The sequence below is a fragment of the Pterocles gutturalis genome, unplaced genomic scaffold, assembly GCF_000699245.1.
Source record: "Pterocles gutturalis isolate BGI_N339 unplaced genomic scaffold, ASM69924v1 scaffold42309, whole genome shotgun sequence".
In the NCBI taxonomy this organism is placed as follows: Eukaryota; Metazoa; Chordata; class Aves; order Pterocliformes; family Pteroclidae; genus Pterocles; species Pterocles gutturalis.
The window spans coordinates 1-60,512 of NW_010135328.1; the positions used below are offsets into that span (position 1 = coordinate 1).

Consider the following 60,512-nt stretch of genomic DNA (forward strand, 5'->3'; position numbering starts at 1 on the left):
GTTGTTGTGACCAAAGTGCAGGACCCAACGCTTAGCTTTTGTTTCGTTCATGTTTGGTAGCTCTGACAATAGATTATAATTCCTTAATCAGCCAAGAACAAAAGGGAGTTGTCCATTATTTGAAAAAAAATAGTCTAAATTTATGATCATTTGCAGTCTTTCTTTTACAGTTGACTTTGATTTTTAAAATTGAAAATGGGAAGCCATTTCAATATAACTGCAGCTTTTATATCTGAGAATAATATAGTCAATAGGTAGATGTACACTACTTTTATTTAAAGCTTTTCTTGAGTGTTCAAAATAACAAGTTTTTTCTACATGTTGTCCAGTTGGCTTAACCTTGTATCTCTTTTTGAAAACCCTGGCTATAGAAATGGAACACTACTGAATGTAACCAGAGCAATAACATAACCATAGTTAGTCACATACCATAGGGTTAGTTTTCATTATTCATTACTAATTCTACTGTATGCTTATGCTATTTACAAATTGTACTTGTACATTTGGTCTCAGAATACTGAAGTGCATCTAATCATGGACAGAATTTAGTCTGATGCATTATATTATTTTCACCCTGTCCTATAATACAAGCATTGAAGAGGCCTCACCTCCTTCAAAATTTTTATTGAACCTGAAGTGAATCACTCAGTTCTTAGTTTCAAAGCACAGTTCTTGTTCGGTGAGTTATGGTTGTGTATTTTAACACTGCAATCACACAAACCTTGCCAGGTTTCAGTAATAATTCAAATTTAATTTATCCATATAAATTCTCTTGTTTAACATCCAACTTCTAGAGCTGTCACATGGGTAAATGAGGTTTGGCTTGTTTTTTTTTGTCTTCACAGACATTGACACCTAGGTTAATTTTTGTTCTCGGTGTCTTGATTTTATGTTTACTGAATGTTTAGATAATCTTTCTCTTTTTTTTGAAATCCTTCTATTTTTCTGTTGTAGCTGCGTATTTTCCCTGAGTAACTGTTTGGCCTTTTCCTGAGAAGAGTGGTACCATTTTTTTCCAATGGTATTAACCTGTAAGCTATTCAAATTACACATTTGGTATGTCAACCAACTGACCTACCAAAACAATTGATTTGGAAGGTCAATCAATATTCCAGAAAGATGCTTGTTTGTTTTTTTTTTTTTCAGTTTTTTTTTATCAGTTTATTCCAACATCTTTCTGCTTTTGCTTGTGGGACCCAAAAGTGTTCTAAAAAGATCAGCTATATATATCGCTTCCCCAACAATTTTATTCAAGATGTCTTTTTGTAAGCTGAGTTGTGATGAAGTCTCATGATCTGCAGTAGGCAGCACCAGTGATTTTTTTACTCTGGATATGTTTCTAGTCATCTTGTTTCTTACCTTACAAAAACTGCCTGCAATTGTTAATCTGTTTCCAAAACATTTTCTCATCTTTAGCATGAGGTGAATTGTTAGTCTTGGTTTGTCTCTAGTGGTTTGTCTTCAATGGCTTCTCTATTCCATTTAACTATATAATTCAAAATGTCTTCTGTAGTTTCCATACTGAACTTTTTAAATTTACTGGACACTTTCTGCCATGTAAAGTTTCTTGTTTTGTCAGTGCCACATCTCCACTCTGCTTTTACTCCATTTAGTTCATTAATGAGAATAGTTTTCTTCCTTAAGTCTGACAGAATTACATTTTTTCAATTTTTTTTCTCTCTAAACCCTCAATTCTTGTACTGTATAGTATGTGATCTTATTTTCTAGACTATATAGGCACCTTTTCCCTGAAATGTCTCTTCTGGTTTCAAATAACAAAGATTATTTTATAAGTTTATTGTTGATCATTGTGTCTCTTCTGTTACTGGCCAGAACAAGATTGAGGGAAGAATCTCCATTTCTTCTCTAAGTTATCTTGAGGTTACTGCTTGAGGTTAGACAAACAGAATGAGTTTTATTAATGAATTTTGTAAATGGAAATTTCCCTTCTGGATGTAAATCAACATTTATTATGTGATCTTTTGCCTAAGTTTTTTAGCTACTATTTGGAGTTATGATTTCACATCATTGCAGTTGAAACAGAAACTTAAATGTACATATGTAAGCGTTTGGCTTTGTTACCTGATGGAATATTGGAACTGATTTTTGTAAATGCTTTACCAAGAAGTACATGCTTAATCTTTTTATGAATAGAACACTACTTTTCAGTCTAGTGGCTGATAGAAAGAAGTAAGGTAACTGAATTAAAACATTGAATTAAAGTCTTTTCAGTCTTATGTTTTGAGTATTGCCTAGCCAGACACTTCAAGCACTCATGTTTACCTTTTCTCTTTCATTGGTAGGGTGTTTCAGAATGAGGTTTGTTGACAAATGCCAAGATAATCTATTTCTGAGCTTCTATTTTCTGGTTTGAATAATCAGTAAGTGCTGCTTTTAAATGCATTGGATTCCTGAGAAGAAACTATTAAATAAATGGAAACACAGGTGTGTAACAGTGCTTGTCTCTGTTTCTGAGGAAATTAAATATAGCTCATTGTCAGTTTCTACCTCCGTTAAAAACAGTAAACATCCCAATTAATAAAAGACAGAAAAAATTTAGCCCTGTGTCTTGTGTGAAAAAATCAAGCTTTTTGTAAATGAAGAGATTATTAAAAAGTATATTATAGCACTATTAGGAAGTTCTTCCTATACTTTTTTTAACAGATTCTACTTTGCTGAAAAAGTTGTTGTTAGATTTAGATTCTTTTTGGCATATGTCTGTGAAGTGATGTAATTTAATATATGTTAAGCTATTAAAGACAAAAGGTAGATTTACTACTTCCTAAGGACCCTCAGGTTTACAGAGTAGTATATTTTTGGAAGGAACATCTATCCGTTTTTACACACAGCTACACAAGAATCCCACTGCTGACCTGTGCCTTCTGTGTGGATTTTAACATGAAGAATGTCTTTGGTCATGGAGAAATGATGACTCTCTTTACCAATTTGTTAGGCTAATATCATGGGCATGTTTCTGTGTAGATAATAAAGATGTTATATTTACATGGCTAGTACGTGGTTCACAGAACTGCCATTGAAAGCATTGCCATGTGTTCTACAATATACTGCTTCTGTATAGTGGATAAAATAATGCAATACGGATATAATGAAATAAAGGTCTGCAGACAGGCTAACATGTTGCTAATAGAAGTACTTCACACACACACATGAAAGTGTAAATAATAAAAGGATCAAACAACCACTCCTTGAAAAATACACGTTGATATCTAATTTAAGTGGGTTTAAACGATGTCACCTCCACCATGCTTTTTTGCCCTTAACATGTTCTTACAGAAAGTAGAATTTGATCAAAAACCATCACTAAACTTAGGTTTCTATATTAGAAACATGTAAGATTTCAGTAAAAAGGTATTTAAAATCTTAGTAGAATACTGAAGAATTGTAGTGCTGTTGACATATAAGTTCATGAATAAATGGATGTTGATATTAGCTTGAATGTATTAGTAAGTATGTCTTTTAAAGTTTTAGTCTAAATCTGCAATCATTTATTTCTTCAAATCCTTGATAAGAGTGAGAACTCTTTGAAGGGATATCTCTGTTGCACTTGTATTCCTTCTTTGTACCCCATCAGTTAAGCGCCCCTACCAAATCACGACTGTGACTATGAGTCACTAAAAATCTGTGATCTTGTAACCTATTGTACAGACACTGTTGAGCCTGTTCTTATGGACATTTTCCTAGTATTTCTTGGAACTTCACAAATGAGTGATAGCAGTGAAGGCATATTTGCACAAATAAAGAATACTAATCAATTATATTTAGTTACAAAAGATGCACTTGTTGCTATGCTGAAAGCAAAACCTCAGCATTTTCTTTCAGAGATACTTTCAGAGAAAGGAAGGCATGAAGTTGTAAAATGGCTTAATCAAGGTCATGTGAGAGGGGGATTGCAAAGCTACTTTAAGAAAATGCAATTATATTTCTCTTTTTTGGGTTATAAAGGAAATAATTTACATCTTAATGATTGGCAACAGGGTAATCCATTTCTTCTTAAAATGTAAGGTGTGTTTTCATTTGGTCTCAATATAAAGTGTAGAATGATTCAAATGTTTGTGAGATAGATCTAGTTACATTTCAGCTCTCAGAAGTTTAGTATGAGAATTCTTCTGTATAAAAATGCACTTTATCTGTCAACAACAACTTTTAATGAGATATTTAAATAAAGTAAATAAAGCCTGTACTTATTGTGTGAGTGGAAAAAGTCTTCTTGTCAGTGCTCCCCATTAGACTTGTATTCATGTGCTGTTTTATAACATTGTGCAGAGATGTTTTTGCCTGAAAAATATAGATCCTTATTTCTAAGCGCTAAGAGTTGTAATTTCTAGATGTATCTTGATTCCAGAGGTACGCATCCAAGATTTACCTACAAGTTCTTGCTGACAAGTAGGTCTGTCTGGTGATGGGTCCCATTAGAGCTGCCGTGTTTCGAGGGACGGCTCCGCTCCGGAAGCTGTCCATGGTGCTGAAAGCTTCCTCCCCCCCCCACCATCTCGGCGTGTCTCTGCTCGATTTCAATGCGCCTTAATGTGCGATAGTGATTCATCACGGCTGGAAGCGTTCTTCTTCAGTGAACATATCGAGTCTATGAATATCCTGAGTTTTGGTAGTTTAAAATTAGTATCAGGTTCTTTTTTCTGCCTTTAGCAACTTGGAAAATTACCTTTCCATAATTTAAAAATGCTGTGATTTAACTAGAAAAAAGGACATCTTTAACATGAAAGCAAGTTATTCATTAGTACTAGGTAAGATTAAATTCTTTTTCCATGTTATAAGTGTTCATAGATCAATAATATTTTGAAAATATGCAGCAAACTATAAATAAGTGGAAAAGTTACTAAACACAAGAAGTAACACTTCTTTGTCTACCTACAAAAATTCTGTCAGTAATTCTACTTCATCCAAGTCTAGAAATATACACTGTATTTTATTATACAGTTTTAAAATGTTAAGTCTGCTAAAGACTTACCGGAAATGTTTGTTACTCCTATTATTAATTTGTAAATCAAGCTATCCATGCATTCTGTGAATATGTACTTCCTTAAGCACAACATTTGGAGATAACAATATTTTTTTCTTCATTCTTCCTATTTGCTTTAATATATATGAACCAAAACATAAAGAATTTGCTGTTGCTTTCCTTGTCAGGAGGTACCACATCTTTTCATCAGGTATCTTAAGGGTCAGATGTCTTTTCTCTACTGGGCTTTGGAGTAGTCACTTTTTCCATCCTAACAGAATTGGGTTTAGTTTGTAATCAACATTCTGATCACAGCACATTTGCTGCTTGTGGGCCCAGTCCTACTCCCATGAGAACTTAGGCTTCAATATGAGTAGTCAGGTATTTATTGTTCTCTTTTCATTTTGTTTCAATTCATTTCTACTAATAATGTTCCTGTCAGTCATTTATTGCTTGTTACATTGTGAAAACTGGGGAGATTTATAAACTAGTCAGTTGTTATTATTGCTAAACAGAAGTGTGCAGGTCCAGAAAAAAAACCCTTAATATAATTTAAACTGTTCAAGTTATCTGAGTTCCCTGTATGGCCAGCTTACAGTTTAGACACCACTAATAACTGAATTACACTTTTGACTGAAGACAAAATATTGGATTTATATTCTCTGAATCTAAACATTGCATTCAGTTTTCAGGCTTCTGGGAAAATACCAAAGCAGCTCAAGTCTTGCTGTTATCAGTGGCTAACAATCTATTTCCCTATCAGTCTTATGTTTCCTTCCCACTCTTCTTCTCTCTTCTTCCTTCCACAATAAGCAATGTGTAAAACATGGTTGTTGTTATGGGTGAGAACTTTATAAAAATATTTATTGTGTGGTTTGTTGCAGTTATACAGCCTAAAAGCAGCAAAAATATCCCATGTGCTCAAACTGGCATTTTAACAGGAGAATATGTAAGGAGATATTTTATCAGACATGAGAATGAGTTTGTTTATTGTCACACAAGAGCTCCCAGAATGTTTTTGGTTATTTTAGAAACAAAAAAGCCAAAAACTATTTAGATTTTAATCAAAAATGTATTTTCCTCATAAAAAAAATTCACATACTCACTGTGTCTACTCTACAGAATTTGTCCATTTCATTACACCATGTGTCAATCCTAGTATATCTGTTCACTGCAAAAACTCGTGGCTAGTGTGTGTAATACAGCACAGGAGGAGGTATTGCTCAGTTCCACTACTTTTGTATAATAATTTAAAAAAAATACTGAAAATGTTCTTGGCTACTTGCACTGTATTCCAGACTTAGAAGTCCCATGAAAGTTCTAGAAAATGAAGTTAGTTGTATTTGGTTGGTAGAATTCCCTTAGAAGCCAGTTAGTTAAAATTCTTCTCTTATGCTGAGTCAGTACATATTCCCATTTGTTGGCCTCAGCAAAGCCCAGGCATCTACTTCCTTTTTGTTGCCTTTTTATTCAGCACATATGCAGTCATGTGCTTTTTATTTCAGAAATTAAGTGATATACTGACATATTTATGACATATTTGTGGGTACACCTATTACAGTTGCTTTTACTTCCATTGCTCTGCTTTTTTCTTTGCCCATGTTCCAAAGACTGGTTAGAGGAGGATAAAGCTCATTGAGTGCAAAGGTTTGTTTCTTCAGGTAATTCTTTAGGTAGCTGTGTCCCACATCATAGAACATCTCTCGTGAGATGCAGCTGCAGAGATATATCACAGATATGATTCCCAAAAGAGCACCAAGGCAGGCAAGGAATCCTATTATGTTGTTCTTTTCATAGCCTTTCGTTGCCGCATCCAGTCCTTTTGTGGTGACGTTGACACATTGTTTCTTATTCTGTGAATAGATAGTGGGAATATCTATACAAATTTTGTATTCAGTTGATGGATTTAGGTGTGTAAGATTATATACCTTTATATCAGATGGTATTCGAGCGCTCTGTGCAGCCTGAGAGTTTTCAGCTTTCAGAAAGGCTGTCCATCTAACACTGGACTTCAGAATTTTAGAACTTGCTTTCCATGAAACCAAAACAGAATTAGATTTTATATCTTTTATTTTAATATCCAAAGATCCATTGCTGTCCTGAGGGAAAGATCATGACTGACTTTAGGTCTGCCCCAACTAAATTTGTTGCAATACATGTGTATAAGCCGCTTTCCTTTTGTGTTACATCGCTTATGTCTAATGTTCCTTCGGAATGGATGTAGTATTTATTAGAAATAGTATTAGGCAGAAGTTTGTCTCCTGATGGTGTTATCCAGTAGATTTCAGGTTCTGGTTCTGCTGTTGCTCTACAGTGTAAGGAAATCTGGCTGCCCGTTTTTAAATCCAGAGTAGATGGAAAACTTTCAGGAGCTATCAGGGGGAGACAGATTTCCATCATTTCCCGAAAGTGTATCTGTCTCACATTCTGGCCTTGGAATTCAGGAGGGTCTACACAAAACAGGGACTCCGGCTCCATGAAGCGAATGTTTGTTTTATTCATGTTAATCCAGCGGATGACACAATCACATCTAATGGGATTGCTGTGTATACTCACTTCTTTCAGGTTAGGCAAGGATTCTATTGTACTGCGGTACAGGGCACTCAGCGCATTGCTGTTGAGCATAAGTGATTCCAGCTTGGGAAGTCTGTAAAATGCATTTGGATGAATGTATGATAATCTGGGGTTATTGGTAGCTTCTATTTTTCTTAAATCTGGCAAATTATCAACAGCAAGACTATCTATAGAAATCAGTTCAGGCATGTTATTAATTCCTAACTCTTTTAGGTGCAGCATATTGCTAAAATCTCCTTGTCGTATTCTATTAATGGGATTCTTATTTAGATCCAGAAATTTAAGATTTGTAGCCTTTTGAAGAGCAATGTGGGGCACTTTAACAAATCTGTTATCGTAAAAGGAGATGCTTTCTAAATTGTCAAGGCCAACCAAAGCATTGTCTGGTATTTCAGTGAGATTTATGCCTGCTAAAACTAGGCTGCGCAGATTGATAAGAGGCTCAAAGTTCATATCTTCAATTCTGATTATTGGGTTTTCTCCAATCATGAGAATCTCAAGATTAGGAGTAGCTTCAAACCACTTCCTGTTGATCATTTGCAGACCATTTGAGTTGAGATGAAGTCTGAGAAGATTATTGAGGCCTATGAAAGCTCCCGGTGCAATCACAGAAAGCAGGTTATGATTAATATAAAGCTCTTGTAAATTCTGGAGTCCAGAGAGACATTCTTCAGGGAGTTCAGTAAGTTTGTTTTCTTCAAGGTACATTGAAAGCAACTGTGGTATCATTCTAAGATTAATACTGGTCACTGAGGATAAATTGTTCTGAGATAAATCTAGACCAGTTAAATTCACTGGGAAGTCTACTGAATGTTCAATTTTTGCAATATTATTAGTCTGTAGAAGTAGAACTTGTGTGTCAGCAGGCAGTCTGGCTGGAAAATTAAAAAGGCCTAAATTGTTACAGTCCACAGTTGGAGCCTCCATATACACAGACCTGGGGGTGAACCATGGTCTGATCTCACATATACATGACTCTGGGCAGTCTGCTTTTTTTTCTACCGCTTGTACTAGCGCAGTGATAACTAGGCCAAGTAGAAAATTAATTTTGAGTTGCATGTCCTTCATCTTAGCTCAAATGTTTGGGAAAGTAACAGACCCTTTAGTATTCCACAATTATGGTTTTGAAATTCAGTATGACTTGGTCAGTTGATAGTACACACACTTGCATTTGTCAAATGATGATCGTGAAGGACTTTCTTCCTGAGGATAAGAGATGAATTTGTAACCAACTTGTCCAGTAGTAAGAGGCATTTTGTTGAAATGAAGGTCACTCTGTCCTGGATGACATAAAATTGATAAGCTCTGTGAAGATGAAGTATGTATAGATGGGCATAGGAGATTAAGCAATTCATTTATTTAGTAGTATTAACTTCAAATCCCATGATTGATTAGTGTTTGCAGGAATGACAGGATGACCTAAAATATAAGAAGAAGAAATAATTAGTATAAGAAACTATAAAGTTATAAATTAATTTAGCCATCTTTTACTCTCTAATGTTAATTATTGCAAGTAAGAAAAGAAAATGACTGTGGTGCCTAGAGTATTGTAGTGGTATCCAGATGGCATAAATGAAGTTAATATGGTAATATATCTTCAGACTTGTAGCTTGTCATACATCCAGTGGAGCATTGTTCTACAAAAGATGAAGATCCACAAAGTATAAAGCGAAAGATATCAGTGAGATTTTCCTACATATTTTATGCTCCTTTAAAATATTTTCTTTTTTATTTCGGTTATCACTAGAAGCAGACTGAGTTCTGTTGGCTTTGAAAATGTAAACACTGAGCAAAATCCTACAGAGCATGAATATTTAACTTTTGAACATGAAGTTTATAAATATAAAGAACATAATTTATATGTAATCAAAGGAAAAGGGAATGGTTGTATTAATATACATTCCTAATGATGACATTCTTAGGCAAGCCTGTGAGATATTTATACAGAAATATACAAAATTGATAATCCACAGGTTTTATGATTTTCTAATTCTTTTTGTAGCTGCTGTTTAAGAAGAAAACTTTTTTTTTTTCTTTAAAGTGATAATTGGAAAGAAATATGTACCTCATAAAAAATAACTCGTCATCTTGGCAAATTCAGGCTAATTACTGGCTTGCTTATTTTGGCTTCAATAACTTCAATTGCAAGGAACAATAATAACAGAGAAGTGTCTTTAGAGACAAAAAGGAAACAAAATCTACACTAGCAATTGCTTCTTTGGTTTGTAGCTCTGCAAGAATCTGAAATTTGTTATGAAGTTCCAGACTGGCTTAATGTCCTAAATTATAGCAGATACTGAAGGCTTAGCATCTTGAAGCATCAAATATGTCCTCTGCAAATTTTTCGTATGTACTTGCTTTTTCTGGGGAAAAAAAGATCCTACTGTGAGTGTACATTGTGTTTCAAGCCGTATAATTCAAAAACTTCTGTGTTTTCATATGTGAAGTAGTAAACATTGACTGATTCATTTGCTTCAGAATGTAGACTTTGCACTAAATTTAAGTGGACTTTGTCTCAGAAGACTGTGATATGATACACAGTTATGCCTTTCTCCCCTTGCCACTAGTGTTAAAATTCACAGTGATGGAGTTTACAAACTGTAAGATAAGATCAGTGCTTCATTGACATTGATAAATAACTTTTGAGGTGTTGCTGTGTAGATAGACAGAATTGCAAAAGTCAAGTGTCAAGGATTTGGATTTTATGTTTCCTTTCCAGGCCCTGGAGGATTAGGCATATTGACCATGTAGGTATTCCATACCAGCTCAGAGGAAAGATGTGGGTCCATGTTGAGTGACACGAGCATTGGACCAATTTAGAGTACATTTGTCGAGTCTTTGAGGCTGCTGCTTATGTTATGTACATTTAAGGACATTTAATATTTTATTTTAACATGTAAGTGTATTAATAAAGTGAACAGACAATGTGTGAGATAAACATACAGAAAACATTCTGCTGTTTTCAGAATTAATAATATGTTTTATGCAAATGAACCAATGTATACCGAAATGCAAAGACATGCTGACTGAAACAGTGAAAATGTTGTCTGTTCCTTTGTTCTGAGAAATTAAATGAACTTGAGGCTTGCAGAAAAATAAAGGTTTGCATTGGACAGTTAATGCCCATAACTTGCTCTTAATTTTGCCACCAGGAGGTAAGGTGATACACCTATATGGTGTACTGTCTCATTTACTAAAGATCTCAGTAGAAATCATTCTATTCCAAATGCACAGATGTAATTTACCATGTAGGGAGAAAAGAGGATGGCCGTCAGGGGCAATTTTTTGCGTCGTGTTCTTGATGCACTTTCTAAAGCACATGTCCCATTGACTTCTGGAATTTTATTTGGATTATATATTAAGAATGTATCTGTAAGCACAGGAAATACAAAAGCTTCTAATAATTAAAAGGTCATTGGAAATCTTACCTGAATAGTAAATTAATTGGGATTCAACAGACTGCTACTGCAGCTGTCAAATCTCAGCATTTTGATCCCACTATAATGATCAGGGACTTCCCACTCAATTGAGTTACTAGGAAAGTATTCTGGGTAAGTGTAACTACATAGCTGACCTGGTTTTCTTCTTCTCCCTGGACATTTGCTATTCATCACTGTGAAAAATAGGATGTGGACCAAGGTGGACTTTTCATGTGTGTCCCAAGTACCTGAGAGGCTGTACCAGTTAAAGCACATAAATGATTACATTTTTGTGTACATAGAGCAAACATCCTCCTGGGTTTGAGTTTATATTCCTCCTGAATTTGTAACTGAGCTTCTACGGGGTTCTCAAGCCCAAAACAAGGCCACCAGTGGACATTTTCATGTCGTATATATTAGAGTGGGCTTTCTGCAAAAAGCAGCAAAGAAAAAGAGGTTGGAGATCCAGGCTGAAATTCTTCTTTATGATTTAATGAGATGTCTTTTCTCTTTGTTGTGAATGCTCCACCTAATAAGCGACCAGCTCAAGCTCATATGGTTTTCTAGCATAAATCTTTCTTATTTCTCCAGTTAAAGTGCTTATGCTTATGCCTTGTATAAAATATTCACTGGGGTTGAGTGCCGTGAATAACAAATTGTAGAATGATTTTCAGTCTCTCCCAGCCTGCATAGTCGTCATTCCAAAATACACTGTTTTACTTCAGAAAGATTTTTTTGGTTTAAATAGTGTCATATCTATGTATTATTTTACATGAAAATGATTTGGTATTAACCAAATATTGGAATAAAAGTATGTTTCTGGAGTAGTATGGACATCCATGGTGGTTTATGAGATCATAGAATTATAGAATAGAATATCTTGAGTTGGAAGGGACCCATAAAATTTGTCAAGTCCAGCTCCCTGCTTCTTGCAGGGCAACCTAAGTCATATGATGGTAGTACACATATTACACAAAAAATTGAAGTAGTGAAATGCATGACAAAAAAATTATAGAATAATTTGAGTGGCAAAACATTTTTGTTGGTCTTTTTGTTTATAATGGTGTTATTGTGTGGCTGATACACAATGTTGACCAAGAAGGAAAGAAAACTTGGATTGCTGATGTTGAGTTTTCTGGTCCCACTTGAAGAGATGAAAATCCAGAATCAAGTTATGCAGTATGTGACTTTGCTTATGCCAGCTGATTGTATTGATTATGTCTGTGTGTATGTAATTAATTTCTAACCTTGAGATATGTACAAACCATTCTGAAATGAGAAGTAAGCTGCAGTTGACTGTAACAAAATAAATCTCATGTAAATTGATATCTTGGACTCAACACTGTAAACTGTAATTGAAGTTCAGTTTCCTTGAAGAACGTAATTTTGCAGAGATAAATGTTCATACTGGAAAATAAGCATTTAAGTTTGTGATACTTTGAACTTTGGGAATGCATTGATTCCCTTTCTTCATTAACGTACTGATAATAGTAAATATATACTGATAACACTAAATAAAGATTAAATTGAAATACTCTTACTAACAGTGATTTCCAGAATTTTTATTAGTAGGTTCCAGTGCTTTAAAGCTGAGTTCTTTGTAGCATCTGGAGTTTTATGTGGAAGTTTTGCATTTAAATGTCCAGTTTTAAAGGTACTAATAAGAAGGACAAAGAGAACCTCAAGGTTATGTGTCATGTTCCTTTGAGTACTGTTTGAAGTACATGAGATTTGCATGTATAGTTTTCTGTGCAAAAGTAGATATTTTATTTGAAAAAAGTTAATTCAAATAATGCACTTATGTCAGCATTATCTGTTAATCAAAAATACTATTTTTATTATAGCTCTTTTGTTAGTGGGTTTCGGTGAACTGTCAAGATTTTTGGTGTGATGCAAGCAACTGTTAAAACTTGTACCTACTGTGGTACACATTGGAAAAGCTTGTAGAGATGAGGCTCAGCAGCAAATTATCACCAGTAAGCTGAGCTGTGGGATAGGTGTTTTCACACATGCAGCAGCAGGATCTGCACATCGTAGTTTTGGAGTCTTTGTTGTAATTCTTTACTCAGCTGCATTTATAAATCTTTATGTGCACCTTGGTTGTAAATATATTTCCTCATCCAGATAAAATGGTATGGTTTGCTTCCTAATGTCTGCAATTAAAAAGTCTAAGTAGAGTCTGCATCTGAAAAGTTAGTATTGCTTATTAGTAATGATATTCAGTATTTTTATTATTGTTTTCCTGTACTAGAACTTCTGCTGTCCTAAAACTGTTTGAATTTTTGTGGACAGATTGTTTAATCTCTTCTGGAAGTCCATCCCTATTGCAATCTGTACTTACTGTCTTGCAAAATGTGGTATGTCTCTTACTTTTAAGGTATTATCGCTTGCTTTTAGAAAAATGCACCCCGATGTGTGTGGCTTTTTGCAGCCAAATTATCTTTTGTATAGACAATGATTGGTATGTCTTAATTAGTTTTGTTTCCTTTACTGCTATTGACAGCTGGAGCCTTAGTTTACGAGAGGGTATCACCATTATTTGAGCTGGAAAAGACATTCAGTGAATGAATAAACTGAGCGATGTTTCTCATCACTGGAGCAGCAGACAGCTAAGAACCAAGTCAGAGTGGGCAGAAAGGAATAGAAACACGTCAGGTTTTGGCAATCTTTCTTTTCCACTTCAGCAGTTAGAGAGACAGTGATAAAAACTAAAAATGCAGCAGCTACACTGCAGTGTCCCGCGCTGGCAATAAGGCAAACAGTTCACTTCACAAGGACCAATTTAGAGGTGGCAAGCATTTTGAAAACACAGCTGTTCGTACAAAGCTACCTTTCAAACACATCAACTGAAAGAGCCACTTCTCAATTCTTGTCATTATAACCGCTTTGAGCAGTTCTAGGGACAGAAATCTGGAAATGTCACTAACCAAAAATTGGGCATTGGACATTTCATACCTCACCTGATTGTAGTTACAGCACTTAGGGTTTGGTTTTTTTTTTTGGCTTTTTGAAGTGTTACTTATGGAAATATACAGACTTAAGTTTTAACATTTACTATCTTTCTGACAATTTTATAAAGCAATTCTCCCTTGATTGTTGTATCATCAAAATAAAACAAAAATTATTTCCTTTGAAATTTTTTTATTACATCACATTTGATAAAAAGATGCAACGACTTATTTATTTAACATATTTCAAGAATTGGCACAAAAATACGTTTTTTTTCTCTATAAAAATGTAATTATGATGTTTTTGTTGAAATATGTACAGGAAGTTTGCGACTGAGACAGGAGTACAAGTTTAGGTTAAAGCACAAAAAGATATTAGATTTTCATAACAGAACCAGTCTTGAAATAAAATAAAAAAAAGTAAGCTCTACTAGCTGGCCCCATAGAGTTGCTGGAAATTATATAGGCTTTACAAAAATTGAAAACATTTCTCCTTGCGTATGTAGTCTTGCTTTCATTCCACCCTCTGGAGCAAAGAGTTTCATACAGAATCCTGTTTCTCTACAAATACAAATTAACATTTTGCTAGAATATACTTTTACTGTTTTATATTCTTACATATAGCTAACAGATAGTCTCACATTAAAACATGAATGAGGATTTTTGGAAATTGTCTTCCTGACAACCTCCATACCGAGGTGTTCAGCTTGGGCACCTGACAGTATCAGATGACAGTTGGATTTTAAGAGTCTTAGGTTGAAAAACCTCAAAAGTGAGTATCTGAAATATCTGGACATGTTTGAAAAATCTGTCTAGGACTTCCTGTTGGGATGTTGACTAATTTTGCAAATCTACTTTACTTTTTTTTCTAATTATTGTTTTTTAGAACTTCAGGCTGGCCCTGAATAGCAGTCAGGACAAGATGTAAAGGAAATGCCAAAGCTACTTGTATTTAATCCTAGAAGAAATTTGCAGTGTCTGAATAATTATTTCAGCATATGTGTTTATATTTATTTTTTGAACTTGTTACACCTCCTTTTCATTTTTTTTTCCTTACTTGGAATAAATTTGCCTGAGGGAAAGCCACAAGCTTAAAATGATTAATATGACTGTAAAACAGGACAAATTCTCACACCTTAGACCATTACAAGATAAGAATGACAAGGCTTTATACACCATTAAAAGTTCTTTATATCCATGGACGTCATGTGCTTTGAGTTTAATTTAAAGATAAAGATTCAGAAAAACATTATGATCACCTAGATTTACATGAGATTTACCCTTTTTGTTTCACTAATTGAGTTTGGTCTACTATCCTTGTGCTCTTGTTTACTGTATCTTAGTGCAATTTAACAGATATCAGAGGAATTATCACCATGTACAATTCATTAAGAACTTTCTGTAGTTTGATTTCTTCTATAAATAAAGAATTACATTACATTATTTTGGAAAATATTTCAATATAGTAAATTATAAAGCTTTGAAAATACAGTATTTAAAATAGATGTGATGAAAACAAAGAAGTGGAAGCCAAAGGAATGTTTACATTTGGTATGTGATAATTTATTATATGTGCTGTTTTAGAATAACTTTTCAATGGACTTAAATGAACATTTGGTAAAAACTTCATTTAAAAATGGCAGAATGGAAAAGATAGAGCACTTGTTTCCTAACCTATTTTAAACTGTATTACCATGACTGACCAGGCAACTATGGGACCACCTGCATGTGAAGTAAGATGCTTGTCAATCATAATCACAGTGCTTAATTGAAACAGTGTATGATTTTGTTATTAATATTTATTTGATGATAGCAGCAGCACTGTGCATTACAGCCATAGTGGTGGATAACGACCACGCTGTCTTGTTTGCTAACTTGCTGCAGAATGAAACTGTTAGCTTTACTCCATGGAGCTTAAAATTTAAATGCAAGAAGAGGGACAACTGATGATTCAGACAGGACAAGAAAAAAAAGTCACTGTGACAATCTCCAAATATCATCGGGTTTATTCTTTTCCTTTAACTGTAGTCTAGTAGTTCAGTATCATAATACTGGATTACCTTTCCAGGCTTTGATTTTAGATTTACTGTCTGTAGATCTCTCTGTCATGTGTTTTTAACTTTTAATTGCACACTCCCTAGCCATTGAATGCATCTGACCTTTTCACAAATGCCATAGCAAAAGAAGACGAAAAGTTTGTTTGATGATACTTGGTAAAGGAATTAATAATTTCAGTAATTACAGTTACCTCATTTTTCTTGCTTCTTCTCCTAGTATGAAGTGCACAAAATAATTTCTAGGTATTCTTTTTGAGTGAGGAGAGATGTTAGAAAAATATATTCACATGACAAGAGGATGAATTTCGTTGGAAGTTGCACATTTCTTTACCATTTTTGTTCTAATCTGTCACTTATGTTCTAATTTCTAGTATGGCATTCCAAATCCTCTTCCAATATTTTTAATGTGTGGCAGTCAGACAACATCTAATAAATGTATATACTGGGATTAATTGTAAAAGAAACTCGGAACAGAATCTGATTTCTTATTTTATTTCTTCTTAAGTCAGATTTTGAATATATAGTTCTGATGTTTTTATCGAAAAATTAAACTCATTGCTAGTATTGTTTAAATTTTTTCTTAAATAATAACTACACATATGTATTTTTCTAGTTGTCAGAGAAAATGGCAAGGATTAAATGTTAAAATACCTTTTCAAAGTACTTGTATCTTTGGTACCCCTGTTATAGTTCTTAGCCTTAGAAAAGTTTTACTGTTTAGATGACTTATTTATCATTGCCATTATCAAGCAATTATGTCAAAAATTAATTGCTCTAACTTGGGAAAGTAATGTGTTAGTTTAATTTAGATTTATTCGTACATGTTCAACTTCTTTTTGACAGTTGTCATGTTAGTGGTGGAGAACCACATATTGGCAGTTACCTAGGCACATAGTTGGCAAGAGTGGAGTCACGTTTTGGATGTGGGTGAATGTACCCAGTTACCAGATGCTTCAAGCAGATGGCCAGAACTAAAGATGAGTGAAACCAGTTTTGGCTTGATTTTCTAGAAAGCTACCATACTGATTCGGAGTGGGTCTATAGTACATTTGACTAGTAAAGAAGCCTAGCCAGAATCCAGCAGAGCTGTTGGCAAAATCTGCACTTTGTGGTTTGTATTTTTTTATTGGTGGCTCTTGAAATGTAAATACTAAACATGCATAAAACATAGAAATAAGTTTGTGTTCAGGTAGTTGTACAGAGAAAGATAGTGGCTGTACTTAGCACATACTATTTTGGGAACTTATTAATTTATCTTTTTTGGTTTATTATGGGAAAAAGGTCACTGTAATAAAATCAGCATAATAACGAACATGATAATTTTAGGAGTCACAATTTTTAGTCTATAATTTTTCTATAACAAAGATTTAGGCTTGAAAGAGTTAAATTCATCTAAATAATCAGTTTTTAATAGCAGACTACTAATATTTAGAGAATTCACCTTTTAGGTTTGTTTTATATTTATAATTTGCTTTGGGAAATGGTCGTGTCAAGGTAAATGCCGTTATAAAAAATGGAAAAAAATATAATTTCCAGTGTGCACTGTATTTTTTTATCAACTATAAGTCTAAACATATAAAAAGGATTAATGATACAGCTATATCAGGAATATCTTGCTACAATCCTAGCTAGTACTTGATGTGTACTTATAGAATACTACATGGAATGTGGTTTGAGAACCATGAAGGGAAAAAGTTTATTGCTTGTCAGTAAGCAGAAATTCCTTACTGAAAAACAGAAATAATTTATTTTTGAGATGCCAGAAGTGAATGAGATAATATTTTCTATGTCATGAATTTTCAAAAATTCAAATTAGGCTGAATTGCTTTAGCTTTATAATTGTGAATATATCGGGTAATTACTTTTGCTCTGAGCCACCTGAGGAATCAGGTTCACAATGTATTGTTCAACAGAAATGGATATTTTTTTTTCATCTTGCTTGAAGCAGAGTAGAGAAGTGGATTGATGAAAAAACAATTTCAGGATGCAAAAACTGACAATGCGTGAAACAGAATATTATTGTAAAGATTAGGAACTAGAAGTTCTCTTTTCTGCTGTGTTTTATATCAGTTGTAGTGATTTATGCATACTCATAAATTACCAGCTCATAGGGATACTGACATTTCTGGTTGCAGAAAGAATTTTAATTTATATTTAGTTTTAATTACAGTTTTTGCTCACCTGAGCATCTAATTAATAACATTATATATTAAGTTTTTTATATGGTTTGGAAAACTAACATTATTTTCAGACCTGAAATTATTGCCTTTTGTACTATTATGATGCATTCGTCAGCTCTAATCCACACTATAGGATTATCATGGTTCATTTCTTGTTTCCTCAGAAGTGAATACATTAAAATGCTGATCTCATTTTCTCTTTATTATTCGCTTTTTGAAGTAAGACCAGAAGAAAGAGGATAAATACAAGATAAATAAATAGCAACACTTACAGTTGAGTACAGTATCCCTTCTACTGTGTGTGCCACTACAGCTAAATAATCATGTAGTTCCTGGAACAGTAACTGAATCATCTTTCAAAACTGCAAATTTATTTAAACCACTTACCTCTCCAGCATGTATAGATTCATAGCCACTCAATTTTTTCCCAGTGGCAGTCCTTCTACTGTTTCCTGTTATTTTAAAAAAATTTTTTGTGTTTTGTCTAAAGTGAAAAATTCACTAAATCCCTTAATGTTAGATGATTTGGCTCATTAGCATGTCACTGAACAGGGTTATTTTGATTATGAAACATATATGATATAGCCACATCTTGATGTTGTATTTCTTTCTTAGCTTCCAGCATCTATCATCCTTTTCATCATCTTTCTGCATTTTGGCTGCCAAATCTGACAGCAGTGTTAAAATTAACATTCTGATCTCCCAGAGAATTTTGACCAGTATTTACTGTTCTAGCATTAAAGGCAATCAACCAGACTGTGACCACTGTACTCAAAGCTTGCGCTTAGATCGTCCTTGACAAGCATAATTTGTCTTGCATTTTGTTGTGATTCCTACTTATGATTCCAAGACTAGGCATAGACATATCTTCTGTAGGTGCACATGTAAAGACATATAGGAACACTACCTCACATATTATGATAAGAATGTTAGAGATGCGCAGATATATTTGTTCAATGAAATGCATCTTGGTATGAAAAAATGGTTCAAACAGAGCGAAAGATAAGTTTGAATTAAGGTACTGAAAAGATCCTGTTAGTAGTGATTATGGAACGACAGAATGAACAGTTCTGTTCGTCACTGGTGTTAGATGGGGTTAGAAGGGGGGTTAGATGAACCATTTCAAATTGTCCTTCCAGTTTGTCCTTCCAAAGATGGATTAGGCATAATTTCATAATAATGATAATGTTGAATTGAAGTAACTTGCTTTTTTGTTATAAGACATTTATTTTTAAGTCTGACTTCAGCCTTACTGCTTTCAGACAATGGCATGGTTCTCTCTTCCAGCAGTAAAACAACTTGAATAAGTAGATGATCTTTAAAGTCCCTTCCAACCCAAACCCTTCTAAGTAAAGAAATTTAGATATTTCAATAGTGTGAAATCATGCTTTCAGTGTCTAGCAATAATTTCTGCTTCAAAGCTGGAAGACATCAGAGGGAATATCAGAAGTAAGGAGAAAGACGTAGTGTGCTTGCTAACTCGTAGGAGGACCACTGGCACTAGAATACCCAAAACCATTAGTTTCATTTATCAGCTACAAGTATGAACTCTCATAAAATGCTGAGGGGTAAAGTGATGTTTTTGGGGTTTTTTTGTTTTGTTTTGGTTTTGGGTTTTGATTTTTTTTTAAAAAAAAGGGGGCGGGGAGGGAGCGGAGAGAGAGAGACGGATATTTCATAAACCTCCTCAGATTTTGCTCCTGGGGTTTTAGGATTTTCCACTCTTCTCCACAAGAAACAAAAGCAGTTGGGATACAAAAGTTGCCTGAGTTTCTTTAAAGTTGTCTGTATAATTTGTAATATTTAAAGCTATACATGTTGCTATAGTTCAGAGAAGAAAAAGACACATATGCAATGGAAGAGTTTAAAGCAGAGGACACATATCAACTCTGACATTTGGAAGGGTTAATTTACCTCTTAACCGTCTTTCCCCAGCTGGTAGGTTAAAACCAGGCGAACAGTGTCTCAAGAGCACTTGATCTACTATTTCAAACAAAAGATTCAGGTGACAAGGTGATTCTCTAAAAATGTAAATAGGTCTACTTTCTTGCAGTAGTGTGCAATAGATAGTGCAGATACTTTTGAAGACCAATAGCCAATTCACTTGATAGAGTTAGCTGATGCAGTACACAAGCCAATACCAATAAATGTGCATCGGAGATTAATTTGATTAACAACAATTTAAACACGTAAATGAGGGTAGTTTAGCTTTGGTGTGTGGCTTTTTCTGCCAATTCTTATAAATGTGAACTGAATATAGTTTAAGTTCTCTTATAGTATAATTGTCCTTCCTTCAAGCAATAGTTGTCACCTTGTTCAATATTATTATGATGGAAATTATAAACCACCTGTCTGTCTCCTTGCAAGTGGCTCTGTGTCCTCTGTTAATGAGCATGGAAATGTCACCTTAAATTGCTTATAACATTCCTAATATGAAGAAAACAAAGCATGGAAAGCATTTGAAGTTCAAAATCCATACCAGTTGTTAAGCTTGTTATGCTTTAAACTGTACTTATCATAATATCCTATTGTATGTGTAATGCAAATTCTGAAAGTAGATCCAGATTTATCATTTATCATTTGGAACACGGAGTGAAGAACAGTGGGAGTGTTCTAAGTCCTGTGTTTTTTAACCCTGACTGATCAGGTTCAGATTTCGCTACTAGTTGTGGAGAATGATCATAATGTATTCCGGAAATTCCAGTTCTGAATCTCCAGTGGCATCTGGTAACTTTCAGTTAGATAAAGGTTGAGGTTGTTCTGGAATTAAATGAATAGGGAAAGCAACACATCTGAATGGCCAAGAACTTGAGAAGTCCTGAAAACATTTCCCTGAAGGTGACAGAATTCTCTTTTCTATCTCCTGTCATCCATGAGAGATAATGTGAGCCACATCCAGGGAAGATGAAGTAGCATTTGAAAGTTATAGCAGTAATGAATAGAAACTTACAGCAGTTATGAGGTGAAATAGCTTTGTTTGGCAGTCCTTCAGCAGCAGGTTTTCAGGATTGATCAAGACTTGCATTAAAAGCAGTAAGGAAAATACCCTAAAGGCCAGAAAAATGTTTGGCTTGAAAACTGTGTTTTAGTTTCATTATATTTCCCATGTTGCTGTTAAAGGTTAGAATTGAATGATAATTGATACATTAAAAATAAACTTGCTGTTCAGATGCTCTTCTTCTACAAATAATTATTCTTCAAGAGTCAACTTTTAAAACATTTTAAACATTTTTAGTTAGTTAATGAAAGCCTATCTTGGAAAAAATACTGAAGAATTATTGGGATGAGTTCTCTTTACCGTCAGGATGTCTAAGTCCCTTTTAATGTCTTTGTGGTTTATAGAGTCATATGGACATAGAAAACTGATATTCACTAGTCTAATGTTTTAATGAAAGATGGAGAATCTACTGCAGGTGGAGACGTAGATACCTAGTTACAAAGCCCTAGCATTACCTGGCAAGAATAAAAATGGAAGACTACAGTTACATATTGATGAAGATAAAGCAAAGTTTGGTATTCCTTTGAAAATTGTCATGCAGTAATCTCTCCACCAGTTCAAAAAGTTTTCACAACAGGGTCAGCAGGTTGTGTTATTATTAGCTTAGTCTATTACCAAACCATTTTTTATCAAGGGAATTCCTTTTTTGAAAGGGATTATTGTTTTGTTGAGAGTTAACACATCCTTTGAATGTATCTCCAGAAGTATTGTGCATCTTTTTCTCTATCATGACTATCCAGGATGATGATCCAATAAGTGAGATGGTATCAAGGATGTTTTGGGTATAGGCAGTGATCACTTAATATTTGTGGATCAAAATATTAATTATGAACTGTGCTCAGCTGATAAGCACTCATAGTTGTTTTTTCTTGGGCTGAATAATCTCGTTTTAATGCCGTATGCTCGCCAAACTGATAACCTAGGAAATGTTAAGGTGAAGAAATCTTGATGGGTTTCATTTGCTCCTCTTTCTGGTCTTCCAAACTATTTTCAGGGGTTTAATTCTTTCAGGAATTGCTTTAGGACCTCCTCTTTGTGACTGTGTTAAGAGAAGTAAGAATGCCATTCTGTTAAAGCAGAAGGGCTCCTATTGATGTGCCCAAATACTTCTTCCCTATAGATGGACTCAATTTCTAGAACTGTTAAGGAGAGAGAGGCAACATTTCTCTCCTCTGAACTTGTTAGAGAATGTAAAAGAATCTTACAACACACTATTTTTGGTGAATTATTTTGCTTTACTGTATAGATAAAATAGTAGATATGTACAAACGTGATCCTTGAAATTTAATAGAAAGATAAATCTGCACATTCTAGTGGAAAAATCTTTCTGCTTAATTTTCTTAATTGTGAAATAGCATATTTTTCAAGCTGTTAGTAAGTTTTGAAATTATTAGCCCTCATGAGTTTAGTAGTTAGTTTAGGCAGATAGTTTTGGAAGAGGCTCATTCTTGTTTTACTGCTACTGAGTCTATCATATTTTTGTTGAAAAGTTGCTCTCGAAGAATATTTCTGCATGGTTTTAATTGCTTTCTCTTTTAAAAATAACAATAGCTAAGATGCATGAAACAGAATTTGTTTCACTGGAAAAAATCCTTAATTCCACAGGCTACACATATTAACTTGATATTTTAATGTTTGGAAGTGTTAAGCTTCCATTCTGCATGTTATAGTAAGAATGTTGAGGGATTAGATAGATTTTGCAAATAGGTAACAGAAAAATGCAGGTAATTATTTTTCTCTATCAGGCAACATACTTTTAAAGCAACAGTTGTTGTAACACACTCTTTATCAAATATCCTTTTTTATGTTCAAAGTTATTATAATCAGATTTCAATTACTTCTGTCTGATGTGACAATGTTAATGGGGGCACTGACGCTGCGATAACACATCTATTTCTTCATAAAATAAATGTCATTAAAGTTAAAGAGATTGGCCATTGTAAAGGAGGATACAGATATAGTATTCTGCCATTTGGACATGTGTTAAAATCCAGCTGAGGTTCATTGTGGTCTCATTTAATTTTAATTTTGTGATTGGCAAATATTCAGAATACTTATTGATTGGAAATCAGCTTAAGGTAACTTCATCCATATGTCCCAGCCTTGCTTGTCTTGATGTGGGGGGTGCTGATATGTAGCATTCATAGTCTTCCTGCCAGTCAACTTCAGAGTTTAGAAGAAAAGTATTTGGTAAGAAAGGTACGACTGTGATTTTGCTTTTTTTTTTTTTTTTTTTTAGATTTGCTCATCAGTGTTGCAGCCTAGCTTTGTAAAATAGCTGTGAAGAATTAGTTAACTTCCTTCTTGATGGCTAGAATTCTGAGCACAGTTTAAGATGATAACATTATATTAAATTAAAATGTTGGTTTATTCTGAAAGCTGTAGGTACGAAGAGTAATAACGGTTTTTGTCTGATAGAGGCAGACAGGAGAGATTAAGATGAAGGAAAAGAGAAAGGAAGCTTTTTTCTTTTCTATTTTGTCATTCTCTTGCTCACCATCTTTGGAAGTTAACTGAGTTGTGGGTAAAACTGAATTGATGTTTGCTTAATTCTAGTTCGCTCTACTTGCTGAATTACAGCACTTCTCAGAAAAAAAAAAAATTAAAAAAAATTGCTTTATCCTTTGAGGCCTTTTTTGTTGCTCAGGATAAGGCTATCTGTCTAATAGCTGTTTGGGGAATTCTCAGTCCTTTCTAGGCCCAAAAGAGACAAGTGAAACCAGCGATTACCATGCCATCAGCCTGCTTCAAGAGCTCAGCTTTTATCACTCATAATCTGAAAGATCTCAAATTCTAGCCCAAGTTCCATGTCTCTTTGGATTATCAATGTCTCCTACTTTCTCCAGTGTGCTGTCATATGTATTCGATCTCACTTACCAGTTCTGGATTACAGAATTTAACTACATATTCTTTTAAATATTTATTTTTTCATGTAAGGAATTTGAATAAATACAACAATTCATGTTTGTTGCTTCATATTCTGAGTTTACTGTTTACTCTGTGTAACACTTTCTGTTGGAGCTACTTTCTAAGTGAATGACTCACTTGTCATGAACTATTGCTTATGAACTTTGTTAAATCCAAACCAGAATTTGCTTTGCAGCTGAACAATTTCAAGTAATAGAACCAAAATTAATTTTGCACAGCTTTATGTGTGAACACAGATTTATTCCTACAAATTTGTTAAAGCAAAAAAAAAAGGCTGTAAATATTCTCCTGAAATATGATTCTGAATGTCTCAATAAACTTTGCAAATATTTTTTTTTTCATTTTTCCCAGGTTTATCTTCCCATGTTATAGTCATAAACTCTAGAAATACTTCTGGAAATACTTGTGAACTATGTCGCAATTCTTACATGCAAGGAACTTGAACAGAATGGTCCAGTGCACAATTATTTTCTTCTGCTGAGAGATGCTTTTTATGCCTCTCAGAAAAGTCTCAATTCCTAAAGGCTCAATTGTGTCTGGTTAAGCACAGATTATAGAATAGTGTGGTGATGAGCTTCGTTTTCTAAGATAACCACATGGACCTAGAGTGCCTCTGGAGTTTAGACTTGCACAGAAAACTTATCTTTCTAAGATAACCACATTGACCTAGAATGCCTTTGGCTGTGGAAATGGTGGATTTGAGGACAGTAACCTGAACATGGGGTTCTCAAATCTCATTCGTGATATGAAAAGCAAAAATCATCACAAGCCACTCTTTTCCATATAAGCAATGAGTTTTCTGACTGCTCCTTCATTTCTGCCTACTGACAGAGATCTAGTCACAATCAGGTTAGGTTTGCATCAGTTTGCTTCTATTGTTAAAAATAAAAGTGAAATTTTATTAAATGAAAACATATCATAATAAAAAGCTACAGTTTTAAGACACCAGATTGTGAAGTTTTATTGATCAGAATAGAAAAGTATTCCACAGATAAATCTTCTGGAAAGTTCATTATACACACTAAATTATTGCTTACTCACTTTGAAACAAAACATCTATGGCTTTGACATTTAATCAGAGCAAGAATGGCATTTATTCCATCTCATATTCAGTAAGTCACCAATTAAAATTAGTTTTCTTAAGGTCATTAAAATGCAAAATGCTTGTTATTTTTATACAGATTATTCTTTTATTACTTTCTGTGCTTGTGCTTTCCCTTGAATACTTGTGTTTCGGGACTTTAACCATAGAGTGGCTTTTAAAAATAAATAATTTCTGTTTCTCTGTCTTGTATATTTCATATATTTATTTTATCCGTTTATTTATCTATAGCAATACAAGACAAACCACAAGCAGGATTTTGTTTAAAAATAAAGAGAATAATTTCTAGACATATATATTTAGACCATTAAAAACCAGTATTGGTTTCTCTTGAAAGTGTACTTAGAGCAGGCATATAAAGAACTTAAGGTGACATATGATATGCAGAGCTAGCACTGTTTTGAATCCTTACATACAGATAGATGGTACAACGTGCAACCTCTGTGCTGTCTTGAGTGTCTTTGCACGCCTGTACCAAATGCATCTAAATGTAATAAAATCATTATAAGTTCTCATTAATTGATGAAGAATTTCATACACTCAAATAACTAATCTGAATATTCCTTGTTAAAAATTAAAGTTCATCTAGTATTATGACTCTAGTTTTACTTGTTCAATAGAGATGTAGATTATGGTTTATTGGTATTTACATCCTCAGTAATTGTTTTGCATCTCACTCTAAAAACTAGGCTGAATACATGCATAACATATTAGAAATGCCATTAAGCAAATGATTCTGAATTAATGTTTTGCCTCTCTATGCTATGCAAAACAATTTTTCCCCAATTAATTTACAATTGATTACTCTATATTGTGCCTCAAGGGAATGCAAAAAAGTCTGTTTATATGTTCCCTGCTATTCTGTTTCTGTAGTTTGATTAAACTAAGCATCAAAAGAATTATTTATTTTATGTATTACTAAAGATAAATTATTGTAAGTTGTAAAAATGTAATCACTTATTTGTGTGTCTATGTGTTCTGGACTAGCATAGCATTGCACCTGAATTTGTTGTGCTTATTTTTATATATCCGTAATAATTTTTTGAAGTTCATGTGCTTCCAAAGGGAAGCACTTGTAGCATTTGGACTGCCCAATGTGCATACATATATGGAGTATATATGAAATTAATGTGTTACTCATAGTCCAATTCACTGATATCTCATAAGCCTTCATTAATGTCTGAGGCACTTTTATCTTGAATTCTTCCCAAAGCCTAAGTACAGAATTAGCCTTTATTAGTTTACCCTCCCAATCCAAGAGGTTCCTATGCTACTAGACCTGTCAAAACTTCTGACCTGTTCTGGACTTTTACAAGTGCTGCTGTTTTTCTTGCAAGTGTAGTACTATAATTTGCAGTTTTAGCCATACTTCTTAAGTTTTACAAAGTCTCCATCTCTGATAACTGCAGAAGAAAATATATCTGAGCACCTGTTTTCTTCTGTTGAGCTGTTCTTCAGCTTTTGTGTTCTTTCCTACGGTACATGATGACAAAGAAAAAATCATCAGAGACATGTAGGATGGGCAGAGCAGCATTTCCTGGTTAGAGCTCATGAAACTAGCTAGTGAAGAATATTCAAACATACAAATGCTATTTAAATCCAAAGACATTTTAATTTTGATTATTCTGTTTCAAGTACAAATTTAGAAATATTTTTATTATATGAATGGGCACAATCCCGTATTTGGAATGAGAAGTCAGGATTTAACCAAGTCTTTTCCTGTATTCTTTTCAAAAATGTTTTCACGTAAAAAGCAGAAAAAAAAATGCACTGTAAGATGAGAAAAAAAGCTTAAGATTCCTAGCTTGACCTGTAAACTGTAAATTTCAAGTCCTGGCTTGTTTCCTGTGCTGACTTCTTGGAAAAAGTTCTGTCTCTAGGACCTGGACTATGGATCTCTGGTGGACAGAAAGACCTCTTTCCAGCCTTCAAAATGCAAAAGAATGAGAGAGTCTTTATTAACGTGTGTTCATTAATGGCTAACTTAACTTCAGTTGGCTCCCTTTTTAGCATCCTGATTGTTTTGTGCTACTATTGCAAGGCATGTCCTCCTCATAAATTGTATAGGGCCTAGGCATGTAACAGAGCATTCACTCTGTTTGGGGAAGGAGAGAAGATAATGATTAACTGTAAAATGCTTTAATTGTTAGTTTGAACTAAACCTTAACCTTGGACACATGATGGGAATTGGAGATCTACCTTATGAGTATGCTTTGGAAGATTATATCTCCTACATAATTAAAGAACTTTTGAAAGTTTTACTTGTTTGGTATAGAAGTCTACTAGAACTGTAATAAAACAAGAATGCAGAAAGCAACTGTTAGGTTGGACAGAGTATACATTTTTCTCTGTACAACTCTTAATCTTTGTCTTTAATGTACACATAAAGGAGTAACGAAAATGGGGGTGCAAAATATATACAACTACTCTCTCTTTAATATGCCTTCTTAAAACTGAGAAAATATGTGTACATGTTGTGACACTTAGTTCCCAATTCTCTGTGGTGCTGAGAGATCCTGATAAAAGTGCACAGTATTATTCTGTTATAGGCTGCTCTGTGTCTCAGAAATAAACCAAGGAACATGTGGCAGTTGCTAGGGTAACCATTTTTTGCATTTTTCAGAAAAACCCAAGAATAAAACACATGTAAATTGGCAGTTTGGAAAGCAGTATCATATACAGTCTCATATTCTCAATTTGCTTTTTGTGGTTTTCCTCTATAGTATTTACATAACAATGAATTAGATCTGCTTCAGCTTTTACCTTGAATCTCTCCATACACTTGTATTTTTCATGGCCCAGGAAGTCATTTAAGCATTCAGCTACTAAGTTTAAAATGTTTTTTGCCCTGTCAAACTATCTATATTTGCTGTCAGTAGAATATATCTGTGGTTGCTCTAAGTGCTGATCGTGTTCACTGGGTGTCATTATCAGGTCATGTAAGCAGAAATTAAATCAAATTTTAAAAGTTGTCTTGTGCACTTAAGTATGACTTCCTGTATTAGTCAAATTCCTTTGAGCATCTATCTCAAATACAACTGTCTGCAGGCATTTAGAAAGATGAGATTTTGTTGTTCGCATAAGAGTCCAATTTAGGGCCCAAACAAGGGTTCTTATTAAGGCAAACTTTTTTGTGCTTGTTTTGTAAAATGTTTGGTAATGAATTGTGCAAATTTGCATTCTTGTTATAAGAAAAAAAATAATGAGGTATCATTAACATTTTGATTTGAATTACATTCAAATACTTAACCCCAGTGAATGGCAACAAGCAGACTTTGTCAGGCAAATGTAAAGATCATAGCTAAGCAATAGTCTATGATACTGTGTTGGTTTTGTCTTGGCAAAATGCTTGGTGCTTCTAAAACTTGTTTGTACTTCATACTTTTGAGTTTAGGGTATGCTTGTGTTGGAATATTGATTTAGAGAGTTGATATAATACCAGTGATTAATATCAGCAATATAATTTATGTTTTTCAGAAATATTTTTCTTAAAAAATATTATCCAATTATAGCTTTTACTCATGCTAAAGAACAGAAATGCTAACTGTCTGCACAAGATGGGTTCTAATATGAGAAATGTACTTTAAAGGCTTCCCAACCCTCCCTCTAAACTTAGTACTAAGTAAATCTCATGCCAATGATTTTATTCATGTTCATAACTTAGAACTGGAAAGGCTGTCTTATGCTATCCACTGATAACATTAGAGCAGATACTGGAATTCACTGCTGCAGCTTATTTCTGCCCTTATTTACACTACATGGCTTCAGTGAAGTTACATATAGTATTATAGCATAGTTCTAGTTTGTCGTCCTTTGCACATTGCTGTCTTTTTTCAAAGACTAGGACTAAAAATGGTGTTCATTTAATCATCTGTATAAGGTTACTCTAAATTTTAGGCAACTCTAATTGACCAGTTCATGTTTCTTAAATTACTCTGGTAGAAGTAATTACTGGATGAATCTTGATATTGGAGATAACTATGAGAAACTCAGCACAAATAATAGCTCCAAACTGGCATGACTTCTCAGCAGAATCACTCCTCATGAAATTCATTGCAGGTTTATATCACGTAAAGAGTGAAACAGTTTAAGTATATTCAGTACATGAAGTGAAAGCTTAGAGCTTAATGTGAAGTGGTCATTATGCTAATTCTAATTCATGATTGCTAATGCTGTACTTTCAAGACTGTGTATAAAACTGTAGTATATTCAGCCCCAGATCTGTGGAATACACTGAACACCTGGCTGAGCAGAAATACACAGATTACAAATTAAGATGGTAATGTTTCAGGGAATTGTTCTCCTCCCCTACTAGGAAATAGTTATTTTCTGTTATCTGAATAAATATAGTGTGCTATTTTTAAAATTTTAAACCAGATAGGAGGGCATTTAAACAATTTTAAGTATCCTGCTGGGATGTGGTCAAATTACCCTTCTCTTGGTATGCAACAACAAAGCAAATATTGCCTCGTGACTAAAAGGAGTTTTATTTCCCGTATAGCTGTTAGCAGTCTATCAGGCTGCCTGCCTTCTCAAAATTTTCAACTCTATACCACTGGCTCAGAGACCAAACTCAAAACATGTAGCAAGACAGATTGGACAGTGCCTTTCACCTCTGGTAGCATTTTAATTGCTCTCATCCCATGCAGTCATACTAAGACATCAAGCAGGCTCTGTTGAGGACAGTGGTGCTATAGATCATTACCTAAGACAATGTTTGCAAGGGAGTGAGCCCCTCGATCGAGGTGATCATAGCATCACGGGATAGTCAAGTTGGAAGGGACCTGAGGAAGTCTCTAGTCTAACCTCCTGCTCAGAGCAAAGTCAGCTGTTATGTCAGACCAGCTTATTGAAGGTAAAATCAGACTTTGGAGTTTCTTACTAGTTGCTATGCAGGATTTATTAATCTTGTCCTTTGACCTTCCCATTTCACATAGATCATGGTTGATTTTTGGTCCATGTGGATTCAATATTGTACTTTGACATACCAAGCAAAATTTATTTTTAAGCAATGGATTTGAACCTTTTCTTTAACCCTCAGTGTCGATTACTCTGTATTGCTTCTGTTTAAATATATCTACATTTCAATGGAGTAAATGACTTCCACAAAATTTACTCAGACTTTTTGAAAGTTTGGCTAACCTCTACATAAGAGGTTAAATGCCAGTATAGCAGATTTATACCTCAACTTTTATATGCTTTCCATTCAGTAGTTGTAGAAACATAGTCTACAATCTCAGCGTAACTATTATCATTTCCATGCCATATTTGTGTCAGGCATGTGTGGTGTGTGTTTGTATAAACCTTTTATCGGCATGTCTTTATTTTTTAGTAGTGTTTTCTGTGTCTCTGTGCTGTTGCTAGGGCTGATATAATGACATACCAAAACAAGACATTGTTTGAAGAAGTGATACATAAAACAAGTTTTAAACAAAGTAAAGACTACAAAGATTTAATTACCTCACTGGAGGTAAATGGAAAGATTTTTTGTTGCTTTCTGTGAACTTCTGGTAAACCTCAGAGACTATCAGAACAGTGATGAAGAATAACACTTGAAAACCAGAAAGGTTTTAGGTTATCCAACGCTGAAAAGAGCAAAAGGTATTTCAATTTGGAACAGAAGTCTGGGACCTCTTTTGGCGTAACTCCAAGTATGCCAGCTCCACATATATAGATCTATATTCTTTACTTCAACTGAGATGGTGACCAAGGACGCTAAATGTGCTTGAGAATTTGGATGATATATGGGAAATTAACAGTTCAGCAATTAATTTTTTGAAATTACACTTAATTTTGTTTCTCTATTGTAGTTATAGTTTTTTGTTAAATGACACCTACTGAAGGCAATAATTAAATGCCTAAAAAAGGCACCTGGATCATTGAGAAGCCTCTGAAGGCAGTGGGAGCATTGGCAAAGAGCAACTTTAAAATGTAGTCTTATGTAAGTACTTAAATATAAATTGAAAAGCCTTTCTCCGACTTCCACTTTCAAAACCCTTAAGGCAAATACATAGTTGCAAAAGAATGCATTCTTTTCTATTTGAATCAATACTTTTCAAATTAAGTCACACATTTTTAACTGGTAAACCATATAAATAATGCAATTGTTTCCAGAGCAGCTTCTAAATGTAGCTGGGAACTGGATTAGTAATGAGTGTAAAAGTTAGAAATTACACCAAATCATAGAAGGACATATAGGAATAAGCACTATAACTTCCGTCATTAAAATGGAGCAACAAATAATCTAGCATTACTGTAACTAATACTGAGAATGTCCTTAATGTCCTTTAATGTAGACATTAAAGTCTACCTATTTCTTTCAAATATATATTTTTTAAAAATAGTAAAAAATACTGTATTCTCTCCATAACATCAGTGACATCTGGGCTAGCAGCTTGAGAGCACAAGTCAAAATATATAAATGAAATAATTAATGTTTTTTGGGTTTTTTTTCTCATTTCCTTTTTATTCCTCAGTTTGATAGTAATGATCATGAACAGAACAGAATTACTGAGACATACTAAATATAGGTGAATGGAACAATCTTTAAGAATACCCAAATGCCAATGTTAGACATCTTTTTGATAGGCTGGAAAGACAGATTTATGTGACACACATGTGAGTCAGAGGATCACAGTATATTCTCTTTTCCAAGAGATATAACTCATTAATGGGCAAGATAAAGATACATGGGTCTAGAATAGAACTGGAGAAAATAGGACACAAATCATGAACAGCTGCAAAAAGTTAACTATTATGACTAAAGAGTAAACAGCCAAAGTTTTATAGTAAGTTCCTACTATGAATGTTTGGGAGAATTAAGTAAAACTCTTACTATTACTAATGACAGGAATAGGAATACATCTTTATGTCCATGTTACTTGGACAAAACTTTTTACTGTCCTCATTCATTTGCCAAGTAGCAGTAGAAATACAGAATAAATTTAGTTTGTATTTGGGTTTTTCTTTACTGCATAAATTAATTATGGCAACTCTTAAAAACAAAATACGCATAATCTTATTCCATTTACTGACAGGTGATAAAATGACAATGTAAATACTGATTTCCTTCATGGAAAAATGTTTAGTACAGACAAGTGATGTACAAGTAGGAGGAAAATGTTAGAGAGCGTCATGTGTTTCATTTTAGCACATCATTTTAATGTCCGTGACTTCTATTTCAAGGTAAGGTTCATATTAATATTGAAGGGGCTTGCTTCTCCTCATCAAGACCGGTGCTATGCTGTTCATTGTTTCTGAATGTTACTGTTTCCTCACATGGGCAAACCAGAATGCACAGTAGTTACCAAATGTTTGGTATAATTCTGCTTAATTACACTGCATTTGACCAGAAACTGAAAACTGGGTTTGTTTCCAGGGTCTCTCAGAGTGTAGTACTTGAAAAACTACCTAGCCAGCTTTTCTAGGCAATGTGGACTGTGCTTTCAAGAAATTGGCTGGGTAGATTTCAGTTTTTTGGAAATCCCGTTTTTCAAAATGTTTTCGATCTCCATCTAGATGTTTTAGATAAAGAGACTATACTATAACATGTATAATAATTAGGATTATTCTAAACAGGAAGAAAAGTTCTCAAGGAGTTATTTCTGTCTTTTACTTTGCGGCACAAGTAGAAATGAAGGAACATTATTAATTTTTTTATTTCTAGATAGAAAAAATGATGAAAACACCAAAAAGCAAAGAGAAAAAGCATTTACAAATCCCTTCTGCATCTGTTGACGTCAATGGGAATTTTGCCATTTGCCACAAATGGAAGTAAAATTACACTCAAAGATGGCAATTCTGAGAACCATCTGTAAAAGGTTTCTGGATTGTTCCACCTAGTATGGAAATTTTAACAGTAGTAGTTTAATTTGTTTGTTTTTAGCAGATAGTTCTCTTATAATTACTTTTATAGAGAATTCTGTTAAAACAATGCTAATGAGAAAGTGGAAACGAACACAATTAGCAGAAAATCAAGAAAGAATAAAAGATAACCATTTCAGCTGAGGGTCCCACAGTGGTTTTGAACCAGCCTGGTTTTTCTGAGGTATCTGAACACATCAGAAATCACCAGCAATATACAGTGTCACCTGCTTTAGAGGTGCAAAAATGGGCAATTTATGCTTTAGGATCTGTGTCTGATGAGGCAAAATTATAGATATTGTGTGAGTTGTAGTTAATCAGATTTTCTTTAGTTTATGTGTTAAAGTTGGCTTAAAGTACCTTTGCATCTTCTCCTTTTTTTTTTTTTTTTTTTTTTTTTTGTAGTTAGCAATAACAGGATGTGTGTTACAAAATGAAAGTGTTCTTGTTAAAGAATGAAAACTGGTATTTGTTTTTTATTATGCTTTAAAGGCATGAAAGCATCTGTAGCAGCATGAACACAAATTCATTGGCTCCCCTGGCTGTTACTGAAATAGAGCAGTGGTGAGGATATGGTCCGAGTGTACTAGGATTTGTTCTGAACCGCAGGTTCTTGGTAGCAAGTTTAGAAATGAAAATGTACTGTTTTACAGATAACACCACTGAAATATATATCTAACTTGCTCATATTAAAATTACTCTGCACTAATAGCTAAGGGGATTGTTTCTTATCAGAGTATAGGGTTTGCATAATGTGTTTCCAAACATCCAAGTTATTCCTGGGTCTGTGGAAGTAAAAACATAGGACTGTTGCTGTGCAGTTCCACAGATTCACTCCCTGTTCTTTCTGCCCAGGAAAGATAGGGTTGAGGAGCTCAGCTGCTGCTCTTGGAGATGCAGAGTGCTTTCCCTTATGTGTTTTTGGAGTTTAGAGTCTAATCCTAGAGTAATATGTTGAATTTCTCGAAATGACCAAAAATGTGTTTGTCCGACACAATATTGATGACTCGATAATCTATATCAAAGCAACATTCAGAAGAATATGTTACCTGAATTATACATGCTGGGTGAAATTGCTATTCAAACATTTCTGGCTTTACAGATCATTATATTTGCAATTACCTCATTTTATCTTCTCTCACCTCATCAGGATACCTCTATAAACTGGTATACTGGCCATTAATCATTCTATTTCTCTCAAGTGCTGTAGAGATTTAGTCTTGTATTTGGGCTTACCAGCAAGTAACTGGCCAAACAAATTAAAATGAAGTAAGCAGTGAAATTACTGTATTCTGGGAGTGTCATGAAATAGCTGCTGTACAGCTGTCTTTTTTTCAAAGTTAACATGGTGTGTCCTGTGTAAAAAAAAAATATGTATTCAAAAAAGGTGTAATACAATGAATATATGTAGGATAAATGCACAGTGCTATGCTTAGAGGATAACCTAACTAGCTTTGTGTTGTTATGAACTGGTATTAAAGGGGAGTTGTGCAGATAATGTCCCTCAAGCTACAGTGGTAATGAAGCACCATTTGACTGTAATTTTATTTTTCATACCAGAAGGCTTTTTTTATTTGTTTAGAATTTGATAAGAGAAAATGTACTTTAAAATTCATTGTATTGTTTCTGAAACTTACTTTTGCAGTAGGGAGGGAGGAAGAATTCTTAAAGCACTGCATAAATTTCATATGGGACACATGAAAAAGAGCAGTTTCATGTTGTGCAGTGGGTTTGGAGCTGTTGTTGCACAAGGAAGAGGTTTTTTCTGGAACACTTAGGCCCCTTCACTGGAGCGGGCTCTCCTGCCTTTCTGCTCCTTCTGTGGTCTGCAACATGGAGCCACCTGGTGTGGGGACCCCAGCAGGTAATTCTGCACTTGGGTAGAAACACTGCGAATTACCTCACTGTTAAGCAAATATTGCTCATGCTTCACATGACCTCTAAAGCTGCTTTCCAGAAGGGAGAGGAAGTTCAGGGACTTGAGAGAACTTGGCAGCAGCAATGAGCTCGGGGTGAAGAAACAAATGTCTCCAGTCCTTCAATTTACAGCTACTGTGACACTTGCTAAAATTGTTAAGAAAAGTCTCTGTTTCTGCATAAAAATTATTCCTGTCAAGATGAACAATTTTATTAGGACTTTAGGTACAGAATAAATCACATAATATGACGTAAATAGCGACACGTATACATCTCCATTTTCAGCAAAGATGTGCCACTATTGTAAAGCAGAATTAGGAGACATTTGTGTTTGTCCTTATTGAGGGAACAAGTTAAACATTTGCACTTACTTAAGTGCCTCCCAAGTCAGGGATATGTTTCTTGTGATGTCTGGAATAAGGGTGACTTTTTGTTTTAGCACCATGGTGGCAAAGCTAACCAGATTGTCAGCCGTGGTTTCCTTCAACTTCTCAAGACCCATCTAGAAGAGCCATACTAATGTCTGACTGTCACACTGCCTGTGTAGACTGTTAGGAGAGTCATCTTCTCTCATACAGTATGATGGCTATTCTATGATGATTTTAAAAATGTCTCAGTACACAACTTTGTTCTTCATTGACTGTTCTATTACCTGATGTTTATTCTGTTTTATTATTCTGTAATTTATTCAACAGGCAATTTCTGAAATTGTCTGATCTCTAGACAGACAATTGTATAAGCAACCTTTTTTTTTTTTTTTTTTTTTTTTTTTTTTTTTTTTTTTTTTTTTTCTATGGTTTTCATAGTGGTAGCTGGATGACCAGGGAATTTTTGGTACAGCTAAACTTAGGATTTTTACCTTTCTTATACCAAATGTTTTAGAGACTTTAAAGTATTTCCCGGCAGAGTGGTTATTTGCATGACAAGAACCCTCTAGTATGAGCCTCTTGGAGTAATACTAATAATCAGTAGATATTTTGAAAAAGTATTCCCTGTAGTATTCTGTTGAGCTTTGCAGTGTTTACCTCTAAATACAGATGCTTATGCAGGAAGGGGAACTGCTAAATGATTTCTTTTGTGTCAATGTTGTCAAAAAGCATTTCCCAGTTTGGCTGAGATTGTGGGAGTTGAGAGAAGAAAAGAGGCAAAAACTCTTTTCTGCTCTAATTCAGAGGTCAGTAGAGTTAAGCTACCATTAAATTTGGGGCAGCTATTTTAATGAATTCCAGAAATACAGCAGCTGACTAGAAATAATGGGAATACAGAGATCTTATTTCTTATTTCATTTGAATTAGAGCATTACTGCTTGTGGCCTAGCAGTTACAGCAAATAGACAAGCTGAAAGAGAGTGAGTCTTTATTGAGATAAACTTTTGTGAAGAAGAAATATTTCTAAATGAAGGATAATTGTTTGAAGGATATGCTGTATAAATTTGTGTTTGTGGGATTAAATTTTCCCTTCATTTTAATTTCTTTGCATTTGTGTTTTGCAGAAAACCAGTAAGCAAGTTTGGGAATGCTAGGGGTGAAAGCATATCTGTATCTTGTTCTTCCAAGCAGTTTGTAAATTAAACCTAAAAAAAAGAAGTAAATGAGCCTAATAAATATAATCCTGTTCATCAAATGGTATATCCTTTGGCTCATGTGACTAGAGCATGGTTTTAAATATTGAGAGAAGAAAACATGCACAATATCTATATTTTTATGTCTTTGCTATTCTTTTTATTATGGTTGATTTATTTCATAGCACCATCTTCCATGTATAAAGAATAGGTAATCTTGTCAGGAGAGGGTAATTGGTTCAAGTATAGTTGTCAAAGTAGTTTGTATTTTGCCCTCATGAAAATGTTTTTTCTCACCAGGTGGCACACTCAGCTACTCCACAAAGAACACAAATTGAAATGGTCTGATTGACATCCATACTGGATATTTCTCTGGCACAGATTAGAATAGAGCCATGTGCTATGCTAATAAAACTTTACTGGTTCAGATCAGCTGAGGATATGAATTTATTGTGGAAACATTGGTGACATCATTTATAGATTTTTTGTGTACAACACTGAAGATCATACTGTTTGTTTAAAGAAAGGTTTTTTTCATCAAGGATATTAAAGAAAGTTCTTTATGAACAATGTCATTTCACAATAACGGCATTTAACAGTTTGTGAACTGGTCAGTTGAATAAGTAAAAGACACGGTAATTCGTTTTTACAGTTACATTACAGTTGTAATGAGAAGTATTGATTTTTCTCTTAATACTAATGTGTTTAATGACCTTTCTAATGACATCTGTCACTACTGTTTCTTCTCAAATTGTACTGGCCTTTTTGCCTCAGTAAAGTAAAGGATTTAAATTCCTTGCTGTTTTGTTAGAAAGAGAATTAATATTCTTTTTGAAGTAGTATGAGGGCTTGAAGAGTTGCTATGTTAAAAAAAGTAAAAATAAAAATTTGTGGTTTAGAAGCTGCCCATTTTTTGGTCTTCAGAAAATAGCTCCTTGAGCACTATGTGTGAAATTAGTTTTTAATTGTCAGTTTTTGCTAGATGATATTAAGTGGTTTGTGGAATTTAAAGTGGAAGGGTTTATTAAGATAGTTTCTGACAATATCTGTCTCAAGAGTTTTCTTTTCCTTCAGCTTTTAAAGGTACTATGTGAAGGAAGTATATATGAATTAGCTAAAAAGTTGATGTACCATAACTCACTAAAAACATATAGTTCAAAAAAACCCAATTATTTCTCTGTGGTGACTTTTCTTTCAGAAGTAAGATAGAGCTTGTCTTGTAAAACTGTTTTCTGCTGCTTATCTTCTTCTGTTGCTTTAGATGCTCTGAAATTTGGCTATTGAACACCAGCCGTTTAAAGTTAGAGTGGTTGTCACCAAGTAGCAAAGCTTTTGGTTTGCTTGTAGAACCATTATTGATATAATGAAGATTAGGGGTAAGAGTGAAAGAAAGTGGCTCCAACACTGCTAAATAGTTTGCTCTCACCTGCAAACACTATTTTGTCCCCTAGTGTCGAGGGATGAGTGATCACAAGTGATTTGTATGACATGAGTATTTTCATAAGCTGCTCATTCTTTACCAGTTACCAGAGATTATACATGATATTTTTGATCTGCTTTACAGGTAACAATGTTGCCTAATTGATTTGGTCTAGTTCTGGTGCAAGAGAGAAATACTCACCTACTTCTGGGTACTCCAAACAGGCGTGCCGTGATGTCATGCTCAGACCTACCACCCTGAAAGGCGGTACTTCGGGTTGCCATAACAACATCAGCCATTCATTATCTGACACTACAACATTATTGCAGGAGCTTTGAGGGAGTATTAACCAAAATACAGTCACCATACATTTTGGCTGGTTCGCTGGTTAACAATGTCTATGCTGTGTACTCAGGGGAGGCTTCTACAGTGTATTTTCTCTGTACATGTACGATTAGAATGACCACATTTTTCTGAAACTTTGGCATATCTATAGATTTTAAAGTAGCGCATTAGAGTATATGTGGCAAAACCCAGTATGCATGAGTGTAAAGTTACTCGTATTTACTAATTATTACACTAAAAATTAATAAGGATAACACTTCAGAAAAGCTGAGGGTGTACCAGGGTATATTCGAGGCTTTGAGCAACCTGGTCTAGTGGAGGGTGTCCCTGCCCATGGCAGGGGGGTTGGAGCTTGATGATCTTTAAGGGCACTTCCAACCCAAAACATTCTATGATTCCATGATTCTATGAAAAAGTTTCATCTGAGTAATCCTTTGCATACAGCACAAAGAGACCAGAATCAGGTTCTCTCCCCTTATTGTATAGCACATTCTGTAACAATCCAAACCAGTAGCTTGAAATTCTTGTTTTAACAACTCAAATGCAGATGCAATGTGGGTGAAAACAGGATACTTAGTTAATTGAAGGAGAGATTGTGGTTCACATAATAAAATAAGCGAGCTTGCTTTAACCAGATTTCATAGACCATCTGAAATAGAGGAAGCAAGCTTGCCAATAGCACGAGCTAATGCTTCAGTACCTTTCATTTTGTACTCTGAAAAGGAAACCTCTTCTTAAGCTCATTCATTTTCCAGAGGGAGTATTGAATGCTGTGGCATATTGTCAGGGCTGCTTTATTGTCACCATTTACAAAGGTCACCTGAATTAATTGACTTCTTACCATACATATTGTTAAGCTACCCATTTCCTGACATTTATGGAAAGGTGGCAGGCTTTCAGCCATTGGCTATCTGTTGATGGTTGTTTCACTATGTTTGTTTCTCAGAACACAGTAACTCTAAAACTACAAGCAAATAATTGCATTGCTGCAAAGGAACAGATTCTTTATGATGTTCTCTGAGGTGTACAGGAGTGAGGGAGTGGGAGGAGAAAAAGGGGTAGGAGAAGTAATCCAAATACTGAGCTGTTTTTAATACAGACATTGTATTCTAAAAAGCAAACAAAAGCATGCAGGAAGATTTACGTTACATTTTTTTTTTCCACTTTGAAGCATGCATTAGAGAGCTAACCTGGCTTTTTCAGGGGGTGAAGTAGAATCTCTCTCTGACTTTCATTGATGCATGAATCACAGATCCATGCTGATGGACTTTACTGAATGTGTTTTCATCTGAAGGGATACTGAGGTACTCTTATACTGCATGAAAGAAATGACATACACATGCATAAACACAAACACAATAGGCAACAGTAGTGTTAGCATAGAATTTTATGTAGATGCAGTTGGTTAAATAGAAACTCACTGTCTTTTTTTCTAGCCCCCTGCATTTACAACCCCCTTCATCCCCCTATGTTGGGTTCTCTTTCAACAGCAGTGCTGGGCAAAAACTCCAACTAGACATGTGAAAACAAAGACATGGAAAGCAAAGACAAACATTCCTGAGCCTTCCTATACTAAAACAGGCAAAGCTTTTATAGTGATGGGTTTGAACAGTCTCCTTACATGAAAATATACTTTAGAGGCACCCTGCTGTGATCCTGTTAATTACCAAAGAAGATTAGAACTCTTCTGCTTAATGCTATCCTTTTTACCTAATGCATCCGTTCCAGCTGCATCAGTAATCAGACATTCACACTGTCCCTTCTGACTGGAAAGGGGATGTTTTAAAGCGAAGTCATTTGCCACAATCCTTAAAATGTAGCCTGGCAGAAATTCAATAACTGCTTGTGATATGCTCATTCAGCCTCGCTGCTCAGTGGTTTTTAGGTCCTGACATAAACAGCATTTCCCTTAATCCTAGCACTGGAGAGAAGAAAGAAGGCTGTCCTGTGTCTGTGTTATTGGTTTCAAAACACAGAGCAACTGTGTAATTTGATTTTGCATCTGAAACATCAGGGGAAACATTCTCCCTTTATAATTCTTTACCCTTTGATGTTCTTTCAGACTAACGAATGCACAAATCTGGTACACTTGCAGTCATATCTAGATCATCTCTGGCACAAAAAGCAAATTGCATTTGCATTTCCATTCAGAAAGTAAAATGTGAAAATATGCTAATAAAATAACTTTTAGAAAAGAAGAAAGGGGAAAAAATATTAAAATAAGTCAGGATAAAATTGAAAATAAAGAGGAACTTACCCTATAATAAGAGTAGTTTCAGAGCTGGAGGAGTTCTTGCATCCCGGTGATTTTGATTCCTTAGTTCAGGTAGCCACATGCTTGTATTAAAGCCAGAGTCTGAACAGATGTGCATACATGTATGTGTGTGTGTGGTGGTGTGCGTGCCTGTGTCTAATGGCATATAGTACAAAGATGTATCTATTGATATCCTACAACACGAGAGACTCTCTGTGCTGCCAGCTGAGATCCCTTACGTTTGCCAGAGCGCTGTTGCTGCCTGTCTGGCTGAGGCTTGCAATCCAGGGGAGAGGGAGGCGGCGGGCCAGCAAGAGAGATGCTTGCTATCTCTTCTTATTTCTCCTTGTTTCCATGGTGGTTAGCAGTGCATCGCTCGCCCGCTCAGTTGTCACACTGACATGGTGCTGCCTGCTCAGCGGTCATTAATAACTGAGCCCCTTCCACTCCCCAGAGAGGAGCCAATGCTTCGGCGTGCCCAGATGCCGCGTCGTGCGCGCGGCTGCGCCAGCCGTGGGAAGCTGTCTGTTACGTGACAGTGCTGCTTCAGGTACGGGTACTTGAAACAAGCCTTTGCACACTTCCAAATATCTCTTCCAATTTGTGGGAGTTACAGGGCATACTTTGTGTTTGTACAGAATAGCTCGGGAGGTTTAAATCCTTTTTTTTTTTTTTTTTTTTTTTTTTTTTTTTTTTTTTTTTTTTTATGTTGTGGTTTTATTAGTAAGGCTATGTAAGAATGTTGTCTGTGTTCAGAACAACAGATTAGAGATCACTGAAGTTCTACAAAAGCTGCTGTAGTTCAGAGGATACTGTATGTTGAAGGCATTCAGGAAAAATGTGTTATGTCCCCCGACCCCAGTTTTGCTGCCTTTTTTCTTAGCTTAAGAAAGTAAGGGATTTTTCATACTCCTCCTTTTCCAAATTAAAAAAAAATGTTAAATTCTATCATGTGTGTTTATCAGTAGAAAGTAAAAGCAGTAGTAAGTGTTCCTGAGAAATAAAAATTCAGAATAAACCAAGAACGGAGTTGGTTAAATAAGGTCTATTTCTTTCAGTCTCTGTCTGCTTCACTCTCTGTTTTATGGCCATACAACTATATAAACAAAAGGCTGCACAGATTTTTCCTATTTTTCCTTCCCTTCCTTTCTTGTTCTTTTCTTTCTCCCTTCTCCCTTTGTGCCATACTTTTTGATGAAGATTTTTTTTTTTTTCTGTTTGTTCTGGATCTTTTAGCAAAGGGCATAAAACTATGAAGGTTTTAAAAACTGAAAAATAATTCACAAATGTTTTTTTCAGTTTAAGGAAAGTATATATTGAAATGTATCCTCTCTTCTCCTAGATTTACAAAACAATGAATGAGATGTTGTTACAAGAAGTGTTTTTTTATTTATCATACATACTGTTTTATATAAAGGATATTACTTTGTAATAGAAAATGAACAATGGGGAAATACAAAGAGTTGGCTATCAACAGGTCAAAAGGAAGAAAATGTTGGATATTTTGCACAAATTCAGTACCATAGCCCTGACTGAGGCAGGCCACCCTCTAGTGGACTGAAGTGAAAAGAGGTTCTCATTTCACACTTCTGCTTTGAAGAAAAAGGCTCACAGTCCTGTCTAATAATAGTATGAAAAATTTCCGAAGATTAGCAGACAGTGTAAATTAATGTACTTTTTGCAACAGCAATAGCACCAGAATTCCATTATAAAATGTTTATTATTTTATGAATACTGTATATAATTTTGATTCACTTTGAGTCTGAGATCATGGACTGCATTATTTTTGTTTTTATTCTATAAGAAAATAATTTTACACTTCATAAAATCACTTATCATGAAAAGTGAACTAAAGGAATTCCAACTTCTTGAATAGGTTTCAGTTTGTAATAACAGTTTTTTCCTTCTGCTGCAATTTTTTTAAAATACTGCATTTAAACTAAGTGCAGAGAGCAATGTTTTACTTTTTTTTTTTTTTTAAAGAAGTCTGCTGTTCTGTTTTCATGCAACTGAGTAGGACTGCCTCATATATGAAATCATGGCAGTTAAGTGGCAGACTGCAAATACGTGAGATACTCTAGGGTGGGAGGAAAGCCAAGTGACCCTTCCATTTCTCCCATTCTCTTATTATGGGCATTACTTTTTTTTTCTAATTTGAGTTAAAGAGGTATAACAAAAACAGGTGGGGCTGACCCATCTTTAGTTACCTTTCAGGTCTTCTGGCCTGGGGTTGGGACAGGGAACACCTGAGGCCAGAAAGATGTCATGTCACCTTTCTGTAGCCTCAGAGCTCATTGGTGAAACCTTGTCTCTTTTTTGCCCCCACGAGATGGCTCCTGGAGCTTCTGATATTACTTAATGTTCACTACCATGAGCTGCAAATAGAAGCCATTGTAATCTTCCCAGAGTGAACCTGGGAGCATTCCCTGCTGCACAGCGTAACAGCCTGTGTCTGATGGAACAGTACTCAGGACGTGTTAAGGAAGCATAACCAAAAGCCAGAAAAGTAAGGCTTCTTGCCATGCTAGCCCCAACAGGAAAAATGGAAATCCTTCTTGAGCTCAGCCATGTGGTTGGTCACACCTGGCCCAAACAAAAGAGGTAAACCTGTGCTACGGGGGTGGGACAGTGGGTGGGGTAAGAGAGAAGAAAATTTCAGAAAGTTTTGGCAAAATTAAAAATAGGAAATAATTCAGTTAAAGCCAACTAAATAGTATTTCTCTTCTCTCAACCAATGGGGAAATGGAAGATTAGGGTAAAAAGGAGTAGGCAGTGACTACTGTTGCTCTGCATGAAAGCTTTCTTGGGTTTTGCCCCTAATCTCATGTAGTCACCACTGGTCGTTTAAAATCTGGCTTTCTACTTAATATGAGAATCATGCAAAAACATATTCAGTGATTTGACATGTGAAATTAAGATTATAGAAGTCCTTCATTTTGGTTGATTGGTATGGACTGTGTAATTAGAGGGCTAAATAATTAAATCAGCTAAAGTATACTTGGATAAAGAAAGTGAGTTCTTATGATAGACTATATATGCAATTAAAGTACCTCCTTGATAGGCATACATTTACATATTAGTTAAAATGTTATTATATCATAATAAAGTTCTGTTTCATAAAAAAATGAAATAATTGAATTTTTTAATTTAGCTAATGCTAAAGAACAAAATTTTTTTCAAACTATCTGCAGGAGAAAAATATCTTTTATAACCAATACAATTATGATGATTAAGGTTCATTAAGTTATTTTCCTAAAAATGATGCTTGCTGGTTTTAAAATAGCAATGTAATCTATTTCACCAGAATTAAATATATAGAGCTTATTAGGTTACAGGGTAGAAAAAAAAATTCTCAGACTGACAGAGAGATGATGAAAGTAGTGTAGGCTAACTCCAGGTATTTATTTAGCATGCATTTTATCTGATTACTGAATGCCCATGAAAATAAACAAAATAATTATTTGTTTGTAATGGAAAATTAATATGATGCATAAAAACATTAGTTATTAAAATACAGTGGTTCTGTGCCTTCATTTTTCTCAAAATTGGAAGAGGATTTCAAAGCTTTTTTTCATTTTTTCATTACATAGAAAGGTAGAGCATCCTTGGGCTTTGATATCCTGGAGGCTTGTTGTGGTTCAGGGAGTTAGCGGTGACCATTTCTAGTATTTTTAGGCTCTGAGAACACAGCTGTGATTAGAAAGCAGCAGGTATAGTTAAAAACTGAAATAAATACCATGAAGTTGAAGTATAAACACCACAAGTATTTAATTTAAATTCTAAGATGACGCACTTTATATCAGAAATTGGAAATTAAAAAAAAAATATTTTCAAGTGCGTATCCATACAGATTATGTCCAAGTGTAAAAGAGCCAACACTTTTTGAATGGCTTTATTGCTTATGACTACATGTGCCCTTATTTTGGTTTCTGAGGCACCATAACTACAAGGAATAGGGCTGAGTGACAGCTCTTTGCACTTTCTTCTTGTAGCCCCTAGAGTAAAAAGAGAGGAGCTGGTGTTTGACAGATTAATTCTCACCAGTTATGCAAAGCATACGCTTAATGTTTCTTGCATGGGAGGTGTCAGGAGGTATTCCTTTCTGAGTGAAGATCCAGAGTTGCTCAGATTCAAAGAAATCTGCCTTGTGGCATCATCAGTTAACTTATCAATTGACTTATTAATTATAGGCAGTTGTCATTGCATGATTTGTCTGGAAAAGAGAAAAAAGTGCCACCACTTTGTGTAACCCCATTCTGCCAGCATTTTCATTGCAATGTCATCAACCTGACACTGTCATGTGCATTTTTAGATATTATGGCCACTAGCTATTGACATTTTCCTAAGGGCTATGCTTCCATACAGGCATGGGGTAACTTTTATTAATGTGCATCCCTCTGAAAAAGAATAATTTTTTCAATGATAAGCAAAAGCAGCACTTCTAGCTCTCGTTCTTTGTCTTTTTTGAAGATGAAAGGCTTGTTGCCAACAATGAGTTCAAGTTTCTAAATACAGTTGTACTTCATAATGCAAAGTGTTGTGCTCAGATTACTTAACGTGCTACCGACTTTCTTACTGACGTGCTACTTTAGGATAGAGATAAAACAGATGGAAGCAGATCTAGGCTATGAACCTGTAAAGAATTTCACATAAGGAAAAGTTCACATCTACACAAAGCACGAGTTACTTCATTAAAAGCTATGTAGGTAGTAGGTGCTATATGACTTAGCAAAATGTGGAACTGTGTAGTAAAAAGAGCCAGATAGTACATGCAAATTCAGTCATGTGTGATGGGGATGAATGAAAGCAGTGGTGATGTGCTGATGCTTAACTTGGTGATCAAGGGAATATTGCGTATTCTAGCAAATTCGCTTACTCATGTAGCAATTGTATTCTATGAAACAGAAAGGACAGGATCCCAGGCAAGAGCTATAGCCCCTTTCCTCATTATAGGTCACAGTCAACCTTCCTCAGGAATGGCCTGAAGTCTGAAAAATCTTGACATATTTTATACCTGTTGAGTCCAACTCAGAGTGTTATCTGAGTTCTTCTAATTTTCATCCCTGGCTCTGTTTTAATAGGCAAGAATCTCTGGCATACCAGCGTCTGCTGAAGGCTGGAAGTGAGTCACACATAGCAACCACAACCTCGCTGTGCCACGTGGGAAACTTAATGAAGACAGGATAGTGAAAAGGAGCTAGGGAATCCTTAAGTGCAGCTGGATTAGGTAGATGAAATGTGGGATCTGTAAAGACGTTTTCAAGCTCAGTGTATGTATTCCATTTAAAAATTGATTTCATCTCAGTATGTTTATGTCTTACTTGTGGTGACATCTCAGCTTTTGTAACCTACAGTAACTGGATATAAATTATTAGGCTCTTCTCAATGGTACATCTTTAAGACTGAGATACCTTGTTGATTTCATAAGGATCTGCTTGTTGCTCATAGGACCTGGTATGTGCATGTGATATACCTTTTAGTGTCATAGTTCTTTGAGTTAATCTGTATCTGAGGTTGATGAAGGAAATGGTGTCAGTAATAATTTGAATATAAGGCCTAGAATTTTCATCCTGATTGTGACTTGTTATAATTCTTAGGGGTGGTGGTAAATCTTGAACTTTCTGTCTTTATGGAGAGGACTTTATCCATTTCTTTGCTCATTATCTGTGTTCCTTTCTATGGAGAGTTAACTGAGTTTTTTTCTGAAACAGATTTACCCTTTTTCTTTTTACACTGTGTGGTGTGGCAAATAGTAAATGATCAGTGAGAGGGAGCCTCCTTCCCCCACTAATCAATTTTTTAAATTTGACCACTTTCCCTAATAATGTCACATTTATTTTTTAACTATATACGGCAAGCCTCAGTGTGTTTCTCAGAGGTGGAACTTCGGCCTTGAATTTCTTACCTTTTTTGATTAAACTAAACAAACACTACTTTGTTAGACTGTATTGTGGTTTCATATTAAAAATGGATAGACAACAATAGTAATTCTAGATTATGCGCTTTTCATAACTATTTGCACAAGAGTTATATTGCTGATTAAGAAACCTATACAAAACAGAGTCACTAAGCTAAATATTAGAACTAGAACATCATTTTGCTTTTAGTTACTTTTACTCTGAGATTAAGACAAGTGTCATGGTAATTTTCCCATGCCATCAATAGCATTCTGAAACTGTGGTTACGGGTAGTTGTTATGAAGCTGTCTTGGTGTTGAAAAGGAACAGCACAGATACGTGCAGCATGTGTTCAGAGTATGGTCACCTAATGATAGTTTAAATCAAACACACTAAACTGTTGGAGTGTAATGGGTACTGAAGTGAAGTTCTTAGTAGTTTAGATACACAATTTCACTTTTTTCAACTTGCAGATCTAGAAAATTAATTAAAAGGTCACTGCAACATACAACATCCTTATTGATTAAAAACAAAACTTTTTAATTATGAGTGTAGTAAATGTTTCCCTAGTCCTCTGTAATTTGACTGCCAAAACTGTGGGTGCACATTAGGTATTTTTCTTTAAATGTAAAGTTATCTTTACATTAATAAGTTGGGGGTAGAAAGGATTATGTACATAATGACTTACTGGAGGAGGAGCTGTTTCAGAGGCTTTCACATAGTTCCCATTACTAAGGAAACCACTTATTTTGTCTGTGCATGTTTTGAATAGATCTCTCATTTGAAGTCTGGTGCTCAAACACTGAGGATTGCATTATAGCACTGAGAAAGAGGCAAAGGAAACAAAAGAGGCTTAAAACCACTGCATCATTAAGGAATACAGCCTAAGAGTATTGTATTACATGCTTATGAAAGTGTACACATCTGTTTATATTTGAGGGAAGTATGTATATGCATTTAGATTGTTTTGTTCCTACTAAAACCAAAATGAAAGTATTAATGAGTAAAAGACAGAAAACAGATGTTGTTTTGTCCTGCACTCTGCATGTCTCTATTGTAAAAATACTTGAGAAATCTGGTGTACCGTTTAGGTAGTATCAAGTATGAGTTCTGATTTTCGTTTGCTGAAATGAAACACGGTGTTAGACTGGAGTAGAAAGAAGTGCCTATCCAATGATAATGGCTAAAATAAGGCTATGGGGATGGCTATGTATTCAACAGTTGACCAAACCTTTGTTTGGAAAGTGAGTCTGTTCTAGCAAAATTCCTAGCTTAAGTTTCAGACATGACTGCAAATACACACCCAAACAGGCTTACCTTATACTGAGGCCAGTACATTTTCCTCACATGAATACCCACATGAATAGCACATACATTCTGTGCTGACCAAACACCTGTATTAACAACTGAATTAAAACCTCCTCTTTTAGTAGTTGTGTATGCTCAAATGAGATGCTCAGAAACAAAAGGTTGCCTTAGTACTGTCAGACAAATCTGGTTTGAGGATATGTTTTTGAAGTATAAGTATTTAAGTTACTTGGAACTGATTCCAAACGATTCCTTAAAGATCAGAATTTTTCACAAATAAGCTGGAAGTGTCAGAGAAATGTAGAAATCTAACAGATTGCCAGAGAGCTGTAGGGAGATTAAGTATGTGGTCAATAAGTGTTCTTATTCAGCATGTCCAATATATGAATTAGTTTATCAGTTAGTTTTTCTGTCAAATAGGATAGAAAAGCAAATTCAAAGATGGAAATTGCCATTTTTAAGGCCTACAAACCCCATGACTTTATAGGTTCATGTGACGACAAAAACAGTACCACAGAAAGTCAGTTTCCTTTGAAAATACAAATACAGTCTATATTTTGTGTGATATAAGTTAATGCCAATTTATTTCGAAATGAAGAGCCTTAAGTTGTCAAGAGTTGATATCTGATATGTCTATGAATAATTATTCTTAACATACGTTGCATAGTTAATTTGCCATTTTTGGTGGCATGAGATTACCCTTAAAGCTAATGCGCTTCCAAGGGATTTATGTGTGTATATGTGTGCACAACTAATGAGCAACCAGTCCCATAAAGATTTTCTTCTTTAACTCCTTGCCTGTTAAGTGAGATGGAGAATGACAGCTGTGGTAAAGCTGACATGTCCTTGGCTTGACTTAGTTGAATACTTTTGGGTGAAAAAATGTAGATAACATAGAGATATCAGAACTCATTTGTCTCAACTAAGAAATATAAATTTTTAATATTCCAGAGTCTTTGATTTGTTTCAATCCTGTACTGGTTATGTTTGCTTTTTACTGCATGTCAAGGATTCACAACATGTCTCAAGGTGCACTAAAAGCATTGCTATTCATTATCCTTAAATTTATGCTTGCAGCAAGAAATAAAATCTCCAGTGTTTGGTAATATTGACAATTTCCCTTACACTGTAACTGGTGTGTTTCCAAAAGTGTGCATTCAGCCTCCAACTCCCATCAGTATTATCACAAAAGAGACTAAATCAATATTTCTTTATAAAATAACTGGGATAGGCACTGTCAGAAAAAGCTAACATCTGTTTTGATACAGGAGCATCAATTTACACGGTGAGGACCGGGACCATTTGATAGTGAGAGAAATTAAGAGTTAATAACAATTTGTAATTCTAATCACCAGAGAAGAGGAACCAACATTTTATAAAAAACTTAATTTAAATATTTGGGTAAAAATATAATATAAAATACAGTAGATAATATAAATAATTGTTTAGTTCCAACTGAATTTTATGGTGACATCATGTTGAAGAGGAGGCAAAGGACAGGGAGAACAGGAGAAAGAGGGAGGTTTCCCCTTGATAAGCAACTCAGAGGAACATAGGAATATCATTCAGAAAGGCTGTTTGAACTTTAATAATAGAAATGGGTTACACTCTAAGTAGTCTACGATGAAACGTCATTTGAAACCAATAACATGAAGTTTTACTGTAGGTTGTGGGCTTATTAGTTAGAAATAACTGAGGAGGAGAACATATCTCTGTATTACTGGTCAATCAAGAAGTATGAGCTGACAGCATGGCACAGCTGTGAAAAAAAACCAAAACAAATGTGATCCTAGAATGCACTTGAAAAGCTATTCCAGTAGCAGTGAGGAATTAGTAGCACTTTGGACACCTCATTTAGAGTAATTAATTCAGTTGTGGTTTTGTGCTTGAAGAAAAATGTGAACTCAAACTGGAACACATTAAATACTATTCAGATGACAGCAGAACCTACAATACAGAGGGGTTTATAAAACCTTGCCTTGTATACTGTAGGGGAGTCAGGGCGAAAATAAGACTCCTCCTGCTAAGTCCTGTGGGTACACAGCTAGCAGAAGAACAAAATCTGTAAGTGACTGTAATTAAATTTAAGTCTGGAAATTAGAAAAGTGGGGTTTTTTCCTTCATGTTTGAGTCATTATGTCCTGGGACAAATTTCTAGTGGAAATACTTTGGGTAGAAAAAAAAACCAAGAGCAAACCAAAACAACCACAACCCAGATGAAAGCAACCACTAACAAAAAATACCTCTTTAAAGATACTGATTGGTATATTTATAAAGGTGGTGTGTTTATAAATACGTGACTTGCTGCCTACAAAAGAAAGTGTTAGACTCAACATTTTAGGAAGATCTTTCTAGTCCTTTTTTGCTTATCAAAGATAAACCCTACTTAGCAGATTTCTGTATAAATCCAGTCTCCTTCTCTATGTTCTAAATTCTATTAAACTGTTTTTGATACTCACAAGCATGGGGATTTCTAACTCCCCAGTTGGTGGCAATACTGAGTTTGCATCAATAAAACAACTTTCTCAATATTTACCCCAGCAATTACAATTAAAGCAAATGTAAATTGAGTCATTTACATTTACTTACCATTATAGAACAGTGGGTTACATACCTATATGTGCTAATAATTGACCAGTACTGCAAAAAGTTCAGAAGAAACTAATATCCATATTAGTCTTTGATTTCCACTTCTCTAGGTAGTTCTGGAAACAGAAATCCCCTTGATAATATTCTCTAAACCATATTGTCATCCAAAGGCCCTAGATTTTACTTAAAGTTTTGTTCTGATCTGACACTTTAATCACTAAATAGAAACCTCACTCTGTTGTTCAGGTAATGTTTTCAGTATCTTCCACTGGTGGGGGTTTTTTTGTTTGTTTGTTGTTGTTTTTTGGTTTGTTTGTTTGTTTTTTTTTTTCTCTTACTGTGGTAGATAATCTAAGTTCAGCTACAATGAAGTCACAAAAACCCTTATATGCACAAAAATGCATATAAGCCTCCCTATGTTATATGCAAAATCCAAATGCCCCAAAATTGCCTAACTTTTTTTAGTGTGATCTTTTAGCAATCTTAATTTTGCTGGCATCTACTTTTTCTATGAGTAGCTGTAAGGAATAGCAGTAATAAATCCACTTTTTAGATACATCTGTATTTCTTCCTTGAGCCTTAGGTTCAATTTCTCTTTGGCTAATAGGCCACCTGTATGTTCAGCCATCTCCTGAAGTGGCTTTAATAGGCAGGTACATTAACTCATTTTGTATTTTCCTACAGAGAGATATTCATCCAGGTAACAAACTTGATGATGGAAGGGTGTATTTTTCTCATTACTGCTAATTCGAATGTTATGCCAAATAGGCTTTCAGGAACCGGAACACAGATAGTTATGGCCTTAATGAAATAGTAATAACATTCAAACTGGAAACCCTACGAGTTAAAATGCATGGGTCGAAGGGGGAGAAATCAAACTGCTGATTCATTCTCATATTTTTCTAACTGTACTCTCAGGCCACATATTTTTATCATGGCTGCTGTTATGTCAAATGGAGAATACTGAACATAAAGGAGATTCAACATTGCCATTTACAAATGTGCCTCAAGAGTAAGCTAAATGGTGAATAATTTGATATGTCAGGCAGGAGCACTAACTTTTGACCAGGAGAGGAGATTCTAGTAATTCCATTAATTCCACTAACCTCTCCTGAGACCGTCCCAGTCCTGGGTGTGAGTCCAGCTACTACTGGAAAGAAGCCAAACTCTTCATTGCTGCCTACACTGCATTTCAAAGCTTTTAATTGAATATTCCTAACTGAGATAACTATAAATTACCTTAGGCTTTGAATCTCACTTCCCACCAATTCATCTTCCCTGTGCCCAGTCTTTCCCTCCTCTTTGTGGTTGTACAAAGAACATGCAGTTGCTTTCCCCCACCTCACTCCTAATTTAAAAAAAAAGCAGTTCACTGTTCTTTTCTCTGAAATCTTCCCTGCTGACTGCGCATGTCTTTGTCATTGCTAGCTTCTGTCCAGAGGGATAGAGATTTCAGTCCTCTGCTTCCTCTTCAAGGTGTCTTTTGCATCAGCAGCTTTCAGGGATGTCGGAGCGAGGGCTGGCCCTTGCTGCTTGTGGGGGATCTATTTCTTCCTTTGCCTGTTGCAGAAGAACTCCTGTATTCTTGGTTCAAAGACCCCTCTGAAGTGGTCTGCCTTAGTAGTGCTCAACGCATGGCCAACCTGACCCCAGGACACAGCTCTCAGCCCAAGACCTGTTCATAGTCTCTGTGCATGTGGATTTCCCTTCTTTCCAATACAGAGCGTGCATGGGGGAGGCAGGAGCAACACTTATGGACAGGATAAGTGCTGCCCTATCAACATCTGCCCCCCTCACTGCAATGCTCCTGGAGTTGGCTGCCACAACCCCATTTCTCATTTTAAAGTGTGGGAAGGTAAAATCATGGGTGCAGTCCATTTATCTTCTTTTTGGTAGAAGGGAGGGGAAGAAAGAGATGCAGCAAGGCATATATTTAATGAGCAAATGCTTTGAAAGCTTGTAAGGCAAATAAATTGAAAGGTCAGTATTCTGGCTTGCATGAACTGGTAAGAGAAGCTTTTACTTGGCATATGCCAGTATGACCTTTTCCTTGCCCATTATCAGTACAACTGTACTCCAAGGGTTCTGGGATGTTGATGGTGCCAAATATCCAGTGTCTCTTTATGCAGATTTTCATACTGCTCTGCCTTGAATAAATTTTGGCTCTGTAAACCTTGAAGATCTATGTTCAGAATTTACTAAAACCCATTTAAATATTTATTTATAAATTAGGCTGATACCTTCAGTGTATTTATGGTCAACACCTATTGCTGTGTTTCAGATAAATGCTCAGCAGATTGCTTTTTTTTTTTTTTTTTTAAAGTGAGTCTAAAATTTTATTATCTTGGCTAAGGAGAAGTGCAATATGAATTATTATCCTTATTTTTTTCAGCTTTTGTGGTTCTTCTGTGTCAACTTAACTGACAAAGGCTTTTCAGTGCAAATCCAAATTTCAACAAATCAAGCATTTTTTTTTCTTAATGCACAAATCACTAAAGTGTTAGGATGTACTAATTAACCTTCTTCAACACAAAGCAACAGGCAGGTCCCAGGAAGGTCCAGAATTTAAAACCAAGTGCCCCAATACGCGAGCTGTTTCTTGCACAGGTTTGTAGCTGTGAATTACTAGCTTTGCATGTATTAGTTTGAGCATAAATGTGTCACAACCTTTAAACAGTATGATTAATCAACCCTTTTAGAACAGCTCCAGTATTAGAGAGCGCTATAATACAGGGCAAATCTTTTTGTTCTGAGAACCATACTTCTATTATTTTACTTGTGTGTAAATCCTGTGAATATTAAAATCTTCACAGGCTTTTTAGAGGGTTTAAATAAAGAGAGAAACTGCTTTTAAACAATGAAAGGCTGTAGGTCTTTATTTTTGAAAGAATTCAGTAGGCTCTATAAACACATACCTCACCTTTAATACCACATAATTCCGTGTTTCAGTAGTTCAGTGGGATAATGCACTGACTCTCTAAAGAGCTTGTGGAAATGAAACATTTAGCAACAGCAACATGGGCTTAATTGCTAGCTAGTTTGAAGTAATTTATTGATAACATCTTAAGGAAGAATGTCACTTTCATTGATAAATCATTACCAAACATACTTGTAGGGAGTGAGACAGATGTTATAATAAAATGGTTTACATTATGGGGTTCAGAATTAATGTTTCATAAAGAGAAATTTACTACTGGTTTTCTTGAAGCCATGAAAAATGAGAAATGGGGGCTTTCATGGCAGTGCTTATTGCATGTGCCATGGTCACTTTTCCAAAGCCTACTGTCGACTCTACTTTTATATACTTGGGAAGCAAATTACCCATTAACTAAAATAAATAGCGAGCAACATATGTAAATGAAAACCCCAGTAAAGTGCTGGTTTTGTTGAGGAGAGTTCTGTGAGTTACTGATTTCAGTGTGCTCAGAATTCCATGTCTTAGTTTTAGCAATATTAGTACAAAGCTGTTCCAGAAAGGGGAAGAGAGGAAAGAAGTTATTTTTGAGCTATGCAGCTCATTAACAGTTAATTTACTGAATATGTTCCTGGATGGAATTTGCTGTAACACATTCTTTGGATGCCCCTCCATCTTGCTTTTTGTATGTGTGTGTGCATGTGTGTGTGCATATGCATTTATAGTGAATTTGGTTTTCACGTGACACAAGTGTACCTGCAGATGTGATGATCCTGTTTCCATCTGCTTTTAGCCTGTGTTGGACAAAAGAGAGTAGATGAACCTTTATGAACCTTTGCCCTGACTCTAGTTTCAAACCTCTTTTCCATTCAGCTTTAGTCTGTCTTAAGAATTTAGTTCCTTATGGCTAAGGTATTCTGCTATTTACTGTTCTCTGCTTCCATGGTTTGTCTTGTTATCACAAGGGAACTTGAGTCAGATACTAATCAGATGATTTTGTTAGTCATCCTCAGACTTTTATATATATGTATGTAAACAAATTTAACATAGTATAATACACATATATATAAATTAAGTAAATTGTAGATGTATGCATATTAGAGCAAAAAGACATTCCCCAAAAGACAGGTCTCTAAGTTGGTTCCAAGCATGGTAAATGCATGCGAAGGCACAACCTTACATCCAAAAGAGGGTTTTGAAAACACTTAATTAGCCTAATTCTAATTAGCTTGAAAGGAAGACCATACTGATCAAGAAGTACGGCTTTGTGTTTCAATTGTGGCTTTCTACATTATACAAGATGCTCTCAGACTAAGCTCCAATGAGATATGAACTTCTATTTCCTAGGAATATAAACTCACGTATTTTCCAGCTTTTTCATGTTGCTGTTGACTTACCAGATTATGAAAAGAACTATTGGCCTAATGAGCAAAAGAAATAAAATTATATTATTTTGCATGATAGATGATTTGTTTCTCTTGATTCTGAATCTTTTTGTTTACAAAATTGGCTGATTAAATACTTGCCTTAAGTTTAGGATTTCAGTCCATCTGTAGTGCTGCTTACATTGTTGGATAATAATGATGTTTTCAGATTTTGTTTTAAAATATGTTGTGGAACAACAGACAGTATGCCACAAGTAGATCACAAATATGTGACCTTTGCACAAAACCAAGTAGCTTAAGTATAAGGCTTATGATCATTAGCATCAACCTGCTTATTCATTTTAAATCCATGTTTAGTTAATTTCACGTAATTTTTTGTAGCCTCCACTCTGTTTATAAATGTCTTCAAGCATTTACAGTTTTTCTTCTTTTGTTTTGTGAATTTTTCTTCAGAAAAAAAAAAAAAGTAACTTTTGAAAGAATGTGTTTGTGAAGAAATGTTCTGGCTATCTTTGCATTTCTAACCTTACTTTTATGTCAGAATACTGAGATACTATACTCAGTGTGGTGAAAAGGCTATTCTTCAGACTTGGAAGTTTTATTGAAAAGGGGTGCTTTGGGGTAACATTCTTTGCCAGTCTGGTCAGTTAAAACTTTTTGTAATTTTTCATGCAGTGAAGAAAGATCTACCTTCACCTTATGTAGACAGTTTTGAAACTGTCCTCATTTCACTTATGTTTCTTATTGCAGTTCATTTTCTTATGTGAAATTTAATACTATATTATCCTATAGCTGACTCTCAAGTTTTCTGGATTATGAGAGTAGTCTTTTTGTGCCCTTTCTGTTTTGTTCATCTGTTTCAAACATAGCCATATTTTTTTAATATGCATTACAAAATTTTGTTCAAGCAATTAAATAAATGTGGTTAAACATATGTAGGAAATATTATTTCCAATACTATTCTGAAGATTTCTTACAGTGCACATTGCTATGCTTTTAAGAGATCTATTTAACTTATCTCTCTAGCTCTCTTTGTTGCTCTATACCTTGTGCACAAAAAGTAAATGCTACGTGGAGAGTTGGGAATTCATGGAAGGTCTACAGGGTCAAGAATTTACTGAAGGTCTAATGAATGTCTTGTTAAACTAATATGGTTAAAAGTGAGAGACAAGGTTCTAGTACAGGGCAATGTATTCAGGCAGGTTGTATACTCTTGTATATTGTATACTGATGGATATTACACAAAGTCTTTAAGCCAATAAAGTCAATCTTTTATGTAATATTGCAAGATTTTATAATGTTATAATAGTCACTGTGTATCAGATATTTAATAGCTGATATATTCTTCTAATTCTAGAAGTGTCTATTGGTTAAGATGGCAACATGTGAGCTGCAGCACTGGTTTTAGTACTATATTTCTTTCCCTTTAAAAATTGACTTTGTAGAAAGATTGAATTTACATTGAATAATTAGGTTGTGATAAAGTGTTCCAAGGGGTAAGTTGCATACTAATGTCTGAATTATTTACCGAAATGTGAAAAAGCTAGTAGAAAATTGAGAAAGGCAAAAAATTATGCAATACATTTTCTAGCTGATGTTAAGAGTTGATTCCAGAATTCTTATTGTGCAACTTATCAAATTTCTTTTAAAAAGAAATTAAAGATGGAGTTACAGTATAAGCTGAGGATGCTAACTGAGTAAGATAGATATATAAAAAAAAATAATCTGATTTCTAAACCAGGAACGCGTTCAGTGTAAACAAATAATTTGGAATTTACAAAATCAAATGCTCAAAGTGTGCCATTATATTAAAGGACAGCCTTGTGCTTGTTTTCGTAGAACAATGGAGAAATAAATAAAATAGCAAAAATTTTCTTCTTTCTGACCCTACTTGGAGTTCAGAACTAAGATGAACAATGGATAGCACTGCTGAGAATACCTACAGCAGGTGGGTAGCTAGGGAATGTGAAAGATAAGTGTGCTGAGGCACATAAAGTTACCCTAGCTGAGAATTTTAGGAAGTTTTAATTGACTTCTGTCTTCAGTTAGTATTTATACATTGTCTTAAAATACACTTAAACTGAAAATTTCCTTGCTTGATCTCCTCCCCATAACGAGTTATTTTTTTTAAGGTGAATAAAATGATTTTGTTTATTTTCGTAAAACAATTAAGTAGCCATGGCCAGAAAGCACCTCAGAATAGAACAGAAAAGTTGCAGTACTTTCACTGGAGTTTTAAATTAGCAAAAGTACTGAAAATATTTTCAATTGTAATGGAACAACAACATTTGCATTGGCAAAACTCCTCCTCCTCCGGCCCTTTGCTCAGCCCTGGCAGCATGCTGATATTTGATGATGGCAACAGGTGAATGGTGGTCTGCTTTCTTAGCATCCTGAAGCGATACAATGAGTGCTGTGTCCAACTAGTGCTAGAGCCAGGAAAAGATAAAAGTTCATAGCAAAGGGAAGATCATGGCAATCAGCTGTTAGACAGGCTGAGGCCAGTGAAGAATTACAGGGTAATGCCTCTAGAGCAGGCTGAAGTGTCTGCAGATTACATCGCTGTTGAAAGAAGCACATCCTCCTTTCCTGGGCTTGTTTTCACCCTGATGTTGACTGTTGGCAGAAGAACTTGTATGATAAACTGGATAGGGGAGTCGATATGACTGCAAAAAAAAAGCACTTTTCCCTCTCTTGGATTAGTTTAATTCAGATCAGTGCTACTGCTCAAAGAAATTGGTATTGAACTGTGGTTTAACTTGAAGGTAATAGGAAATATTTCTCTGAGTATAAAAATAAAGACTGGGAAACTGGCTGATAGAAGAAGATGGGAAAGTCAGAGAAGCAAGGGTGAGTGAAACAAAATTGTGTAGTGCAAAGTCTAACTAGGAACTAAGAAGATTTTTCTGTTATAAGCTGGGAGTTATAATTGAAAGTGTCAGAGGAAGAGAGAGATCTGGCTCTATTAGTCTCAGGGTGACTAAAGCCATAAATGTGACATGGCAATGAAAAAAGACAAGTGTAAAGATATCTCATGATGTATTACAGCATTTTTAGAAGTGAAAAGAAAATATTAACCACAATGTACATGGTACTAGTGAGATCTCATCTGAAATTTTGTTTGTAGTTTTGGTCACTTACGATTGAAACGTGAATTCTAAAAGGAAGGGGTGCCAGGTGGCTAGTTAAAGCTGGGAAAATAAAGACTCTGTCTTACACAAGTATTATAAAAAATTCTCATTATTTATCCTTGCAGAATAAAGAAATTGTACTGTCTTTTCATCTCAAAGGGAAAAGCACTGGCAGAGTGAGAATGTCTGTTTAAGCTGTGGAACAGTGTTAGCAGAAGAACAAATGTGTATATTCTGGCAGCGATGACTTATTTTGTAGAAATCAGAGACAATAATCATCTGGGAGTGAGATTCTCCTTTAGTCAATAAATGTGCTGAGTTTGTCCTTTGTCCTAGTACTAGGAAGCAACTTGACCATTTTGTCACATGGAATATATAAAATACATAGTTGTAAAAGCTGGATGCTACACTTAGAAATCAAAAGGCTCTTTCTTTCTAAATTAAAAATTTTTAATCTTTTTTCCCCCCAGTACCAGAAATGCTGGAAGGTGGAGGTAAAATGGGAGGAACTATGAACATGTCTCTTTCATTAGAGGAAAGCAATTGGTTATACTTCTAATTATTCTATTTAGTTAGGCTGAGGTTTATTTCCTGAGACATGAAAGACAGATTTTCTCAGTGGAAGTTTTATATTGCAGTAATTCCTCTCTTAAGCCTCTCTTAATTCCTCTCTTCAAAGCATAAAAAGTCAGGCTATATGAGGGTATGTATAATGAGAAGTGTAGTCTTCTTTAAGGGTTGTAAACAAAAAGATTCAATTTGTTCAGTAGCTCGTAACATCTATACAACTGTTAAGATAAATGATACATCTTTTCACTTAATAATTAACTGGTGCACTAAAAAAATAGATGGAAATGCATGTTCCCTTTGATATCTTCTGCTTTTTTTGAACCAGTTACACCTCTGCACACAAAAATAAGTCTTTTCTATAGTTTATTAGAGAATATTTTTGCATTGGTGATAGAGATGTTGGCATTTTTCTGTCAGAAAAAAGACGAGATGATAGTGACCATTGATTGGCTTCCTCCCTAAAACGGATATGTGGACTGTTGCTTTCAGAGAAATGACCATGAAGTGCATAAATTCCTCTAAAATCTTCCTTAAAAAGGCAAAGATAGCTATGCATAGTTTTCTGCATTTCAAAGGTTCCACGAAACAGTATGTACTCTAGGATTTTATTTATAATAAAAACGTGCTTCTCACATTCATTTTTATAAAGTTAAACTCATTCCAACATGTATCATTGCATCTTCATCAGTCCAGCCTTGCAGAGAACAGTCTGTACCAAGTAAGTTCATAGTGAACTTCAATTGTAGCTGTCAATGCATATGAAAATCATGAATTGCTATAGTTGCTAACTACACCCTGTTCTTTTTTCTCTTAAATAGTGGAGAAGTTGAATGTATCAGTTCTCTAAGCTCTCTATATTTGAATGTTTTTGTGCACAAAAAGGAATAATGCATGTCTTTATCTGGCCCTAAGTCCACAAAGCACTTAGGTTCAATTCAAGAAAGTATTCTGAGCCAAGAGAGTCCTTTAGCACATGCTTAAATGCTTTGCTGAAGCATGGCCAGTTAGAGCAGAGTGCCAACATTTCATGTCGTGAGCAATAGTCTACTCTTTCTTATATTCCTCTACCTTCACTGCAGCTGATAGGTTTGCTTAATGTAGTTACTGCTAGAAATCTAGCATGAAGTTAGGAATCTTTTACAAAGCAGCTCCTTTAACTCATAAGCTGTTTAGAGCACTGAATGCTTTCTCTGTTTAGTTTCGGGGCTCCAGTCCTCCTTTTGGATGTCTATGGTTACATATTGGTAGTAATTTAAAATGTCTTTAAAGTGTGTAGGTATAATGTGTCTGGGTGACCAAGGCTGTTTAATTTTTTTCCCCTTGCTACAGTGCATTTAGGTTTGTAAAATTAAATTTAATTAGAGCTGTATTTAAAATGTATTTTGGCACCATGGTGAAGTTAGTTTATGATGAGCATTGAAAACCTCTGAGCTAATTGTTTAATTAGATATCCAATATTTTGTCTCTGGAGGTTAGACAGAGCGGTGGGTCCATTCCAGAGCGAGGTCTGACTCACAATTCCATAGTGGTAATGAAAGATAATATTGACTATAATGTTTGTGTATGGTATAATAAGCCCTTTGTATGCATTCTAAGCGTTTGTTTATGAGCACAGAAGTGCAAATATAACTCTCTATGGACAGAGACTTAAGGGCTGTTCTTGGGAAAAAATTGATCTGAGTAATATTTGTGTAGTATTCATCTTTTGTTTTCTAAGTGTTGTCAGTACTGGGCCTGTCACTGTTGGTTGTTAAAAAGAGTTTGGTTCATTAGATAAAAAGCTAAAGCTATGTTATACCGAAAGTGCAGATTAATTAGCAGTTTGCTAATAAAAATTTGTTTTAATTCTTTTTGTAACTTGTGAACATTCTCTTGCTTGTTTCTCTTAAAAAATAGTATTATACAGGAATAAGTGAAAAAGTGAGTGCTCACAATAGTGTGGCTTTCTTACCTTTCAAATTTTCTAATTGTGGTCAAGAATACTGTAACTGCAGTGTTCTCATCAACATTGGACAAGGAATAAAGATAATTATATTAATTTCAAGAGAATCTAATAGATGTGGACTTGTCTAAGACATGGGGGTTCAGTCTCTTGATGATGGAGTTTCTACATGGTCTCCTTCCTTTTCCTTTAGTCCTCACCTGTTGAATCACAGAATCACAGAATCACAGAA

The 60,512-nt window shown here is 34.9% G+C and overlaps 1 protein-coding gene across 1 annotated transcript; it reads right to left on the reverse strand.

Moving 5' to 3' along the window:
• Positions 1 to 6,028: 6,028 nt before the first annotated feature.
• LRRN3 (leucine rich repeat neuronal 3) lies at positions 6,029 to 40,681 on the reverse strand. The gene is given in 3 exon segments (XM_010081825.1): positions 6,029 to 7,090; positions 7,092 to 8,971; positions 40,548 to 40,681. Coding segments are annotated over 2 exon segments (2,112 nt in total). The 5' UTR covers positions 8,621 to 8,971; positions 40,548 to 40,681; the 3' UTR covers positions 6,029 to 6,507.
• Between the last annotated feature and the right edge of the window lie 19,831 nt (positions 40,682 to 60,512).